Here is a 72,089-nt window from a genome sequence, read left to right as displayed (position 1 = left end):
AGCATTCAATATCCACTTTTTTTCTGTGTTGTGGTCCACTTGAGCTTTGGTTCTGCTTCATGTTTTTTCTAATATTCTAAAATGGGATGAAGAAACAGATCAAAGGAATAGATATAACACATATAATAATGTGGACCCCACAGAGCTCAGGGCTGCAAGAATCCCTAAAGCGGTCTGCATGCAATCCGCGTCTATTGTGAGAATAATGAATTTAGAATTGTACAGTACTCTAGCAGTATTATAGTTAATAAATAGGCACTCCTAGATTGTTAATATAGCATATTTTGACTCCATCCAAACTTTCTAAATTAGGTGATCCATTCTAGATAGGCCAAATTACAAAAAATCCATTGATTTAACCATTCTATCTTCCAATTAGTGGGAATATGTATGTTGAATTCAAATAATTTGTTTAGTGTACGAGAATCAACCAGTTAGGAGATCCAGCCATTGTGTGTTTTTGTTTTTGTTTTTCATGAACGATCTAAACTGGAACCCACTTTTATATCTGTTTAATTTAATTTAAAAATATTCAAAGGTTGCATTTTCTCAGTGCATGTGTATATATTACCAAACGCTGTCCTATAATATAGGGCTTTCATAATTAGGAGGCCTTAGGCGATTGCCTCACCTGCCTACCCCTTCGAGCCGCCCCTGCCGGCTATACCTTAGCCACCTTACTGAAGACTAAGGATTTCTACACTCTGCGGGTATTTCTTTTCATGGGCCATCCATGGTGAGTCCCTACTATATCAGATGTTTGGATGACTGACACATATCATGGACGGTCCCTAGAAAGAAATCTCAGTGGTAGACGATCCCAACGGTCCATGATCAAACGTAAATGACCAATTGTGCCTTCGTGTCATTAGAATGCTAACTGATCTATTCATATGATTTTTAGATATATGCACCCTCCACTGTAAGGCCATCGTCGGTTGTTCTCTGATCTAACCCGATTGATTTGATTTGATTTGATTTTAATTTTTTGTGGGTTTCGCGCATATATACAGTTCTTCTGTGGCTGCTGACAGCAGCGTGCATCAAGTGCGGCCGGCCGCAAATAGCGAGGCGGGCAATCGAGTTGGTGGAGCAGCGGATATCGGCGGATGGATGGCCAGAATACTACGATGGGAAGACGGGGCGGTACATTGGGAAGCAGGCGAGGAAGCTGCAGACGTGGACGATCTCCGGTTACCTGGTGGCAAAGATGATGATAGAGGACCCATCGCTCCTGGGAATGATCTCTCTGGAGGAGGATAAGAAGCTGATAAAACCAAAGCTCACACGCTCTGCTTCCTGGTGACATAGCTAGCTACACACGCATCCCTGAAAGAAAAATGAAAGCTTTTTTAAAAAACAAAACAAATTGAAAAAAGAAAACAATAGTAAGTAGCAAAACAATCGATTTTGTTTTTTTTTAACCTTCTTTTTGCTCAAATAACCTGCATTTTTTTTGTCTTTCGGGGTCGACAGAAAATGATTTTTGATGGACGTATGATGATAGATAATTGATATTTGAGAGAATTCCTGCTTTTGATTTGGAGATTGGTTTTTTACTATTTCTTTTCTCTGTATGATTTTGATTTGCAAGTGAAAGGGCTCGTGGAATGGCCCACCAGAGGAGTTTTTCTGGTATAGGGTTGGGCTTGGTTTAGAAAGGCCCACCGGAGATATCCAGGATCATTCATCTTGCAGTGTGCGGCATGTCTTCTGGGAAATCTATCCGTTCATCTTTTACCGGCGCGGATTGCGTACTACCCCCACCAGGGCCTAGCCAGAGACGGACGGTCCTGTCAGTGGATCCATGGGGCCCACATGTATATGTTTTATCCACGCTGTCCATCCATCTTGCCAGATCATTTTAGGGCACAAGAAGTCTCAAGTGGAACACACCACATGAAACAGTGGGGTTTGAATTCCTAGCGTTGAAAACATGATGGTCCACTCATCAAGTTGTAATCAATGGACAACCTACGGTGTAAATCAAATATATGGGGGTGGCCAACCTAGTGAGAGATCTCTATGGTAGACCAAGATGTGAATTGTGAAGGACATCCCTACAACGGAAATAGTAGACACCACCGTTATGATTACCCAGCAAAAGCATCATGACGGCCCAACATATAGGGGTGGCCCACCTAGTTTCTGAGGAGAAAGATCTCTGCCTCTATGGTGGAAGATGCCATAAAAACGAAAAAATGGTTAAAACATTGCGCATCCAGGGAATCGAACCCTGGTCAGTACCGTGGGAGGGTACTATGATACCACTACACCAGATGCGCTTCTTGTAAAGATATATCATAAAATCTACTATGGCTAAAGCGTCACTAAAAACTGATCGTTAGTCTTAAAAAACCCACTATGGATAGGATGAGGAATGCTAACCTGCGCACCTTTGCACCCGTGTCATGAGCACAGAATCTGAACGGTCCACATGATGCGGAACCTCTTGAAACCTCATGAGACGTACTCTCAGCCTGATCCAAAACTATGGTGGGCCATGTCAAAAGGAAACAGTTTCTACCTTGATTTGCATTTCTATTTTCCTTGGCCCACTAGAGTTTTGGATCAGGCTGAAAATTGATCCCGTAGAGTTTCAAGAAGTGTCGCGTCACATGGACCGTTCAGATTCTGTGCCCATGGCAGGTGTGCAAAGGTGCTCACGTAAGAAGGTGCGCAGGCGAGCATTCCTCGGGATAGGAAATTCCGTTTATAAAATAATCCATAGTGTTGTTCAGTTGGTGTCTTGCAAATGGATGGCTGAGAAGAAAGCACATGGTCCACGGGCAATCAGGAAAGAAACCAAAGATTGGATAGCCAAATATGGTCCATTCACAGTGAATTCCCAGTCCACATTGGACCATCAGAAGAATGTTCTGATGGACGGCCTGGATATGCACCTCTGTGCCACGCTAGCATATGTGATGGCATGTGCATCAGCTGTCTTGCACACCTATATGAGCTTAGCAAACATCTCTAGCACATTAATTTATGTGCATCCTCAATATGTGGTCCATCCTCGATATTTTTGATGGACCATTTATCTCACCATGGATGAACCATGCCCTAAATTTCTTTGGAACTATGGCCAATGAATAAATAGTTTAAGAAGAAGAACACCGATGGCCTACCTTTAACTAAAGAAATGATCCTAAGATCGATGGCTAGGATCTTCCAATGTGGGTGATTTTTATGATTGGTCAATTCGCACTGGGACATTACAGACCAATGGTCCAGATTATTAAACCATGAGTTAACATTTGTCAGAATTGAAAACCAGGTCCAAAGTCAAATTAGCGATGAAGTCATCCCACGTGGCATGCATGTCAGGTAGGGTGGCAATGGGTCAGGTTCGGGTTGCGTGTAGGGTACCCGTACGAACGCCCACCAATAGGTCACGCACCTATATTCATACCCATATATTCTTACCATGTCGTATTTAAAATGACGATCTACACGTGTATTATTAAGGTTTCGGGTACCTATTTATAATTTAATTTTGCTTTTGCTGAAATATCAAAAATTTTATCTTCCACCTTTCAATTTCATTTTGAGGTACGTTATGTGTGGGGCCTACCTTGGTGCATGAATGCAAAATTCCTCCAAATTTTGATTTTTTTAAATTTTTATTTTTATTTTTAACTAAATAGTGCTTCGAAGAATGGAAATATCCAGGTGGTGCTTTTTGAGAGAACTTTGGGTAATTGCATTCATTTATTTTACAAAGTGGAAAATTGAGAATTGTGGGGCCGACGTGGTGTATCTTACATCCAATTAGTTCACCAGATGCAGCCCATTATGATTATTAGACGAACCAAAAATATGATGGATCACAAAGTGGGCCAAAAAAAAAGAAAGTGTACAACTTTAAAAAATCATCCAAATTCAAGTGTAGCCCATCCCATGATTCGATCATCCTGAATTTTTGTTTGTATGATCATCATGGTGGGGTGCATATGTTGTAGGGGTTGGATGTTATACACATAACTCATGGGCCCACAGATGATATAGATGACAGCAAGGTAGTTTCTACTCTTTTATGATCCCAAGGGTTTAATAGCCTAACTTCTCTTTGGCTCTGGTACAAGTTACCCTTTTTCATGGGTCATACTTCCGTGACTTGAACGTTGGACATGATATTGGCCCTGATAGCCACGTGACTAATAGAATGCATCAAGTTAGGCTATTAAATCCTTGGAATTGTAACATGCTCTAAAAAAGAATCTCCTTGAGATTTCTAATTGTCCGGAAATTGTTTGTAGAATGCTGATTCCTAGGGAATTTTGCAATAAAAATCCAAAAAAGAAAAAGATAAAAATGCATGGCAGTTTGTATTCTAGCAAAGTTGCACCGAAAGAAGCAGTTAGGAAAAAAAAAACCTATTTGTAGTTCAACCTCATTTATGCACAAAATCCTAATGAATTATAAGGAGAACTAGTCTTGAATATGACTTTTAAGCAAGAATTTGTTGTCTTCTTGCTAAAATGATGAAGCTACTTATCCCTAGTTTAGTGCGCAAGAGAAAACTTTCTTCCTTGCACATAAATCGTATGTTCTAAATGTGTCATGTGTGTGATTGTCCAAGTTCAAGTGCCTCACGCATGCACATGTGTCACCATCAAGTACCCAATATGTCATACTTGTGTCAATGTGCCACCATCCATATTAAGCTCCTCCACTTGTAAGAGTCTAACCTTCCAATGTCAAGTCATTTCACAATAAGAAACAAAACAACAAATCACAATGCCGTGCCCATGATTTAGAAACCGAGTGTAATGGTCGTGAATGTTGGGGATTTGTGCTGCGGAATCACACAGATCTAGATATAGGATAGCAATCCAAAGGCACCAAGCACACACAAGAGAACACAAAGATTTAACATGGAAAACCCTTGTGGGAAAAAATCACAGCACAAAGCGACAGATCTCCACTATGAAAATAGAAATTACAAAGAGAGAGGACTTACCCGATTCGAACAATCTCGAATCTCACCCTTGCTACACCCTTTAGAAACCCTAAAATCCTTTTAAGAAGCCTTGAAACTCCTTTAGAAAGCCTTGGGATTCTTTAGAATAGCCCTCGGGACCTCTATTTATAGTTTAGGAAACACCACTTACGTACCTCTTTTGGAAAAGTTCGGAAACCGCCTCAAATTTACGCAGTCCATGCAGGATCTGCATAACCTCGACTAGTCGAGCCGAGGCCTCGATTGGTCGAGGGACCCCCTTGATCGCTTGAGCCATCCCCTCAACTGGTCGAACGGCCCGGACACCAAAAATAATAGCACGCTGGACTTTGAGTCGAGCGACTCACTCCACCGGTTGAGCCAGGTCCTCGACCGACCGAGCAGCCCCAGAATGTTGAAGGCTTTAACGTCTGATAACAATCTCCACAAAGTCTTCAACATTCAACCGTGTAGCTTCTTGACCTCTTCTTTTATCTCTGTATCACATCATAGCTTCTTGTGCACACTCTGTCATTCTTTTATGTCACCGCCAAGCTCAGAGAAGTTACACAGAAGTTGAACTTTTCTACAGGAATGATCTAGGTGAGTATGTCTGCCGGATTAAAATCCACGTGCCCAACCACCTTTGCTCCTGTCTTCTCAAAAGGAAAGACGTAGTCTTCTTATCATCTCAACGCTACCCAATATTGCTTGCCGGGGTACTTGCTCACAACACTGATAGCCTGTGAAATAACCGGTCTAATCCAGACTATGGTATACACTGCCAACCACATTCGAATAAGGCTCATGAGATATCCTTCTTTTCCTCATCTGTTTTGGGACATGTCCTGAAGAAAACTTGAAGAGAGACACGTAGGGAATGCTCTCTGGCTCTGGCTAATCCATCACATACTTGATCAATACCTACCCAAAGTATTCTGCCTGAGATAACCAAAGCCTACTCTTCCTTCAGTCTCAATGCCGAGAACCATCTTTGCAGCCCCCCGATCTTTCATCATGAATGTCCCACTTAACCGAGTCTTCAGTACATTGATTTCAGACATGTCATACTTGACGATTTACATGTCATCAATTCCTGACTCACCATGAAGGAATCAAACTACTGCCTATGCGACAGGTCGAATCATGAGCTCCTGCAAAGTCTTTTCTCAGCCCATTTAACTTCGAACCGCTCTGGTTGCTTCATGTAGATCAGCTCTTCACTTTCCCTTGTAGAAGTGCAGACTCCACATCCATCCTTCCATCTCAAGATCACATTGGCCAACCAGCGCCAATCATGGATCTAATACACACCTGCTATACCGTTGGTGCGAATATCTCTGAGAGGCCGATACCTTCTCTCTGAGCATAACCCATTGCTGCCAACCTCGCTCTGTATCTATGCTGTATCCTCCTGAAGATCCACCTGCATCCAACCGCTCTCCAGCCCACTCGAAGCTCCACTCGCTCCCATGTGTCAGTTTGATACAATGAGTCCATAATATCGCCCATAGTCACCTTCTACTTCTCAGTACCAAGCTCACCTAGAGCCATCAGAATAGAAGACGGATCCTCCTGCGATATTGGAGTCGTCCATGTAACTCGCCGATATCTTACGATCATGCCGTGTGATTCTTCTCATAGGTGGCTGCTCCACCTACTGTATCCCTGTCCGCATGTCTCAACCTTCCTACCATGCTCACTCATGTGGCCATGCCCAACATGCCACACACATGCAGAGGTGGATTCCACTGCAGCCACTACAGCTCCACCTTTTGAAGTGCTCCCGATCAACCTGTACATGTTACCGAGTCGTTGCGCTTTCATGATTACCCGTGCCCCCTTAGATACCTTAAGAGCACCATCAATACCTATGGACTTGCAGCCCATTGCCTCAAGTACACCAAGAGAAATAAGATTCTGCTTTAAATCAGGAACGTACCTGACATCAGTCAAGTTACACTCCACCCCATCAAACATCCTGATGCACACCGAACCAACAGCCACAACATTATAAGCAATGCCATTGCCCATAAATACCTGTCTACTATCGCACTCCATGTAACTGGTGAACCAACTCCGATGAAGAGTCATGTGAAAAGATGCCCCTGTATCTAGCATCCACTCGTCCTTACAATCATCGTATGACCGCTTGATCGTAGACACAGACAAAACATTACCATCACATCCACTCGATCCATCTGACATGGCAGCATTAGCTTCCCTGTACGAAGCCTCAGAATCTTCTCTCTTAGATTTAAAATTTTCACAATCCTTCTTCACATGTCCTTCCATCCCACAATTCCAGCACTTTACCTTTCCTTTGCCCTTGCCCCTGGATTTGGATCTAAAACTTGAAGAACCTGTACATTGTTCAAAATTTCTACCCCTTGTAAGCAGTACATCAGAAGATATCCACATGTCGACGTTAAGCTTTCTCATAACCTTCCCTTGAAGGGCCGAGATAACGGTGTCGACACTCGGGGTTTTATTCGTTAAACACATTGTGTCCTTAAATGACTCATAAGATGTCGGAAGAGAATTCAGCAACATACATGCTTGTTCTTCATCTTTCATCACTTCCTCCATATCCAGCAATTTGCAAACCAATTTATTAAAGTTGTTGATGTGAGCCTCCAGATCTCCACCCTCTGCCATCTTGAAGTTATATCACTGCCGCTTCAAGTGTAGGCGATTTTTAGAAGATTTTTTCGCATAAACATCCTCTAACTTCGGCCATAACTTAGCCACAGTTTTCTCCCTCATGACATTGTAGAGAACCTCATCCGTGAGAAATAAACGGATCAATGATAAAGCCTTCTTATGAAGAGTATTCCATTCATCATCAGTCATAGTAGACTTTCGCTCCGCAAGAGCACCATCTTCGCCTTACTTGATTAATGAACTGATCATCTTGATATCCATAACTCAAAATTATTTTTCCCTGAGTACTTCTCAATATCATACCTAGTGCTTGCCATTATTACTAATCCATTGGATTCACACAGATATAGATCTAGGATAGCAATATAATGGCACCAAGCACACACAAGAGAACACACAGATTTAACGTGGAAAACCCTTTTGGGAAAAAACCACAGCACAAAGCGACAGATCTTCACTATGAAAATAGAAATTACAAAGAGAGAGGACTTACCCGATTCGAACAACCTCGAATCTCACCCTTACTACACCCTTTAGAAACCCTAAAATCCTTTTAGGATGCCTTGAAACTCCTTTAGAAAGCCTTAGAATTTTTTAGAATAGCTCTAGGGACCCCTATTTATAGTTTAGGAAACTCCACTTACGCACCTCCTTTGGAAAAGTTCAGAAACCGTCTCAAATTTACGCAATCCATGCAGGATCTGCGTAACCTCGACTAGTCGAGCTAAGGCCTCGACTGGTCGAGGGACCCCTTTGATCGGTTGAGCCATCCCCTCGACTGGTCGAGCGGCCCGGACACCAAAAATAATAGCACGTTGGATTTTAAGTCAAGCGGCTCACTCGACCGGTCGAGCCAGGTCCTCGACCGGTTGAGCAGCCCTAGAATGTTGAAGGCTTTAACGTCTAACAATAATCTTCACAAAGTCTTCAACATTCAACCGTGTAGCTTCTTGACCTCTTCTTTTATCTCTGTATCACATCATAGCTTCTTGTGCACACTGTCCTACTTTTATGCCATCGCCAAGCTCAGAGAAGTTACACAGAACTTGAACTTCTATACAGGAATGATCTAGGTGAGCATGTCTGCCGGATTAAAATTCACGTGCCCAACCACCTTTGCTCCTGTCTTCTCAAAAGGAAAGACGTAGTCTTCTTACCATCTCAACGCTACCCAATATTGCTTGTCGGGGTACTTGCTCACAACACTGATAGCCTGTGAAATAACTGGTCTAATCCATACCATGGTATACACTGCCAACCACATTCGAATAAGGCTCATGAGATATCCTGCTTTTTCTCATCTGTTTTGGGACATGTCCCGAAGAAAACTTGAAGAGAGACACGTAGGGAACGCTCTCTGGCTCTGCCTAATCCATCATATACTTGATCAATACCTACCCAAAGTATTCTGCCTGAGATAACCAAAGCCTACTCTTCCTTCAGTCTCAATGCTGAGAACCATCTTTGCAGCCCCCCGATCTTTTATCATGAATGTCCCACTTAACCGAGTCTTCAGTACATTGATTTCAGACATGTCATCAATTCCTGACTCACCATGAAGGAATCAAACTACTGCCTATGCGACAGGTCGAATCATGAGCTCCTGCAAAGTCTTTTCTCAGCCCATTTAACTTCGAATCGCTCTGGTTGCTTCATGTAGATCTACTCTTCACTTTCCCTTGTAGAAGTGCAGACTCCACATCCATCCTTCCATCTCAAGATCACATTGGCCAACCAGCGCCAATCATGGATCTAATACACACCTGTTATACCGTCGGCGCGAATATCTCTGAGAGGCCGATACCTTCTCTCTGAGCATAACCCATCCTGCCAACCTCGCTGTATCTATGCTGTATCCTCCTGAAGATCCACCTGCATCCAACCGCTCTCCAACCCACTCGAAGCTCCACCCGCTCCCATGTGTCAGTTTGGTACAATGAGTCCATAATATTACCCATAGTCACCTTCTACTTCTCAGTATCAAGCTCACCTAGAGCCATCAGAATAGAAGACGGATCCTTCTGCGATATTGGAGTCGTCCATGTACCTCGCCGATATCTTACGATCATGCCGCGTGATTCTTCTCATAGGTGGCTGCTCCACCTGCTCTGTATCCTTGTCCGCATGTCTCAACCTTCCTACCATGCCCGCTCATGTGGCCATGCCCAACATGCCACACACGTGTAGAGGTGGATTCCACGGCAGCCACTGCAGCTCCACCTTTTGAAGTGCTCCCGATCAACCTGTACATGTTATTGAGTCGTTGCGCTTTCATGATTACCCGTGCCCCCTTAGATACCTTAAGAGCACCATCAATACCTGTGGACTTGCAGCCCATTGCCTCAAGTATACCAAGAGAAATAAGATTCTGCTTCAAATCAGGAACGTACTTGACATCAGTCAAGGTACACTCCACCCCATCAAACATCCTGATGCACACCGAACCAACAGCCACAACATTACAAGCAATGCCATTGACCATAAATACCTGTCCACTATCGCACTCCATGTAGCTGGTGAACCAACTCCGGTGAAGAGTCATTTGAAAAGATGCCCCTGTGTCTAGCATCCACTCGTCCTTACAATCATCGTATGACTACTTGATCGTAGATACAGACAAAACATTACCATCACATCCACTCGATCCATCTGACGTGGTAGCATTGGCTTCCCTGTACGAAGCCTCAGAATCTTCTCTCTTAGATTTAGAATTTTCACAATCCTTCTTCACATGTCCTTCCATCCCACAATTCCAGTACTTTACCTTTCATTTGCCCTTGCCTCTGGATTTGGATCTAGAACCTGAAGAACCTGTACATTGTTCAAAATTTCTACCCCTTGTAAGCAGTACCTCAGAAGATATCCACATGTTGACGTTAAGCTTTCTCATAGCCTTCCCTTGAAGGGCCGAGATAATGGTGTCGACACTCGGGATTTTATTCGTTGAACACATTGTGTCCTTAAATGACTCATAAGATGCCGGAAGAGAATTCAGCAACATATATGCTTGTTCTTCATCTTTCATCACTTCCTCCATATCCAGCAATTTGCAAACCAATTTATTAAAGTTGTTGATGTGAGCCTCCAGATCTCCACCCTCTACCATCTTGAAGTTATATCACTACCGCTTCAAGTGTAGGCGATTTTTAGATAATTTTTTCGCATAAACATCCACTAACTTCTGCCATAACTTAGCCACAGTTTTCTCCCTCATGACGTTGTAGAGAACCTCATCCGTAAGACATAAACGGATCGATGATAAAGCCTTTTTATCAAGAGTATTCCATTCATCATCAGTCATAGTAGACTTTCGCTCCGCAAGAGCACCATCTTCGCCTTACTTGATTAAGGAACTGATCATCTTGATCTTCCATAACTCAAAATTATTTTTCCCTGAGTACTTCTCAATATCATACCTAGTGCTTGCCATTATTACTAATCCATTGGATTCAGATCAGTGCCTCAACGATTGCTCTGATATCATTTGTTGGGGATTTGTGCTGCTGAATCACACAAATCTAAATCTAGGATAGCAATCCAAAGGCACCAAGCACATACAAGAGAACATAAAGATTTAACGTGGAAAACCCTTGCGGGAAAAAACCACGGCACAAAGCTACAGATCTCCACTATGAAAATAGAAATTACAAAGAGAGAGGACTTACCCGATTTGAACAACCTCGAATCTCACCCTTGCTACACCCTTTAGAAACCCTAAAATCCTTTTAGGAAGCCTTGGAACTCCTTTAGAAAGCCTTAGGATTCTTTAGAATAGCTATAGGGACCCCTATTTATAGTTTAGGAAACTCCACTTACGCACCTCCTTTAAAAAAGTCTGGAAACCGCCTCAAATTTACGCAGTCCGCACAGGATCTGCGTAACCTCGACTAGTCAAGCCGAGGCCTCGACTGGTCGAGCGGCCTAGACACCAAAAATAATAGCACGCTGGACTTTGAGTCGAGCAGTGCTCGACTAGTCGAGCAGCCCCAGAATGTTGAAGGCTTTAACGTCTGACAACAATGAATAGTCTCGACAAAGCTTTGAGATACGGGATAACCAATCACTTTGCTCTAAAAGATCGAATTGATAGAGCATGACGAATCAAACCCTTTATCTCATACCCAGGCCCCACATCCCATGCATTAGGTCTTGGCCGAACTCCCCTCATGGGCCCCACATCAAATGGGTTCCGTCTCATATAAGTCACCCTCCTCACACGGGCTACCCAACTCAAACGGGCTGCCCACCCCGAGTGTGCTCTTGCATCCCACAAGCCACCCCACTCGAGCATGGAGTGAAAATACTCTTGCATTACTTTGCTTAAATGCAAATGGTCCTTTTGGTTGAATCAACCATAACAAAAAATGTAATGGTCACAGACGGTCTCCGCGACTAACTAATATGGGCCAATGTACCAAAATTAGAGACCATGAGCACCCTATGGATATTTGGGATGGGGGAAGAGTGGGTTTTTCGGACCGTTGATTATGCAAGAGATATGGACAATGTGCTTGCCTATTCCGTCTGTACACGTGTTTGTGACAAGTCCACCTCATCCACCTATTTCGCTGGCTCATGTTAGTACATTAACCCAAAAATGCGGATGTACCAAAACTCAAGTGGGCCATACTATAGGAAACAGTGGGGATGCAATTGCTCACTATGATGGAGGGCTTGGATCAGGCCAATGTTTTTCCAGTTCATCCCATTGGAATGACCTTATGAATGGTTTGGATCGCATAAAAACATCACCGTGGACCCTGGGAAGGTTTCAATGTTAGGCATTTCCATCCCCACTGTTTCCTGTAGTGTGGTCCACTTTAGTTTTGGATCTGCATCATTTTCAGCTAATTCGCTAAAATGAGCCGGTGAAATGGATGGACAGAGTGGATTTCTCACAAACATCGCGGTGGGTCCCATGTAGCTTTAGAATATGGAAACTTCCTGTTAGCAGGGGGGACAGGCAACTCAACATCCATGGATGTACCATGCTCCAAAAATCTCCAAGTTGGGAAAATCCTAACCTTTTTATTCATGGCCACTAAATAGAGACAGTGAGATGTGAGAAAGTAATAGTCTACATTACATGGAAAAAAAAAAAGGACACAAAATCGACGGCCAGTATCTTCTTATTGCAGGGGCTTTTAAGGGCATGGTCCATACCTGATGGTCGCATCAGAAAAAAAAAAACTATCTGGATCACTCAAGGGCTCCACACTTCCTGATAAGGATGGGTTGTAGGAGTGACTTTCACATGGAAAATCGAAGACCATCAAACAAAGACATCGCCTCGTTGGGCCCACCAGACAAAGGGTCTCGATCACCTAAAGGTGGGCTCCACCTCTAGTTATTTCTAGTTAAGAATTGCAGTTTACCTTGGCTGACCATAATACAATACAACAAAAGAAACATATTTTGATCACAGATACCATGGCCACACTTTTGTGGAATGTCAGCAGTGCAACGGGTGGGAGCCGCTGTAAAAATGGCCTGGCACAAAAATCCAGTCTATCCGATAGGCAGGCTAAAGTAGTTTCTCCTACCCCAAAATCATATACAGTACCTCGAATAACTTATCCTAGTTTGCGAGATATGCCTGTTTTAGGGTTCTGACGGTCATGATCACTTCCGCTTCTGATCGGGCCTTCTCTGGTTCATCTTGGACATGAAAGTGTTCGCGACCCGCTCTACATCAATCCACTTGTTTCATACAAGTTCAGCCCACCTGATGAGTTGACCAACCTATTTTTGGACTAGGTCATTTACACAACACGGCCCACCCGGGTTTTCCACATGTGTGGCCAGTTATGGATAGTGAGTGTGCAAGATCCTTGTCATCACATATCATTCTCATGGAATTTGGATGATTAATACATATTAGATACAAAACAATGTGGACAAAAATTCTCAAATCCTACTCATTGAACCGTTTATGTACTTTATGATTTTCAGACATTCATTTATAGCACAAAAATGAATGGAAGCTGATTGAGATTATCTGAATAAGCAGTGGGCCCACAAGCAACGATTCGAAAAGAAATGAATGATGAGGAACGATTGGAAGGCAATGGTTACCTGCATCCCAATTCGGCTCGTCCATCTGTGCTGATCGATGTGTTTGTGCATAGCTTCTGAAGATCGATGTAACCGATTATGGTGTCCTCAAACACTGCATCTTCCAACTGAGCTTCCACAAAGGTGGAACCTGATAGCACTGCATTCCTAAACACGGCTCCTTGAAGGTTAGCCTTTCCAAAATTGACACGGTCCAAAACTGCATTTGAGAAGTCCACACCTGCATCCGCGTCGAAGGGCATTCATTTCAGAAGAATTTTTAACTGATCATGGATTGATGACTCGGACCTACTGAGTCGAGTCAGGACTTGGCTGAGTAGGGTGTGACTCATCCGAGTTGGGTCGATTAGGACATTTTCTCAATGCTGATTCATGGTGACGAACGGGGATTGGACTGGACCGAGCCCAAGTCAACTCAGGCAAATCATTAAATCATGAAATCAATGGTGTGAACTGGGTCACCTTAAAACCCAGTCATCTGATTTCTGTTTATATATATATATATATATATATATATATATATATATATATATATATATAAGTGCAACTACAACCATTGAAATATGACAACAAAGATCTACTTAAAAACCAAACACTTGACCACTAAGCTTAATATCAAATTGCTGTAATAATCTCTATTTTCTATTATTTTAAATGAAGCAGATTTCCAGGCCAAAGTAGGCCAGTTGGGTATGACTGGTAGGACCTGGTGTTGGAACAAATGGCCTAAAAACCATGTCGGGGTCCAGTCCAACTTTTAAAACATTGGTCTTGGTTGTCTTAATATACTTGAACAGTGGGAGCTCTGAGCTGATAGCGCGCTGCCATTTTTAGGCCATAGTGTCTCATCCACAGTACAATTAATCATATAATGCGGGGGCATTTTCACACCGGGCTCGAATGGGGTGGCTTGTGAGATGCATCGGCACACTCGGGGTGGGTGGCCAGCAGAACCCATGGATTTAGGGGCCGCATGAGGCAGAAGCCATGGATTTGGGGCCCATGAGGAGGGTTCGGCCGATGACATAACTCATGGATTTGAGGCCTGGTCTATGAGATAAAGGGATTAATTTGTTATGCTCTATCAGTTCGAGCTTTTAGAGCAAGTGGTTAATTGACTTGCATCAGCATACATGATTTTTAATCAGAGACCATCTAAATGATAGGGCTCATTGTTGATGGACCATAGCCAGAAAATTGATACTCAGTCCAAATTGATGGCTATCAAAGGGGTGGTTTAAAACAAAACAGACGGCCGTTAAAAGGAAATAAAAAATAAAAAATTTAATGTGAAAGATTGAACGGTTAAGAGCAATGGATTAGTATGAATTTCCAGACATGCTACATCCATAATGGGACTCGCGATTTGGACAGTCTAACAGTGCACCGTGCATATGATTGGTGCCCAAGACACCATAATCTAGTTCATTCAGAAAGACCAGTTCCATGAATCTTCTTTTAAGGTGCTGCTCCTCCTTTGGTCTCTTGCAATACCTTATTTTCCATGAATGGTCATACTTAGATCGGCCAATAGGTCTACACGATGAATGGTCTAGATCAGCAAATGGGGCAATCAACAAGAGGATGGCTACAAATGTGAGCAATACTAGCAAAAATTCCTGCTTTAATGGCCCGCTTGAAGGAGAGTAAAAGCTTTAATATCAGTGTAAAAGAGATTCTGTAACCATCTTTTCCAATGAAAATGGACATGGGACTCATCTCACCATCTCAAGAGTATCAGAGGGAGAGTAGGGTCCACTTGCACCCTTTGTAAATTCCAACCAATGTTTTAATTCTGGACTGGACCTCAACCTGTTTTCATGAACAACAGGTCAGACCCCCACTTGCCCGTTTTTCAAATCTACTTAAATCTAAAATCATTTTTTTTTTAAATACAAGGAATTTGGGGTTCAAGTTTTGAGTATTCGACTGATAAAGTTGCATATTTTTAACAAAACAGTTATGCCGTCAACTGACCGGATTTTATAGTGAGTCGACCAGCTTTGGCGGAAGTTACAGTCCCGAATGATCCGATCACCGGGTCCAGTCTGGGTTCTAAAACACTGATTCTAACCATGATAATAACAGGTTTCTAGTAAATTAATATTTCCATTGCAAGCAAAATCAGGGGTTATTTAGTGAATGTGATGGTCATGCCTAAAAGAGGCTTAAAAATCCTAGTTTTTGGGCATGTTTGGTTGCACCAAATATTGTGAAATTTCATATTTAATCAGTCTAATTTGGTGCAATATTTCATGATATTTGGTGCAACTAAATGCACCCTTTTAGTTTTTATTAAAAAAGAAAAGATGAAACAGAATAAAAGCTTGTCAAACGAATGCTGCAATATTTTATACTTTGGGGAGCGTTTGGTTGCACCAAATATCATGATATTTTACACCGAATTAGACTGATTAATCATGAATTTTATGACATTTGTTGCAACCAAACACACCCTTTTAAAGATTATAAGAAATGTGATTTCGAATTTGATTTCAGATGCATTCCTTATGCGGTTGGAACTAGGAATTGGGAGTCTATGACTAAGAGATAACACTAATGACTGAATCACAAAAACATATAACTGAATAGAAGGGGAGTGACATAATTACCCTTGAAGCTTGCTCCAACAGCATAAGCCTTGGACATCACCACCTCCGTCATATCCGCACCGTCGAACTTGGCTTCCGACATCAGGGCTGCTGCAAGCGACTTCCCTTTCAGATTTGATTTATCGTTTGTGTAATCACAAAATCGAAGATCGATTGGTTTGTCATATACTCCATTTGCTTGACCGATCGTGTTTCCAACAAATGCCCGCTCACACCGATTTGGCTCTGTCGATAATGGAGGCAGCCTCTGCAAGAAAGTGAAGATAGAATTCAAGTCGAAAACAATATAGTAATGGCAATATCAGCCTAAAAAACATACCAAACTGAGTGAACATGCCAGACCACTTATTAGGTGGACCAAATGTATACATTGGATGTGAACCACCCATCAGTTGATCTCAACTGTCTTACCATATACATGTGACCCACCTGAAGAGAGGACCAACTAATTTGAGTAAGGATTTCAATCACTTAATTCTTTAGATGAAGCTAGAGGTTGGCAAAGCGTATTAAACAGATTGTGATTTCCATTTCCTTAGATGTATTTATGGTCCTGCAATGCGGATTGACCAGATTGTGATCAAGGTTTAAAAATCGGTTTTGGTGGACCGCATGATCACCCCATATAGACCTGTGTCGGGACGGTGCAGATTTACTGCCTGTGGACAAAATTGATTTGTATTGGGCGACACTTACCAGTTTTCAATGATACTCTAAACCTTGGGTGTGGTATTAATGCTATAGAAATGAGGAAATGGAAGATATGTTGGAATATGAAACTGAGTACCTGAAGTACACCAATTTGGTAGTCCATAGCGACAACTCGAAGCATTTCCTTAGGAATATATTCAACTTGAGAATATCTCGAAATGCTCAAATATTAACTTAAAAGAGAAGTCATTGAATGCTCGTGGAGCATTGATTTGGGACAAGGAGAGAGAATCTAATTGATGCATTTTCTTTCTGTATGCATATTGAATCAATAGAAGCAATGATTCTCTATCCAGATCTTTATGAAAAGAATACACGAATGCCAACCGAGTAGAACATAGCATAATGAGATGAAAATTGCTAGAAATTCTACTACATTTGACTACTATGTTCTAAATCACTAAGCAATGTGTGTGTGTGCGTGCGCGCACGCGCGAGAGAGAGAGAGAGAGAGGCTAGACCTCTTCTTTGATTATATTAATTTAATATTTCAATTTTAACATAACATTTATGTTTAATATTTAATTGAATCTTTCATTCATTCATTTTATTTATGAATATGAATTAAATTACAATGCTCCTAGTTGCATTGGGGACCTTGTATAGTTGAGACGATTGATCTAGACTGTCCGCTAGGACTAGAACACATTCATGGTGGCCTACACTACAAAATCAACATCGATAGGACAATGCTAACTACCCAACGAGGTTTGGGCGAATGGTTTTTGCCGTATGTTTGCTCCCTATAGGTGAGGGTTCGATTCCCCTCCTTAGCTTTACCCGATACACATGGTTGAGGGTGATTGCGTGTATCCGCAGGGATTAGTCTCACTTCAAAAAAGAGGTGGGGACACCCTGTGTCTTCAAAAAAAAAAAAGACCATTTGAAAAAAAAAAAAAAAAAGGTCCAATCACCAACTTGACACTTGATGGGAACCATCATGGATTGCTTATGGTTCTGAAGCATCACTTTTATCCGGTCACTCTAACCATCTGATTGGTGTGAGTTTCTCACATTGCCCATGAAATGGACATGGGACCTAATGGACAGTCTAGATTAATTGGTAGAATGTTTAAATATCCCAATGCAACTAGAAGCACTATAACTTTCTTTCGGGCGTGTTTGGTGGATATGATAAGACAATTTTATAAAGTTATTGTTGGAGTATTTCAAAAAAAGAAAAAAAAATCTACAAAAGACAGAGAGAGAGAGAGAGAGAGAGAGAGAGAGAGTAATGCAAGGGCATTTTCAAATTGGGCTCGAGTGGGGTAGCTTGTGGGATGCAGGGACACACTCGGGGTAGGCGGCCCATGTGAGACGGGCTCCTACTTATCAGATTCTCCTCTCTTTTGTCTCTCCATGCCTCTCTTCAACAACTTATGAAAAGTAGAAAAGCTAAAAAAAAAATTAACTGAAGTGATTAAGTACTTTTAAGTAAAAAAGTTACTTATAACTAATCAGGCTCAAGTGGGGTGGCCTGTGGGATGCAGGGGCACACTCGGGGTGAGCAGCCCGTGTGAGGCGGGTGGCTCATGTGAGGTGGTACCCATGTGACGTGGGGCCCACGAGGGGGGTTCCGCCGAGGTACTAGCCCATGGGATGTGGGGCCTGGGGTATGAGATAAAGGAATTAATTCGTCATGCTCTATCAGTTCGAGCTTTTAGATCGAGTGGTTAATTGTCCTGCATCAGCTACTTATATGAAATAAGTTACTTATTGACCGTTAGTAAGTAGAAAAAGTAACTTATTAAGTAACTTACTATCCAAACGCCCCCTTAATGAAATTTGGTGCAGCCAAACACACCCATCAATATTAGTTCTTCTTCTTCTTCTTCTTCTTTCTTTCCTTCTTTCTTTCTTCTTCTTTTTTTTTTTTTTTCTTTTTTTTTTTTTTTTTTTTTTTTTGAGATTTTCCATGTAAGGTAATTAGAATGAAGGAAATGGAAGAGCATGTTCCTAACCTGATTAGCAGCAACAACCGGCGATGCGGCGGTTACCGTCCAAACAGCAAGCAAGCCACAAGCAACAGATTTTAGTTCCTTGAATGGGGAGCAGCTTTCCCCAAATCCAGCACTGTCTTCAATCACTACACCATAGTAGAATAGATTTCTCATGTTTGGAAACCCAATTTCTCTCAACTTTCTTGAGCTCAAGTGAAAGGAGTGGACATGTCCCTCAATTCAACCACCCAAATTGAGATGGGTCCCAATCAAAATCAACAGATGATGCTGAATTTGATTGCTGCCCATTAAATGGACGGCCAAGATGAGAACTACCAAATTATTCAAATTCAGCAAATAAAACATTTTGATTTTCAACACCCAATTTCCGTTTTTTGAATTTTTGTACTATTTCAATTCCAAAAATAGGAAAGAGGGTGTATGATATCAGAAATGAAAGAGTATCCGTAACGGTTTCGATCGTACCGGAGGACGTGATTCGGATCTGAGACCGAGATTTCGGTACTGAGGACACGTGGCGTTTGGTTAAAGGACCGTTGAGAGAGAAACCGTTTGGGGAGAAAGAAACAGTCGCCATTTCGAGCTGCTTCTTGCTTCTTCTGCTCTTATCTCTATATCCTCTCGAATCCAGGGAAGTGATTCGGTATAGCTCCGGAGAACCGGAGTATTGTAGATCTGTACTCTCTGTATTACACGTGGCATGATAATCTATCAATCGGGTCCGTCCATATACTGGAAAATATATGGATATATTATTTGGATATTTCTAATCCTATTAAACAGTCCTGTTCATCAATTTATTTGATTTTCCTGTTCGTTATTCAACGGCTAACTTAATTTTTATTTCCAATCATCGATTTTAGGTCCATTGATTTAATGGGCATGATTATCTTTTCGTTATGATTTTTAATGATATTTTCTATCGACAGTATGAATAAACTAGATGAACGGCCCTGATTGATATATCACCCTTCCACGTGTAGTTTAAAGAGATGGATCTACCGGATTCCGGTTCTTTGGATATACCGTATCATTTCCTATTACACGTGGGACGACACCGCGACTGATGTTTATCTCTGTCTAGCTCTATCCAACAAGGTGGGTACGACGCTGATTGTGGAGCCTACCTAGATTATCTATTCTATATCCACTCCGTCCATCATTTTTTAAAGTTCATTTTACTGTATTCTGACAAAAAAAAAAGCAGATACAATCTCAGGTGGACTACACGGTGGGGATTTAATTCTCACCATTAAAAACATCTTGGGGCCACACGATTCAATTCCATCAAGAGGTTTGCTGCTTGCTAACTCACCATGAAAATAACCATCAGGCCGGTCGAGTAGTCAAATGGGCCCCACCTCTGTATGTTAAGTACGGGCGGCTTAGTGAAAATTTCCAACGGTCGTGATCAACGGAATGTACTATAGTTGTATGTTCATTGCGGTCTAGGATTCTTCTCGTGCACTAATCGTGTATAACACATGCGTGCCAAACTGGCTCGTGTCTGCAATGTAAATATGTGCGTGGAGAGGGGTAGATGTGGGGTCAGCAAACGTCCTCGTCTCAACGGTCGGGATTGAAAGTTCGTGTGTGAGAATTGCCCCAAACGATCCGTTGCACCCGACCTGAACTAAAAATAGGGAGTGACTCAGCCGGACTGGGTTGACTCAGTATGGATTATTCGGGCCAACTCGCCAAGGGTTTGTAGTCTGTAGATGATGTGTTGTGTGGGGCCCACCCATGATGTGTTTTACGAAATCCATTCCGTTCATCAGGTCTGGCACTATCCCTTCGTCCTAAAATATGGCCATGCATAACTCAGGTGGGCTGCAGCTGTGGGAACAATAGGGAGTGTATGAACCATTGAACATGAATAGACTGTGGTTGGGGTCCACTCACCTGTCTTTCTCCCCATCGAATCCATTCAGAAGGTGTGCCCTGCCAAGAATAATATATTCAATAAAAAACCAAGCCGAAAAAAAAAACTCAGGTGGGCCACACCACTTTTGTGGGCCCCAAGAAGTTTTCAACGGTGGGAGTTTAATCCCCACTATTTCCTATGGTGTGTTCCACGTGAGCTTTGGATATGCTTCAATTTTAGGTTCATGCCTTAACATGAGCCGTCAAAATGGATGGATGGTATGGATAGAACACACGCATTATGGTGGGCCCCGGAGAGTATCGAAAACGTAACCAAGTGATGTTGGGGTCACCACGCAATCCACGTCCATATAAAACATCCAACTATTGGCCACGTGTAGATCAAGAAATCCTAACCATCTGATTTGGATGAGATCCATGCCATTAATCGGCATACGTGTATGAGATCCATGCCATTAATCGGCAAAGTGGCATACGTGTATGAGATCCATGACATTAACGGTGTCCACTCATAATGCAGATCACACGCTTATTCAATTACAATTCCTTAGTCACATTTTCCCCAACTGTCCACATTTCTCACACATGGATGGCCCAGCTAATATATCAGCCAGCCTGATTTCCAGAATATGGAATGATCTTGACAGTGCAAACCTGATGAACGGATCAGATCTCCTATCCACTTTTCATCTTTTTATATATTGATGAATGGATTGGATCTCACATTCAACGGGTGATGGTCACACCACTCTTATAAGGACACTCACGTCTACATGTGATTCCTATGAGCCTCATGAGAACATTGTGTGGGACCCATATATTGCAGGTGGACCATTCATCATGTAAATCCATGGTGACCAAGGTAAGACATCAGATTTGAGAGTATCGGGTCCACTAGGAGAGCAAGTGGACCTCATGACTCATCTCGGCCCATAAGGCCCAATAAACAAATCGGCCCAAGACAAGTAACCCATCATGGAAAAGGATGGAATTTATCCACACCGTCCATCCATTTTTACATACCATTTTTTGGTACAAATAAAAAATAAGGCAATTCCAAGGCTCAGGTGGACCACACAGTGGGAATTAAACACTTATAGTTGAAAACATATTGGGGCCATAGAAGTTCGAGTCAAGCTTATATTTATGTTTTCTTCATCTAGCTCTACGTGAACTTATTAACAGGTTACATGGCACCATAACGGTGGCTCAAGGAAAGTTTCAATGGTGAGTGTCACTCTCACTTCTACTTCATGTGGTGTCTTACTCGAGCCATAGGCATGACCTGACACTTTGATTATCAATAAAGAGATCTGACCTCCTGACAAGATCGGACCAACCAATGAACTATGGTCAGTATGCATCGAGGTCGACCTCAGCTGTGACCCAACATCTACCTCAAGACGGCCTTGGACCATCAACTTCCTGATTGGCATTATTTGGTCGAGCTCGGCCTTCTAGTGCAACCTCTCCCCCCCCCTCGGGTTCCTACCTGTTGATCTTATCACTAAAGTTGTTCCAAGATCCGTGCCAAGGATCTCAGAAGATAGCTACTTGCCAAGTGGGAGAGCTTTCCATCTCAGGAGGGCATCCCGTGGCTATAAATGAAGGTCCATGGCTATAAATAAAAGTTCAGTCTGTAAATAAAGGTACGCATTGAAACCCTAACACTCATAAACACATATTCCCTGTTTGACTTTAGCATCAGAGGGTCCTCTATCTTAGCCAAAGTCTCCATTGGTGTTCTTCTTGTGCAGGATCTCCAAGGCGTGGCTAGGACGACCAAAAAAAGGCATCAACATATACAACGTGTAGCATGGCTACCACGTAGCATCTTCTAAACCATTTGATCTAGTTGTGTCATGCCAAGTATAAATAGCAATAATCTCATATTTATTTCACGTTTTATCTAAGACATATTAGCTTACTTTATTTCACATTTCAAGATATTATGCCGTAATTTTTTGACTTGGTGGCTCATCCTTACCCGTTCAAGCTCGAGTCAAGTTGGGACATGACAGAGTTCTCAAAACTTTGCCTGACTTGTTTAAGGGGTGATTGGGGGAAGGGATCACTTGTGGTATTATTATAAACTAATCTCAAAAGAGTCCACATTGACTTAAGTGAGTTATGCATGGCTCCGACAAGCCAGCATATGATCCCGATTCATGGATATGTCGGTTTGAGAAATAAAAGGTTTGAACCATTTCTTCCAATACTTTTTCAAATTTGATAAAATGTTGATTGATCGTATATTTTATTATAGTTATATGGGTAAGTGTATCATTCTCAATTTAATTCCTTTAAATTCCACATTTGAAATTGCGATCCGATCAATTAGTTAAAAAGAATCTATTCAATACATTTCTATGTACCCATACGCCTATCTTGGATTTGAATAAGATTTCGGATCAATTTATATTGATTGACCACCTCTACTATGTTGTTGTTAACCAATACTTAGGCCCTCGACTTTTCTTAACATCGTGAATAAGTTAGAAAAAAACTATGGTACTAACATATATCAGTGACCATCGAAGTTGACTCAAATGAGTACAACATGACTTATGTGAGTTGAATTTTGAACATTAAACGTCCTATCATATCTCTCGATGCAGAGAGGTGTGGGGGTATTGTTTACACCCATTTTGACACACCCACGTGGACTAATAGGATGCTACCACATGTCGACATTATGCGCTTAATAATGATAGAATCGTACTTGCACCTAAGGATATCTTTTGTCCATTTATCATTCAATGATATGTCACTTGCCAAAAGTAATGACGCAGAACCGTATGCACACCTTAAGAGAAACAAAGTGACGAATGACATGTAACCCTAATTCATGTGGCACATGACCGAGACAGAATGCTCAACAAGTCTATAAAAGCCCATTGAGGCAAGGATCTTATCACGGATCTGGATATGCTTGATAAGGTTGTCTCTCATAATCCTCTTAAAATGAGAGATCTTTTAAAAAATGTTTAGAGCTTTTGCGATGATTACAAAAATTCGAAGATCGGACCAATATCTGAGTGGATGGGAACCAATGGAGAAGATTTGAAAATAGTTTGAATTATGACCCAATAAGATGAGACAGAGCCTCAAAGATCTACGAATCTTTGCAGCCACACTTGCAAGAGAACTAAAAACAATTTCTAATATACGAAGATCTCTTGGCTAGCATAATGATAAAAAGAACAACTAAGCATCGTGGCTACAAAGAATCTTGAATAAGCAAAGAAACCCGACGAAGTTTTATTGTCTCCCAGAGCTATAAAAAGAGAACGCGATAAAGAGCTACATGCCCATGCCAGACACAATATATCTTGACGGCCTTTATCTTTATCTTTATATTATCTTAGTTTTAGACCTCATGCTTTTGTCCAGCCATGGTGGAGAACATTTGAGGTTAAATTAGAAGTAAATCACTATTGTTTAGTGTTATTGATATAGTATGCTTAGGAGTAGAATAAATATCCGCAACTTTCTATTATCGAAACCCGATTAATTGGGTCTTTACTTGGAAGATCAAACACTCTTGTCACATTCTCTTACCATTCGCCTAGACCGTTTATCCATATAGACGATTCAAGTATTTATCTCTAGTTTTATTATCTTTATCCTCTAATTTATTTGTTACTCTGTAAATTAAACTGAGCATTATTTATAAATCAATAAAAATTGATATTGTTTTAGCTTCTTTTGTTTTATTCTACTCACTTTTGTTCCATTAAGAAATACATTGGCTGCAATTACTGGTGAAAGAACAACTCCTTAAGACATAAAGCAAAAGGAATCCATTAGGAATGATTAATCCTAACCTTTCCGTGAATCACCTGATCACCATTACAGTTGGTAGTTGAGAGGGTGATTGAGTCTTAGAATTTGATATTAAACAGTTCATCTGGGCGCACGGGGCACCAACATTCAATCAAATTCGAGTTAAATATGAGTCTAGCATGACCTCACTTTCCTAAAAGCACACACTAATCAAATACATGCCTTTACTACACACGTTACCTCGTGTTTGATTGAACCGCGCAAACACAATGCTTTTATTAATGATATTGATTAACAATTATTTCCAAAAAGGAGATGCTAATATTTTTATCAATGCACTCGCTTTTTTAATCTGGACGGCTGCACCCGCCAGCTTAACCGCCTGGATCCAACACAAAGTGTTGTGTTGGGGGGGATCCATTGTGGATCCTAGACTTAAATGCTCATCTTGATTTATGTACCTTACATCCACACTGTCCATTCATTTTGAAAGCTTGTTATAGGGCATAACTAGTAAAATAAAGTAGATCTAAATCTTAGGTAGACCACAACACACGAAACAATGGTGATTGACCATTAAAAGCTTATTGTGGGCCACAAATTATTTTGGATCAAGCTGATATTTGTGTGATACCACAAATATCAGGGATCCACCGAAGCAACGCTCCTACGTTTGCTTTTTTTTTGAAGCCAGTAAAATTTACATAGTGAGACAATGGGCATGAGCGAACATGAATTGGCTAGTGACCCTGTCACCAACCATTTGCTAGTGATTAACCCTATGTGAGGCCTACATTGATGTATGTGTTTCATCCACAGTGTCCATTCATTTTTTGAGATCATTTTATGTCATGAGCGTAACAATGAGGTAGATCCGTATCTTAAGTGGAAAACATTATAGGAAACAATGTTGATTGAACGGCCACTATTAAAAGTTTCTCGAGGGCAACAAAAGTTTTGAATGAAGCTGATATTTGGTTTTTCCCTTCATCCAGGTATGTATGACCTGATCAACAAACAATGAGACGTAGGAGGTTTTCAATAGTGGACATTCAATCACTACTATTTTCTTATGGTGTGATCCACCTGAAATTTATATTTACCTCATTTTTTGGATCAAGCACTAAAATGACCTGAAAAAAATGAATGGATGGCGTGGATAAAACACATACATCATGGTGGGCCCATAGAGTACTGATCACTAGCCACCTGGCTAAACCATCTCCGATCGAGCTCTGGTAACGAACAGACACTGCACTGTCTTTACCTGCTCGACTAACGAGCAGTAAGACAACAACAGGATAAAAGAGTGCTTCGGATGATTCCTGCATCTGTCTTGACTGGGCTTTTAATGAAACATTTCTACTTTACACGTGTGGCAGGAAATGTAGAGAATTAGGTTGGTCTATCCAATAGATCCTACAGTGGATGATCCAAAATTTGGAAAGGCCTCTGATTGGATGATCTGCACCACCTGATCATTGGCCTTTAATTCATTATTGAAAAGAAAAGGTGGTAATGGTTCGATTCGTTAAGGGAAGAATAACTAAAAATTGAAGGCCAATAAGCGTGTGATCAGTGACCTTTAAAATCTTCAATTATCCAAGTTTGGATCCTCTACATGGACGGTCAAGATGTGTTGTTTTCAATGTCGCGTGTACTAAAGAACATAGGTCGTATGGAATACCGATGCACCTCGTTGCACTTAATCATTTCATTACGAATGACCACTGTCGTTAGCTCGAACGGTAGAAATACGTGTGCATCACTAATAGAGTGGTTTTGACTCTTTTTTCTGTCTTACTCAGTAAGGATAGTAAGGCGATTCGCGTGAGTAGAAAAATAGATCTTTTGTGGCACACATCTTATGTGGAAGTATTCTTCTAAATCTGAGACATTTATCATCTACGGTCCATCTTTAAGATCTTGTAACGCAAATACCAGGCTAGAAAGAAATCGGATTGCGTACTGAGAGTTACTCAGTATGCTTTTATCATACTAAGTAAACTCAGTCGGTCCTACTGTGAATGTAAGTGGGTTATCCATGCCATCCATCCGATTTTCCAGCTTATTTTAGAGGTTGAGTTCAAAATTGAAGTATGTCCAATGCTCAAGTGGACCATACCATAGGAAACAGTAGAAATAATGACTTCCACTATTTAAACCTTACTAGGGCCCACATTGATGTTTATTTGTCATCCAATATGAAGGCAAAACACAAACAACAACTTGGTCTAAAACTTTTGTAGCCCCCAGGAAATTTTCAATGTTGAATTTTAATTCACACGGGTTTTCATGGTGAGGTTCATTTAAGTTTTGGATGTACTTCATTTTTTTGGCTCAACTCTTTAAATTATCTATTAAAATGAATGGACCGGGTGGATAAAATATGTAAATTATGGTGGACTTCACAGAGTTTACTCGGTACACAATTTGCTTTTAGCTAGAAAACTGTTATAATCTATTTCTAACCATCTTTCAAATAGTTATGTATGATAGACACATATTATGGTAACGAAAAGATATAACATATTAAAGATTTATAAGGATATTGGAGTATTTTTTAAAAAATGAGAGCTGATAGGATGATTAGATATGGAGCAACTAAGAGGAATTCAAAAGCTGACCGAGTAGTCAAGAAGCGTGCAAAAGCAAATCAAATAATTGAGAAGTGTTCAAAAGTAAAACGAAAAGAGGGGAAATGTATCAAGAAAGACAAAAGTATCTAAAAGACTACATGGCAATAATTTAGCTACCATATTAAAAAGAAAAACATTTAGAAAAATTAATACTATATGTCATCAGACAATGTGTGTTCGATGAATGATTAACGACTAAAGTAAAGATTGGTCGAGAGAAGAAGAACAATCAAGAAAAAAAAATGTAACAGAAAGAATGATTTAAAAAAAAGCTTTATGATTATTATAACCGTTGGAGTAATGAAATAAATATTTAGAAGAATAAAATGTGTAATAGAAATCTATAAATAAAGAGGAAATCTACTAAGAAGACAATTCAATCCAATGTACGATTAAATCAAAACAAATATAAGTTTTATCTTAGTTTATCTTAAAAGTAGCTATAATTTTTACCTATAATATTGTTCAGTTGTAATTTAAATCTATAATCATATACTGAATTTGTCCTTTATCAATATCATATAATTCTTTTAAAAGATATATTTTTATAATCGTTTTAGTGATCGATTATGAGTTTTTCTTTTCATTTGATTGCAATGGTATTCTAAAAAGTTATTTTTAAAAAGTCAAAGCGTAACCAACTATCAAAAGAGAAACCTCACCTTCCAATTATCACGTGATCATTATAATTTTTGTTAAGTGGCTGAGTAGACTACCAATCTTCTTGAAATTTAGTTATATACATTCATATTAAACATAATTACTTATTTCGATGCATGCTTATAATTAAAAATTGATTAATTTGGATGAAGCTACTTTATCCACCTTTACATGCCAACACACACCACATGTGATTAGATAAAACAAATCTGCAAATATAAATGATAATAAATATGACATTGACATTTTGGCTCACTTTACGAAGTATTGGTTTCGTCTTCTATGAAGTAATGTTCAACGCTGTTCTTATCTGCCTGAAATCCTCGCATGCATGTCATTTAAGCACGTGTGATCCGTGAATTACCTATAGAATCTCTACTCGCGCGAATCTGCCCTGAATACCTCGGTCCGATCTGCTTGTCAGTAAACCACCCGACAAGAAGCTCTTTCCGTCCATAGAACTTGAATGCGATTGATCGATGTCTCCAAGATACATGCATCAGAGTTATCCATAAATCGGAACCGTTCATCCCATAGAATCTCTAAGGATGGCCCATTTTACAAGAATCACGCTCATCAAACAATCCATTAATCATGGTCACCTATCATGCAATACCACTCAAATTTTTTCTTCACTTTCATACAATTTATTTCAACCGGTGGCGACGTTTATTTTCTACCGTTCCTTTAAAATCTACCAATTCAATGGATAAGATCTTCAAGTACACTTGAATTTTAAGACATCTGCTATCCAGGTTATGGCCCACTATATGGACAGTCACGATTGATACATCACCCTACCACGTGTGCAATAAAGACGTGCATATACCCCCATTGTGGTTCAACCGGCTCTACTGTAGATGAGATGATGCGGTAGATCCGGTGGAACCCGAATCAGGTCATCTCTCCGCATCACACGTGGCTGAATTAAGTATCAATCTGAGCCGTCCATCTGTATTTTTATACAGTTGATCGGAAATGAATTAAAACATACACCCATCATATCATTATACACATCTGATTCAACGGCTATGTACTTAGTGAAAAAAAGTGAACAAAATAATAAATATAATAATGTAATATATTTTATTTTTTTAACATGTGATGTCCATGATTGTTCCCAGTAGATGGACGGATCTGATTTCTTCATCTCCCTTCCGTGTTTACTGTAGAGAGATATCTCTACCATATTTCGGTTCTACCGGTTCTATAACGTATCATCTCCCTCGCTATTCCTGAGCAGGTGCTGTGTGGGCCCACAGATATGTCCGTGATAAATCCACTCCGTCCATCTGTTTTGAAAGACCACAATAAGACAGGATTCTAAAAGTCAGATAGATCGAACGCTGAGGTGGCCAATACTACATGAAAAAGTGGGGATTGAACGTCTGGGGATGACAGAAGTTTTGTATCAGTATGAAATTTTTTCCCTACAGTTTATCATAGTGGTAATCACTCTATCAACGGTTTGGATGGAATATAAACATCATGTTCAGCTCTGGAGCAGGTTTAAACGCTGGACGTTTCTTTCCCACTGTTTCGTTAGTATGGCCCGTCTGACATATGGATCTAACTTATTTTTATAACCCTGTTCTATTGTAGTCTTCAAAAACAGATGAACGGAGTGGATTTGTCACGTGCGTCTCTGTAGACTCCACACAGCCCCGGGTACAGGTATTATCTTTGTGCCCGGGTCACAGGCAATCCGCTCCCTCTTCCCTGAAGCAGGATCCTCTACAACTATCATAGAGTAAGATTATTATACAACGCGATATGTGGGGCCTAACTTGATTTATATACCACATCCAATCCATCCTAAAAATGAAAACATTTAATTTATATATGCATGAAAAAATTATTTTTGATCGAAAACATAGATGGGTCACAACATAATTAAATGTTGGAATATGGAAACCACCGTTAAAAACTTGTAGATTGTGTATGGGGTCCCTCATATTCTTTAATTGAAATCCATTACATTAATAAGATGTTAACCACTATGTTTAACAAAATATAATTCCATTCCAAAATATAATTGGACCACACCATTCGATTTATAGGTTTTAGACATGATTTCATTTATTACCATCCACTTAGGTCTTTTATAGCATTAATTTTAATAAAAATATTATAAAATAATTGCTAATATACGATAAACGGATTGGATTTCACGAAAGAATCATAGTGGGTCCCACACACGGCGTTGGAGAATAAGTTTATTCTACAAGCGACGTATCCGATCCGGCCTTCCCTCCCACTTTACCTTTCTTCGTTAAAATCACCCAAGCTTCACGCCCTCATAGTCGATTTTCCACCGTCCCTTCTCTCTCTCTCTCTGTCTCTCTCTCAGGGTTTCAAAACCGTCCTCTCTCTCTCACCTGGCCATTTTCTCTCTCCTAGGGTTTCAGAACCGCCCTCTTTTTCTGTGATCGTGATGGAGAACAACGGCTTCCTGTCGTGCGAGAAGCTGGACCGCGTGGCGAACTGGGTGGGGTCCAGCGTCGCATCGGCCTTCTTCGCATCGCTGGAACGCTGCTCCTGCATCAACCTCAGCACCACCGACATCGACGACGACGACGAGGAAGAAGCCAAGGATCGCCCCCTCATGCTCACCAAACCCATCGTCCACGATGATCCTGCTGATAAGCTCTCCGCCGTCTGATCTCTGCCATTTTCCATCTCACCCGTCCATCCGCCCGCCTGCCTCCCGTCCATCGGTATTCCCCCATCCCTCTTATTTCTAATCCCTTTGTAATGATGTAATTGGGTAATCCTTAATTGAATTGTTAGAATCGTAAACAGATCTCGTTGTCTTCGTTGTGGTTATTGTCGTAGTTGTCGTTGTGGTTGTTGGCGTCTTCGTTGTGGTTATTGTTGTAGTTGTCGTTGTGGTTGTTGGCTTCTTCGCCGTCGTTGTTGTCGTTGATGGTATTGACGTTCTTGTAATGTCTAATGAATGCATATTCTTGTAATTTTTTTATTAAAATTTATGTATGGATCTTTTATCTTCATTTGGTTTTGTACGGTCGGATTTGTGCTTTTGATTCTTCACGGGGAAGAAATGTTACATGAGCCCCTTTGTTATGGATAGCCATGAAGGTTGCAGAATGTGGCGTGCCCGTATGTGTGGGGGCATCAGGTGGGCCACCATCATGAATGTGCACTGCATTGAATATTTTTAATTAGGCGGGCTATACCTGTATGATAATGCGGATGGTTTGCTGAAATTAACCATAATTTCCTCTATTGGTGGCCCGTGTGATGACTGTACTGGACTGATTTTTGGGACGTGGCATATGTTTCGCAAGGGACCCACCAGATCAACAGCCTAGATCTTGACATGTGCCTCATTGACATTTACGGGTAGAATAGGATCAGGGATTGGAAATGGTTTCGGTGTTACTGTATTGTTCACTGCTGAAACAGGGTCATATCACCCCATATCTGGCTGTTTTGGAGGGGGATACAGCCATTTGTTTATTGACCGAATCGGGTCTTTCGGGGCGATATATATATATATATATATATATATATATATATATATATATATATATATATATATATATATATATATATATATTCCTGATGATCATTCAAAGCTTTAATAGGATTGTTAGGGTTACTATTCTCTCCAGTTGTTATTGCATTTCTCATTGAGGGTTTTATTTTTTATTTTCATGGAGGCTCCTTTTTTCATGCATAACTGCTGTACAACTGCCACTGTCTAGGGCACTTGGTATTGTCGTCAAACGATCCTCGTTGGGAGGTCTCTTGGGGAAATCTTATGTGTTGGTTTTTTTTTGGGTGGGATAATTGGGGAATTTTGTATGATGGGAATCTTGGTGTTGGAGTTATTCCTGCGGTAGGGATCAAGATAAGAATTGGGTATGGCTTAGAGGGGTTAATTGATAATATTCAATGAGAATAAGGAGATTTGGATTCGGTTCTTTTCTTTGTAAGGAAGTAGCTTGCTCCTGTCCAAAGTAGCTTGGAGAATAAAAAGAATGACCTGGGCCTGTTTGGATATGAGAATCCAAAATGTGGACATGGAAAACCCCTGTGGAATTCTCAGAGAACGGAGAACTACATATCCACAGTAGATATATGTTGTTTGCTTCCAAGGTGCAGTTTTCCATGGAAACGTTAAGAGGTCTGCAGTTAAACACTGTGAGCTGTATCTCAGAACCTTGGAAATCGACATATATATTTTTTTTTGGGAGAAATAGATATCCACATTTTTAAAGTAAAACTTTAGAATTAGAAATCGAATTCTGTAGTTACTTCATTACAGAAACAGTGGTAAACTCCATGTTCAAGGAAATTGAATTCATTTCTTCTGAATCCAAAACCTCCTTACGAGAAAGAAAAGGATAGACAGTAGAATCTCTCTTTTTTCAAATAATAAAATTTCAGAATAACAGCCCAAGGTATTAGATGATGCCTCGTTGAAGAGAGTGCCATGAGGTTTCAGTTTGTACAAGTGGGTCATAGGGTTCCGGGATGTAGACTGTTGATATGATTCGACGGCACTCTAGATGGCCTTGTGCCAAAATCTCATGCATCCAAAACTCTAAATAACTGTCTTCAGCCTTTTTTTTTTTAACAATGTGGTTGTATATTCCTTAAAGTTGCTGCAATTTTCCAGTTGTATTAAAGCTATGATAGGCGGATCCTTGAAGAAACAGGAGTGCAAGATACTTGAACAAGGAAAAAGATAAGGGATCCACCTTTCCTTTTCCCAACATTTGAAATCCATACTTGCTTGGACTTTGAACTTGAACTCATTAGTTATTTAGACTTTGTAATGAATCAGGCCAACTAGGTAAGAAATTTGAATTGTGGTATTGTTTATGAAGTATTTTAAAATGATTATTATACTTAAAAGCAGTGACCAACCCAATTCCTTAGGATTTTGGTATGAGGATTCACAAAACCCATGCCTTGCCAAGTTGCCATACTCGGTGCATCTCCCATTCTTTGTGTGGAAATTCTCTTCTTGAGAATGCATAGTTGGGGCAGATTCTTTCCTTCTTCTTGTTTTTGTTTGTGTAATCAGCTATAGTTGTTTGGAGCACTCTCTCTCTCTCTCTCTCTCTCTCTCTCTCTCTCTCTCTGATGCAGGCTGAAGTTGGCCCAAGATCTATGAGCCAAGTCTAGTCCCATTAAGCCCAAGCCTAGTTCCCATAGCTGTCCCATCAATGAGGTGGCCCAAGCTCCTATTTAGGTAGGTAGCTAGCAAAATCAATCAGCTAGCTATGCAATAATTAATTAATTAAATCTTCTCAAATACATTCTTATCACCTGGGCATCTTTTTATTACTTTTCTATTTTTGTAAAAAGTACCTTCTTCTTCTTCTTTTTTTTTTTTTTTTGAAGGATCACAAAATTTATATTAAAAGAAGAAAAAAGATACAGAGAGCGGGGCCGCTGAGGAAGCGTACCACCTAAGCTTTAAGGAAAAGAAAATTACAGCTCTTTAGATTATCTACATTTGCGGCCCACTCTAAGATTAACTGTTTTGCTCTACGCACTAAGAGCTCCACCGATTTGGAATTGTTTCTAAAATATCTTCCATTTCTTTCTTCCCATACAGCCCACCAAAGAGCCAGAAGGGCTATTCTCCAAATTGGAGTTCTTTGCTTTCCTAGGCTGACACCGTGCCACGCCTTTAACAGCCAACCCGTTGTGTCAAGAAAAGACCATTTGATTCCGAAAGGACTTAAGGGCCTGTTTGGGCGGTGGGATTAGAAGGGCTTAGGTGGGATGGGATTCAAAAAACATAATTATTACCCATGTCAGGGATTGTCCCCTGTTGCCATGGGATAAGATTAATTCCATGCTTTGTTGGTAATATAGTGGTACATTGAATGGATATACCCACCATCATTTGAAATTACTGAGAATAACACACATGTGTTATATCTAAACCGTTCATTTGTTTTGTAACCTCATTTTATGGCATGGGCCTAAAATGAGGTAGATCCAAAACTTATGTGGCCCCAAAGAAGTTTTCAACGGTAAGTATTCAATCCCCGTTGCTTTCTATGGTGGGGTCCACTTGAGCTTTAGATTTACCTGATTTTTTGGCCCATGCTCTAAAATAATCTCGAAAAATGGGTGGACGGTGTGGATATAGCCCACACATCATGGTGGGACCTACACAACTTGCTAAAATTGAGTGAAATTGGCACGGGACCCAATGCAATTCCATATAATCTAATTCCAAGCTTTTCCATTCTTCCCAAACATGGAGTGGAATTGGCACAGGACCAGATGAATCCCATCCCACCTAATCCCTTCTAATCCCACTGCCCAAACACGCCCGAAGATTTCTGGCCAGATCTGATTTATATAGGAGCAAGAACCTATTTAAGGGTCTTTCATGAGTAATTTCAAGGCACCATTGAATTGAATAAAATTTCTGGATTCTTCTCCTTTTTATTTTCTTTCTGGTTCTCATGCTTCGATTGAAGGTGCATACGTTTAGCTGGATCCTTCCCATCAGCTGGCTGCGCCTCTCTCTCTCTCTCAAGTTTTTAAGACATTTTCTGTTATATACTTTCTTTCTTATGGTTTGTTTGTGTGATCGAACTCAGATTCCGATTCATGAAAATCCTCCACTTTGGAATCTATAGTTATTTGGGACAATCTCACTCTCACACAAAAGAAGAAGGTTGTGATGGTTTTTTGGGATGATGAAATAGAAACCCAATCACAGAAAGTTGTTTGGGATGACGATGAAATAAAGAGCAACTTTATATTTCCCTTAAAAAACAGAGTAATTCCCAAAATAGATAAACATCTTCATGATCTTTCCAAAAAAAAAAAGAGAGGAAAAAGATTCATGACATTCTCTCCCCTTTCTTTTCATTCTGTTGTTGTTTGTGGACAAATACTGTGAAGGATAACCAGCTTGGAGGAGAGTTATTCGATTTACCTGTGGTTATTTGAACTCGGAGTTAAGGAATTGTGTTTGATCATTGAGCCGCATTAGATGGACAGAGAGTCTATATGAGACAAGTGGTTGATTTATGTTTAAGCATTCTTTTTTGGCTATGTTCTAGTTCCTGATGATCTGTTGATATATCATCAATGTTGCTACCAATTTCTGGTAAGTCTCTGTATTTGATCTGGTGGGGCTGACCTGATGAATTGGTCGGATGGCATATAAATAACAAGGTGGATCTTATCTTTTCCCAACTTCCAATCATCCCCTCTGGCTAAACTGCTGGATTTTTGCTCCGATCCACCCCTAATTTGATGCCATTCTCACTTAACCACATGATTTTTGCCCGGATCCACCCTGAATATCATTTTTGCCCAGATCTGCCGAATTTGATGCCATTCTCGCTAAGCCCTTTGACATCCCTAGTCAAGTTTGGCATCCAGAACTTTTCTAATTTTGATTTTGTATAAAACTAATTGCTATTTTTTCAAAAATACTTTTAGCTTTCAGATTTACAAAAGCATGCTTTTGGATTATGCTAATCAAATCTCTCATGTTAATTGCATCTCTTCTCTCTCTCTCTCTCTCTCTCTCTCTCTCTCTCTCTCTCATATAGTGTACGGCCCCACCAATTAAATTTCTCACAACATGTCATTGTTAAGGTGGGTGGCACCTGGCTAATAAAATCTCTTGCATCATTTCACCATTGAGTTGGATGGTGCTCGCCTACCAACGGAAGAAGAATAGGCCATGGTGCCCAGGGGGATCCAACCACACCCCCAAGGTGCCTTCCACAATGCCCAGTGGGGATCCAAACTCTCCATAGTGCCCAGTGGGGATCCAAACCCCACCACGTGCCTTCCACAGTGCCTAGGGTGTTTCAAACCCCCCAGTTGCACATTCACTCCCACATCCACATCCATGTCCACCTCAACATCCATCCAATTCTTTATTCACAACTACAACTAAATCCATATCCACATTCATTTAATTTATCGTTCACATCCACATCCATTCAATTCAAAGTTCACAAGCAAAAAGCACTGAATCTGATGAATACATTAATTCATAATCAATATCCATTACAATCACATCCATATACACATTTTTAAAATTTAATTATATTTCTCCTGAAAATAAAAAAATCGAAATTCCTATGCTCTCTTTCTACGATAGAATCTCTGCGCCCTTTTGGCTTATGTGGAGCCTTTTTTTTTTTTTTTTTAGATATGAGTTGCTTTGTCTTACTTGACAATGGGCATGGTCCACTTACGATTATCTGTACATTATCTTCCTTCATTGTATACTCAACCTCCTCAGACTTGACAATGGGCATGCCCCATTTGTTTTTAAGTCTTCCTACATTGTTGTTGAAGACAATCGAAAGATAATGTCTGCCTGAACTTGGGAATTTCTTCCTACAATTAACATATAAGTTAATATAGTTAATTAAGTGATGAATAAGCAAATAACGGATCGACGACATAATGCGTACACATTCGGACAATGGAATCTTACTAGGCTAAACCATACTTCTAGCCCGCTACACAGGAAGTCGACGGATTTCATCATGTATACCCCACAATCATTCCCATTTGTCTGTTTGGGAGTCCTTTTCACTATATCGAAATTCCAATTGACTTCTCAAAATGAACTCCCGTCATTACAGATATGATGAAACAGTCATCTAAGCTCCTTTGTGAATTCACGCTCAAACTTATTGAACTTTCCATTCCAAGTGTTGGCTATACTATCGTGCAACCAAACATGTCTTTTCATTGAGTACACGACAATCAAAGACCAATGCATTCCACCCACATTGACAGTGAAGTAGACCTACAAAACACGAGGTAGACCTACAAAACACATGTGCAGTATTATAAGTACATCTCCCTGTCAACCACATCCCACAACAGAAATTGGTGGTAGAAATGCAATGACAGACTTATCGTATCGTACCACCATATAGGCTTTTTCAACTTAGACCCAACAACATGGGCCAAAACATATGTATTGATGACATTCATCATCATCTTCTCTCTATCTTCATTGCCACCTGCAACATATTTACATAACGCTATTTACATGTTTCTCCAAAAATAACTGTCAGGTAAGAATCAAAATAATATAAATTAGACTTTTATAATTTAATTTAAATGCTTACTTTGAAGTATTATTTTAATTAATACTTAGGACCACATGTACACAAACATGCAATCTTTGAGGTTATGTGTCTAGATATGTTTGACTACGATATGTAAAAAAAAATAAAAAATTCATATAGAGAGGTTAATGCACTGTGTAAGAAAAGATGTATCAGTAAACATATACAAGACAAAATTGTAGTCCGTGAAACAACATCTTGCCACATTCTTACTTCATCACCAACCCATTCTGGATCCCATAAATATGCCAATCATTTATAAACATCCAAATCATAATCCTCTTTAAGAATGGTGTACTCTTCAGGGCGCATGCTTCCATAAATTCCGCCACATGTGGAAAGATGTGTCCATGCTCTGTGCGAGGTTCTGCGAATGAGATGAGAACCCATCTAGAAAGTTGTTTGTCACATACGACACTTCCCCAACGAGTATGGCAAGGCCAGTACAAACCTTTGCCTCCACATTCTGAGCACTGGGGGCTCCTGGCGTACGCTAAAATGTATGGGGATCAACATCCGCAACGTCCCCTTGTTCCATTGCTGGCTTGCCATCATATATATTTGGTCAGTATATAAGTTGCATTAATGTAGAATAGCAGTTGAGCACAATTAGAATTTCAAATACATTTATGACCTCCAACTCAGCTTTGAGACGGGTCGCAATGTCTTCTAATATCTTATTTACTTTTTTCACTTCGAAAGCACAATGAGTTGCCTTACTCCATAACCTCTTGGTCATGAACTTCATTTTGGACTTGTCATTTGATGTGTCTGCCTCCTCTCTCATCCCTTCCTCCTTCACATATATATTCCTTCCACTCTGGTCTCCATCTATTCTTTTCTTCAAATCACCTTCTTATCCAATCTTCTCCTTCATGCTGATCACACTTTACTTCCCTAAACCGCTCTTCCCATCCTTTTCCTTTCCAACATCTAGATTTGTGTGACCTAATGAACAGGTTGGATGGCAAATAAACTGTATGCCCTAAGAAGTTTTTAATGGTCGATGTTTAATCACCATTTTTTTCTTGTGGTGTGGTCCACTTTAGATTTGGATCTGCCTCAGTTTTGGGGTCATGCCCTAAAATGATCTGGAAAATAAATGGACGGCATGGATAAAATACATACATCATGATGGGCCCGCAGAGCACTGTCCCAAAAAGAAAAAAAAAAAAAGTGCTCCGGAATCTCTCTCTCCACACAAAAAGCGTTTCCTCGGCATTATTGAGTATCCGAGAAGAGATGTTTCGGGCATTTGGAAACAAAGATGTGTTGTTAAAACGCTTCCCTTTATGAGAATATCTATCACACACGTGTTCCACATCATCACCTGATTGTCTGATTGAAAGAAGGCCTTCAGGAAAGTAGGATTTTGGGTAGCAAGCAACACGAGGTCACGCCGAATGAAAGGGCGTTTGGAAATTAGAGGGAAAGATTCCTCGTTTCAACAATGAGGTCTGGGGGGCATCGATTCCCTAGTGGGGGTGGCTAACAGTGAGGTGTGATCTGACAGTGGGTGTACTAACAAGCTTTAACAAAAAAAAAAAGAAAGGCGTCTGGAAATCAGAGGGAAAGTTGTAGTTCCCACTTTCTAGGCGGTAGCTGTGTTCCTCCTTCTCCTTCATGCTGATCACACTTTACTTCCGTAAACCGCTCTTCCCATCTTTTTCCTTTCCAACATCTAGATTTGTGTGACCTAATGAACAGGTTGGATGGCAAATAAACTGTATGCCCTAAGAAGTTTTTAATGGTCGATGTTTAATCACCATTTTTTTCTTGTGGTGTGGTCCACTTTAGATTTGGATCTGCCTCAGTTTTGGGGTCATGCCCTAAAATGATCTGGAAAATAAATGGACGGCATGGATAAAATACATACATCATGATGGGCCCACAGAGCACTGTCCCAAAAAGAAAAAAAAAAAGTGCTCCGGAATCTCTCTCTCCACACAAAAAGCATTATTGAGTATCCGAGAAGAGATGTTTCGGGCATTTGGAAACAAAGATGTGTTGTTAAAACGCTTCCCTTTTCTTATGAGAATATCTATCACACACGTGTTCCACATCATCACCTGATTGTCTGATTGAAAAAAGGCCTTCAGGCCTTCAGGAAAGTAGGATTTTGGGTAGCAAGCAACACGAGGTCACGCCGAATGAAAGGGCGTTTGGAAATTAGAGGGAAAGATTCCTCGTTTTAACAATGAGGCCTCGGCATCGATTCCCTAGTGGGGGTGGCTAACAGTGAGGTGTGATCTGACAGTGGGTGTACCAACAAGCTTTAACAAAAAAAAAAAAAAAGGCGTCTGGAAATCAGAGGGAAAGTTGTAGTTCCCACTTTCTAGGCGGTAGCTGTGTACCTCCACACGACTGACCTCGGTGGTGTGTTTACGTCACCAAGTTCTGCGGGCCCCACCATAATGTATATGTTATATCCAAACCGTCTGCCCATTTGAAGAGATCGTTGTACGGTGGGAATCATTGTCCCATTGTTATTTGTGGTGTGGTCCACTTGAGCTTTGGATATGACTCATTTTTGGGCGCATGCTCTAAAATGATCGTGTCATATGGATGGATGGTGTTGATATAATAAATACATCATTGTGGGGTCCGTGTTACTTTGATCTTCTTTCAACCGTTCATACATTCCAGGCTCTTCGCGGTGGGTGGTGTCTGGTATGTACATACCAGCCAATCTGCTTCCAATAATTTCATCCATTAGGCTAGATCATTTTAGAGCATGAACCCAAAAATGAGTCATCCAAAGCTGAAGTGGATCACACGAGAAATAGCAGTGGGGAGAAGGATTCTCACCGTTAAAATGTTAGTAGGGCCCACCATAACGGTTATTTTCCATCCAATTTGTTCATAAGGTCACATAGGCCTGGATGAAGAGGAAGAAAAATATAATATTGATGGAAAACTTCTGTGGGACTCCCAAAACGGTTCTAATGGTAGATGTTCAATCCCCGACTTCTTTTTGCAGTGTGGTTTACTTAATCTTTAGATCTATCTTATTTTCCGGCTCAAGCCTTACAACGAGCTTGTCATATCTCAAATGGACGGATGGTTTGGATATAACACATACCTCATGATGGACCCACAAAACTTTGACGTCAACACACAAGCCATGTTCCAATCCGCTTCCTTGCCTAGCCGCTTGAGTTTTGGATAGAGTTCGTTTTTGGTCGCATGTCTTAAAATGATCTCTCAACGGATGGACGGTGTGGGTTTCTCACAAACATCACGGTGGCCCCACCTAGCATCCCAGTGCAGGAACTTCATGCCAAAGGCTTTTTGTTGAATAAATTCAAAGGGTGGAACGTGAAGACCTATTCCGCCACTATTAGTTGAACAATGTCCTCTTTCTCTCTCTCTAACGTGCATTCCAATCAATGGTTGTTGGATGATTTGTATCATTATTTTTTGCTTTTTAAAATTGGGATCCTTATGCTTAATGTAAAAACTATAATTTTTTTCCCCTGGATAGGTGGGAAGACACTACCTATAATTATGTTGATAGAATATAAAAGGATATACAAACTTTCGGATGGACTCCTCAAAACCATTGGCAAATCATATAAGAAGCAGCAGAGGCATTACAAAAGGCTGGAGAAAAACACCCTCCAAACATAGATTAGAAGTTTCAACAGAACCTTAAAAAAAAAGGAAAATCAAGACTAGAAGTCTCAACAAAACCTTTAAAAAAAAAAAGAAAAAAAGAAAAAAAAAGAAGAGAAAATCAAGACTAGAAGTCTCAACAAAACATTTAAAAAATGAAAATCAGGCTGCTTAAAATCAAAGTAAACAGAACCACAATTAAGAAAGCTAGCATTGCAGCCTCGCAGTCGTCTGAATGCAGGGATCTACGGAATATTCACTGCTACACCCTCAGCCAAGCAAGCCCTGCAAACAACAATCCACAACATACATTCTTGCATGCTAGCAACACCTCCTACAACTACAACAAATACGAGCCCAAGATGCACTCAAAGACCAGCTTAAACCAATACAAGGAGCAAACCATCAACACAAGTATAGAACCGATGCCCACGTTTGTTAGACAAAGCAGCATCGGCCAAACACTAGTAGCTCCTCCTTCACATAAAAACTGCAATTTAACCAGCAGTTTTTTAACTTAATATACTGTAATTTCATTTTAAATATGGTTCGATCTGGCATGCAAAAATTTTCTAATTTTAAATTTAAAGATAATTGGATCACCTACAACCAGCTGTATGCTTAGCATGCAAGTCCCATATATTCTACTCACGTAACGGTTTTGTGGGACATCCAAATGATCCAGTCCATGTAAATCATGCAGCCCATTCTCAAGATCACCTGAGGTAGGCCACAGTTAAAATCAATGGATGGCCAATGCTTTTAAAGCTCCAGTGAGTCCCATCTAAAGAGGGGCAGTCTCACGAGCACATCGAATTAGATGGACGGGAAAGATTTTCTCAGTAGGTGCTTTGCATGGTGGGGCCGGCTATTGGAGAACGCAAAAGTAAACCCCATATTTGAATCAAACATGCGAAAGATAGATGTAACAAAGCATGTATAGGAATACAGATTTTCATGTGGAAAACTTTCTTGGAAAAAAACCTTGGCACAAAATGACATCAAAATTCAAAGTGAATAATAAATTATAAGAAATAAAATTATTTACAGAAGTGAAACCTTTCAGAAAATCCTAATCTTCCTTTGAAACCCTCTTAGAAACGTTTAAGCCTTCTTAATCATATTCTAATTTCGCATTATACCCATATTTATAATGTTACACTTGTAATAGTAAACAATTCATGCAATAATGCAAAACTGCGCAAGTGTCTATTTAAGCATCACTTGAGCAACGCTCGATTGATCAACCATCACATGTTCGATTGATCAAACATGCTCAAAAGTGTCTTAAGAGTTTACAAGTATTTTTCGAATTTTCTCGATCAATCGAACTGGTCTAAAACTGTCAAGAGACCAATCCGTATAATTTGGGGCTCACTTGATTGATCGAATAATCTAATTGATCAATCGAAACCCTTATTTCATGTACAGATTAAAGACATCCAAACAACACCCACCACTTGCATAGACTTGGCTTCCTACATGCTTGACATATTGCCTGGTGAGAAAAAAAATCTGCAATGTGAGGCGGGGTGCATGTTGAACTTAGTCATGGCATGGAAACTGCCTATTCCCATTCGACTCCACATAACTTCTGCCCAGCCTGCCTAAAGTAGACGTGAACACCTGGGACACCAATTACCTACTAATGCTGCTAATAGCAAGTCACTATTGGTCAGTGTTCTGTGGACCCTACCATGATGTATGTATTTTATCCACGCTATCCACTCATTTTTTCATGCCGATTTACAGCATGAGCCCAAAAAATGAGGCAAATCAAAATCTCAAGGGGACACCACAAGAAAAATTGTGGTGATTGAATTCCCACCATTAAAAGCTTCCTGGGGCTGCAAAAGTTTTGGATCAAGAAGATATTTGTATTTTCCCTTTGTCAAGGTCTGTGTTGCCGATTCAACAAGTTAGATGGCAAATAAACATTACAAGGGGATGCAGATTGCGCCCTACCCCCGCCCGTCTCTAGCCCCAAACAGGCAGTTCTGTGGGTGGGCTAACTGTGATGTATCTGTTTATCCAAGCCGTTCATCCCTTTTCTAAGATCATTTTAAGGCATGAACGAAAAAATGACTCAGATCTAACGCTCAAGTGGACCACACCAAATAATAAGCTTGGTTGCATTAAAAATGCTCAAGTGGACCACACCAAATAATAATCTTGGTTGCATTAAATGCACTCAGCGTTAAATGCTAGTTGCATTAAATGCACGAGTCATCTGTGGTGTGGTCCACTTGAGCGTTGGATCTGTGTCATTTTCTCGTTCATGCCTTAAAATAATATGAGAAAAGGGATGAATGGCTTGGATAAACGGATACATCACGGTGGGCCCACCCACAGAATTGCCAGTTCGGGGCTAGAGACAGGCGGGGGTGGGACGCAATCCACGTCCATTACAAGGGGCCCTATGAAGTTTTTAATGTTGGGCGTTCAATCACCTCTGTTTCCTATGGTGCAGTCCACCTGATATGTAAATTTACCTCATTTTTGGGCTTATGCGCTAAATGAGTTGTTTCGATGCATGTATTTGCCCATAAAAGTTTTATATGTTGTAAACATATTTTAGCTTTTAGTTGTAATTTGAAACCTGTTAAAAAATCATGTTTCATATTATAGGTAAAGACTTTACAGCTAAAATGACATTATGCATGTTAGAACACAATGGTTAATATGCACTCATGATATGTGGGGCCCACCTTAATGTGTATGGTATATCCAATCTATCCATTATGTACTTCCCTTGATGCTCTCTTGTTGCCCTAAAAAAAAAAAAAAAACAGCTCGTCCATTATCAAATGGACCACACAAGGGAAGGATGAGACATCCACCATTAAAAACTTCTAAATTGCATTTGGGGCCCACCTTAATGTGTATGGTACATCTAATCTATTTATCGTGTACTTCCTTTGATGCTCTCTTGTTGACTTAAAAAAAGTAGCTCGTCCATTATTAAGTGGACCATATGATGGAAGGATGGGACGTGTATAGTTAAAAACTTTTAAATTGCATTTCCAGCTCATTGTGATGGGTGGAGGACATCTAATCCGTTTTAGTGTGTGCATGCTTTAATGCTTTTTCAACGCATGAAAAAAATTAAGTCCTTATATAATTAACAGAATAACATGTAAACTAATTTCACCTAAAACTCTTTTCAAGTGTGTTTACAACTAAAACAAAAATACAAGCATCCAAATGATCCTGCTTTTCTAATTTTATTTTTATTTTACCAAAGCATGCTTCTGAACCTAATAATTAAGATATAATTATCAATTTACCCTTCCTTTTCAGAACACATGTGACAAAACAAAGTTATAAGTATTACGAAGGGATTTTGACTAAAAAAATATTGTGGTATTCCCAAATGCCCCGAATATAAGAAGGATTAAACAAACGTCCTACCTAGTCATATGACACCTTTTAAAAAGAGATTGGGATGGAATTACCCTTGATACTCGTTGCATTGAGCCAGCGTGCCACATAGGCGGGAGGAATTCAAATAGGATAAATGATGTGGGGCCCACTATGGTTTTTGTGAGAAATCCACACCGCTCACATGTTTCGTCAAATCATTTTATGACGTGAGCCCAAAAATTAGGTAAATCCAAATCTCGAGTAAGCCATAATAGAAAACAGTAGAGATCATATGCCCACAATTGAAACATTCATGGGGCTACATAAGCTTTGGATTAAGCTAATATTTTTATTCTTTCAGTTTATCCCATGGTAAGGAGCTTATAAGCATTTGGTCCACTTTAGGAATAGTTTGGATTGCATATAAACATCATAGCGAAGCCTAGAAAAGTTTGAATGGTAGACAATTCCTTTCCACTATTTTAAGTCATGTGGTCCACCTAAGTTTCAAATTTGAACAATTTTTCGTTTCATGTCTTGACATGATCTTCTAAAGTGAATGGAAGGAGTGAATTTTTCAAAAAAACATCACGGTGGGCACGACATAGTTTAATGAAGTAAACAATGCATCCAAAAAGTTTTTATCTCTATATCCACGTCAATTTAATGTGACATGACGTGGAGTGGATAATCAGACCTATCAAGAGATAGATGATCTTGTGGGGCATATATATATATATATATATATATATATATATATATATATATATATATATATATATATATATATATATATATTATCCACCCCATCTATCTATTTTGAAAGATCATTTTAGGGTATGCATCCAAAAACGAGGAATATCAAAGGCTCATGTGGACCACACCATAGAAAGCAGTGAGATTGAAAACCTACCATTAAAAACTTTTTGGGGGCTATAGAATTTTTGGATGTAGCTCATTTTTTAGCCCATGACATTAAATTAAATTCTAAATCCAATGGACAGAGTGGATTTAACACATAAGCACGTTAAGACCCATAACCTTTAACACATAACAACCTCAACCCTTATCACATTACAACCACGACCGCGACCCTTGTACTACTACTACCTCGAACCTTATAATATGAAAACCTTGACCTTTAATACATAAGAATATCGACATGACAACCTCGACCCTTATTACGTTATAACCATGATCCCGACCTTTACTACATTACAACCATGGCCTCGACCCCGACCCTTATACAACCACGACCTCAATCCTTATAACATGAAAACCTCGACTTTTAGCACATGAGAATATCGATCTTTCACATAACAACCTCGACCTTTACAACGTTATAACCACGACCCTTACCACATTACAAACTCGACCCTTACTATATTACAACCAGGACCCTGACCTTTACCACATTACAAATACGACCCTTACCACATTACAACCATGACACTTACCATATTAATTACAACTACGACCCTGACCTTTACCACATTACAACCATGAACCTTACCACATTACAACCTCGACCCTTATAATATGACAACCTTGACCTTTAACACATGAGAATATCGACATTTCACATGATAACCTCGACCCTTATCATATTACGACCACAACCCTTACCACATTACAACCATGACCCTGACCTTTACCACATTACAACCACAACCCTTATCATATTATGACCTCGATCCTTACCACATTACAACCATGACCCGGACCTTTATAACATGACCAACCTCGACACTTAACACATTACAATCATGACCTTAACCCTTAACACATGAAAATATTGACCTTTCACAAGACAACCTCGAACCTTACCACGTTACAACCTTAACCCTTACCACATTATAACCACGACCCCAACCTTTATAACATGACAACATTGACCTTTAACACATTACAACCATGAACTCGACCCTTACCATATTATGACCACCACCTCAACCCTTATAACATGACAACATCGACCCTTAGTACATGAGAATATCGACTTTTCACATGACAACATTGACCCTTACTACGTTACAACCTCGACCCTTACCACATTACAACCACAACTTCAATCCTTATAACATGAAAACCTCGATCCTTAACAAATTACAACCACAACTTCGAAACTTATAACATGAATACCTCGACACTTAGCACATGACAATGTCAACCCTTCGAATGACAACCTCGACCCTTAACACATGACGACAACCCAAACCCTTAAAAGATGACAACCTCAACCCTTAACACATAACAACCACAACCCAGACCCTTAACACAGAACCTCAACCCTTAAAAGGATGATATATGTTCATTGTCTTCCAAGATAATGCATTACAAAATCCAAATTTGATCTCTTTCATTGTCTTTCACATGATAACCATAACCATCCTTATTTACCTCAAATTCCCTTTGACAATCACTTCTCCCTGTGACAACAACAACCACCGCCACTCCTCTCTATCCACAACCAAAAGTAGCTTTCATAAATAAGAAAATGCTATTGTAAAATAAAATAAAATAAAGAATTCATTTAAAATATCTTCTATGTATCAGTGGCTTACCCAACCCATATACTGGAGAAGTTGATGGCGGTGAACGTACGCTGAAAAATGTATTCAAAAGTAGTGATGGTAGGTCATGGGAAAATATTTTTGAAAAGGAAGAAGAAACCCTAGGAAAACTGCAAAGAAAGAAGAAAAAAAGGTCAGTACAAAAACCAAGTTTCAAAGAGGGGCGATTTAGTCCAAAATTTTTTCAAAAACCTGTCATATAACTACCATCGATCGGAACATTTGAAACTTCCTATCCATTTAGAGATTTTTTACCATACCTCAATACTAATACGGTCAAAATCCCTATAATGAAGCTGCCTGTGCAATACTACATGCGTACATACCACACATGCTCCATTGTACTAATCAATCAGTCAATTTAGTCCCACCTTGTATATGTTTTACAAAAAAAAAAAAAAAAAATCTAATTCAACTAGCATGTGGGCCCTAATATTGTTCTGCAAACTATAGCACATCTAACAGCAGATCAATGAATGTGTACTCACAGTGTAGATACACTAATGCATGTACAATCCTTGTAACTCTCTGCAATGCACCACTCACCCAATCATGATAATATAAAACTTGCCAAACGGTTCACATTTTATATTCTAGTGCTACCTACACGTGGAAAGGCCTTATCTGAGTCATGTTGAAGTTAATTCCTGGTAATGTATTACAACGACTTGATAGAGAAAAAAGGGACAAAAGGACCCGTGGGACCCACCATAATGTATTTCTTTTATACACCCTGTTTTTTCTAGATTATTTTACAAAGCTCAACCGTACCACAACACAATAAACAATGAGGATAATGACGCCCATCGTTTAAACTTTCTAACAGCTCACCACGATGGACACGGATTTTCTCCGACTTTCGAAGGAAGTTCCTGCGCGGGGATGCAAGGTGGGGTCCACCATGATGTTTATAAGAAATTCAACCTGTCCTTCCATTTTTCAAGCTCAGTTTTGGACAGGCGACTAAAAAAATTAAGAGGATTCAAAACTTAATTGGGCCATACACGGAAAGGAATTCCTACCGTTGAAACTTTCCTAGGCTCCGCCTTGATGTTTATATGCCATCCAAACCGTTTATAAGGTCATTTTTACTGGGATGAAGTGAAAACACCGAAAACTTAGACGGATACAAAACTTTTGTTGCCATTTAAATATTTCAATGGTGGTCACTAAATCCACACCATTTCCTCTCACGTGGCCCATTTGAGTTTTGGATATCCACCTTATTTTTAGTCAAACGTCCTAAAATGAGATAAAAAAAATGGATGGACGGGTTGGATTTCTCACAAACATCGTAGTGGCTTCATTTTTTGCCAGGTGTCCTAAAATGAGCTCCTAAACAAATGCAAAGTTGGATTTCTCATCAACATAAGGGGGTGTTAGGCACATGGACTTAAATGGTAGATTTGCTTTTTTGCAATAAATGTATACGTGGATTGTCTATTAATGCCATGAGAGTGAGTTATTCACTTTGGTGTTTGGATCATATATGGTATAGGGTTTAAATACATATTTTGATTCATGTAGTGTTTGGTTATACATGAAAAACAACTATCAATCTCAAAAATTGTGTTTAAAAACTAAGGACCTGTTTAGCTGGGTAGATTGGAAGGGATTGGATGGTATTGGAAGTTAAATCTCAGGATTGGCTGGGCGTGCCAAACAGACCGGGTGATCTGATCCCGGGATATAGCAATCCCATGGATCTTAAGACAATCCACTGACAACACCATCATTACCTTTAAATCCCATCCAATCCACCCTAATCCGTTCAAATTTGCCTAGAACGTGTTTGGTTCGAGGGATTGGAAGGGATGGGAAGGTTTAATCCCGGGATTGGCCGGGCGTGCCAAACATACTCGATATAGCAATCCCGGGATATAGCAATCCCATGGATCTTAAGACAATCCACTGACAACACCATCGTTACCTTGAAATCCATGCCATCCACCGTAATACCATTCAATCCCTTCCAATCCACCCAGCCAAACACGCCCCAAGGGAGAAGTAAGGTGGGCCTACCTTGATGTTTGTGAGTAATCCACCCCGTCCATCTGTTTTGTGAGATCATTTTATGACATGCTACCAAAAGTCAAGCAGATTCAAAACTCAAGTGGGCCATACAAGAGGAAAGAGTGGGGAAAGAATTTCCTACTGCCAAAGGCTTCCTGAGCTCCACCTTGATGTTTATATGTCATCCTAACCGTTTATAAGTTCCTGCTTGCCCGGATGAATTGACAACATAGAAAATTTTATCATGATACAAAACTTTTGTGGCCATATGAATTTTTCAATGGTGGTCACTCAATCCCCACTGTTTTCTCTTGTGTGGCCCACTTGAGTTTTAAATCTACTCATTTTTGGTCACTTACCTTGAAATGATCTTGTAAAATAGATGGATGGGGTAGATTTCTCACAAATATCAAGGTGGGCCCCACCTCCCTTACTAGCGCAAGAACTTCCTAGCTCATGCCTTAAGAGGGAAATCGCATGAATTTTGCAAATCCTGGTTGAATTGGGGAAAGCCTTCCCTACTCCTCCCTACTCCATGCACAAGATCCATTGTTGGAAACTTATGATGAACCAAACATGATGATTTTTTAAAGTAAGCATGAACTTGTCTTTCAAAAAAGCATTACTTTAGACTTCAGAATCACCCAAGACTATGTGACCCTTACCGTGGGGCCCACCATGATGTATGGATTATGTATCCACATTGTCCATCCGTTATGCTAAAAAATAAAACCGATATATCCAATTATCAAGTGGACAATAACATAGGAAATAGTGGTGGTTGATTATTAATGGGTCACAAAAGACTTGGATGAAGCCAAAGTTTTTTTTTTTTACCCTCCATAGAGGCTTATGTGACTTTATAGATAGTTTACATGGAAAATAAACATTACAGAAACATTAAGGTGCACCCTAAGAAATTTCAATGGTAGGATGTTCGATAACCACTATTTGTTATGGTATGGTTCACCTAATTGTTGAATCTACTTCATTTTTTAGAATAATGCCTTAAAATAATATGTAAAAACGGATGAACGGCATGGATATAGAATAAATACATCAAGGTGGGCTCCATGGTAAGTGACACACCGACTATTTTGCTCACTTGATCTGTTGTGTTTGGCGCATGAAATTAGATGGTATAAAGTGGGATGGAACTTTAAACCCCTTGGTTTGAAAACTCATCCCATTTGGTTCAACATAGGTTTCTAACATTAAATCCTGTTCATGGAGTAGGGAGGATGGGAAGGGCTTTTTCCAATTCAACCAGGATTTGTAAAATGCATAGGATTTTCTCGTAAAAGCATGAGCTAAGAATTTTTTACGCTAGGAAGGGAGGTGGGGCCCACCTTAATATTTGTGAGGAATCCACCCCGTCCATCTATTTTACAAGATCATTTTAGGGTAAGCGACAACAAATGAGGTAGATTTAAAACTCAGGTGGGCCACACAAGAGAAAACGGTGGAGATTGAGTGACCACCATTGAAACATTCGTATGGCAACAAAAGTTTTGTATCACGATAAAATTTTCTATGTTGTCAGTTCATCCTGACAGGAATGAACTTATAAACGGTTGGGATGACATATAAACATCAAGGTGGAGCTCAGGAAGGCTTCGATGGTAGGAAATTCTTTCCCCATTCTTTCCTATTGTATGACCCACTTGAGTTTTAGATTTGCTTAACTTTTGGTAGCATATCCTAAAATGATCTTACAAAATGGATTGATGGAGTGGATTATTCACAAACATCAAGGTGGGCCCCACCTTCCATGTATAACCAAAGACTACGTGAATCAAAGCATATAGTTAAGCCCCACATCCCACGTGATCAAAACATCAAAGTGATAGCTCACTCCCATTGTATTGTATTAAGAGACAATCCAGCGTACTAGTTCATTTATTCCAAAAAAGCAATTCCATCCCAGTTGAAAAATCTTTGATCCTCTTACATGTAGCAGCTTTGGTGGATGGAATTCTTGACTGTGGGGCCGACCCTGGTGTATGTTCCTTATATCCACACCTACCAACCATTTTGACAGCTCATGATTTTAAGACATGACCAAAAAAATTAATTTGATCCAATTCTAAGTTGGATCCAAAACTTTTGTGGGCCATAAGAAGTTATTTTTGGTCAGCACATATGGTCCAACTAGGATTTGGATCTACTTAATTTTTGGGATCATGCACTAAAATGAAATGGTCCAACTAGGATTTGGATCTACTTAATTTTTGGGATCATGCACTAAAATGAACTGTAAAAACGGTTCGATAGTGTGGATGTAAGGAACATACATCAGGTGGGCCTCACAGTCATATATCCCGCCGACCTCGGTAGATTCTCGGATCCACCGAAGCCGACCACTTATCTTGCTGTTCTTAAATATAAATACAAGTCCTTTTCAATTTCGTTAGTCGGCACCGATGCATGACTTTTAGGATAAAAATCCCTAAGAACCTTCTTGGGGGGATACCGTTTTAGATCAAGCTGATGTTTGTGTTTTTCATTTCATCTTATCAGTTTGGATGGTAAATATACATTAGTGGGTCCGAGGAAGTTTTTAGCAGTGGGCATTCAATTACTACTGTTTTCTTGTGGTGTGGCCCACTAGAGATTTGGATCTATCTTATTTTTGGGTTTATACCATAAAATGATGCGGAAAAAATAGATGAATGGTAGGGATGAAACACACGTATTATAGTAGGTCTCATAGAACACGGTCCCGTAGCCACGTCTATGCTGACCGCGTCTGGAGATCCACCGACAGACAGCGTCCGCGTCGAGAGATTCACGGACAGCGTTGCACCTAGCTGGACATGGACGGTCTGTCGGGGGCTTAATGTGCACAGTCAATGGCTGAGGGTCGTGCTCTGTGGGCCCCACTATGACGTATGTCTTTCATCCATGCTGTTCATCTATTTTTCTAGATCATTTTATGATATGAGACCATAAATGAGTATATCTAAATCTCAAGTGGACCACATTACAGGAAATAGTATTGAATGAACGTTGACCATTAAAATTTTTTTGGGGGCCATAAAAGTTTTGGATCAATCTGATATTTGTTTTTTCACTTCATCTAGGTATGTATGACCTAATCAACAGATTGGATGTCAAATAAACGGTACAGTGGGCCTTAGGAGGATTTTAATGGTGGATATCCAATTACTATTGTTTTCCTGTGGTGTGGTCCTGATATTTATATCCCTCTCATTTTTGGGATCAGGCCCTAAAATGATATTTAAAAATGGATGAACAGAGTGGATGAAACACATATATCACCAAACACTAGCCAATCCGTTTCATTTTCCATGCGATTTATCTAGGACGTGGATTTACTGCAAAAGACTCTGGCAGGAAGTTACCTGGCTGGGAACCCATGTGGGGCCCACTATGATGTTTGTGAGAAATCCTCTCCATTCATCCGTTTTGTAAGTTCATTTTAGGACATGGTGCCAAAAATGAACCCTATCCAATGCTCAAGTGGGCCGAAAACGTGATAATTGAACATCCACAGTTTAAATATTAACGGGCCACATAAGTTTTCAATCATCCTAATATTTGTGTTTTTAGTTCATCCCAGTGGAAATGACGTTATTAATAGTATGGATGGCATGTAAGCATCATTGTTAAACCCAGGTAGGTTTCAACGTTAAGAATTTTCCTAACCACATTTTCCTTTAGTACGTCCCACTTGAGCTTTCTATACAGTTCATATTTGGCATCATGTTCTAAAATGAACTCACGAAATGAATGGACGGGGAGGATTTCTCACAAACATTAAAGTGGCCCCACCTGGGTTCCCAGTGCAGGAACTTCCCAGGGAAGCGTTTCACATGAAATCCATCTACATTTATCTAAGACTCAAGTGGCCACAATACTATAGTAACCCATAGTTGCGTTTTCATTGCTTAGAAGTCCGTGTGACCTCATGACGAGCAATAGACCTTAGAAATGTTTCGAACGATAGTTGCTTATCTCTCACTGCTTTCCTTGGTGTGTTACCCTCGAGCTTTAGATGTATCTCATTTTTAAGCCAATCCAAAAAAGTCGATGAAGAAGATGATCTAACACATAAATCATGGTAGAGTGAGAAAGTTTTGGGGATTAAAAGTTAGGCTGCATATTACACAATTTACTTGGGTAGAAAAAATCTCTTTTTGGAGCAATTTTGAAAGCAAAATCTTTTTAGTAGAATATGCTTAATGCATATCCAATCTACCATTAAGAAAGATCTTATGAAAAAAATAATATAGAGACCCCATTCTTTTTCTCATGTCCCAAAATGATCTCTAAAAATGGATGGACTGTGGATATAACAAATACACCAAAGGTGGGCACATAGAACTTGATGACATCACTTCAAGTCTCCTACTCAACTTAGAGGTAGCTAATCCGCGTCCCTTAGCCTAAGTGTAAGACATCCCTTAGCGTGAGTGTAAGAAAGAGTTATTTTTTTTTTTTTCTTTTTAATACTCTCTCAATGCTTTTTGTCATCTTATGGCTTATATGAATGCTCGTATATAACCTTCTTATGATATAATGCGCAAGACATGACTTTCTCTCTAATATATATATATATATAAAAGAATCATGAAACACTTTAATTAGCTTTGTTTTTAAGTTCTACATCTGGTGGATGCCCAGGGAAATCTTACGGCGTCCAATCAAGCAGCACTTTAATTAGCTTCGTTTTTAAGTTCTACATCCGGCGGACGCCCAGGGAAATCTTACGGCGTCGAATCATGCAGAACTTTAATTAGCTTTGTTTTTAAGTTCTACATCCGGTGGACGCCCGTGGAAATCTTACGGCATCACGACTGACGTTAGATTAAAGAAATGGATATATAAGCGCCCACGGAAATCTAACGGCGTCACGACTGACGTTAGATTAAAGAAATGGATTTCGTGCCAAAGCCTTCGAGGAGTTCTTGCACGGAATTGTCATGCAACTCCAATCTTAATGTCTTTAAGAAATTCACTTTGTCCATGAGATCTAAAATTTAAGTTCGTCAGATGATGAGAAAATTAAAAAAAAATCATGGATGAAGTGAAAACACAAAAGACTAACCTGATACAAAACTTTTGTTTCTATAAGAATGTTTAAACGGTGGTAATTGAAAACTTATTGTTTCCTCTTGTGAGGCCCACTTGAGTTTTGGACAATCTTAATTTTTGGTCTTTTAGTCTTAAAATGATCAGGTAAAACAGATGAACGAAGTGGATTTCTCACAAACATCTCTGTGGGACCCACTTAACATCCCAATTCAGTAACTTCGTGAATTGCCGCCTTTGTTTGAAAAAACAAAAAAAAACAAATGACTGGTCGGTTTGTTTGTTGACCGCTCTTTCTCCACCGTCCGAAACATCGAGCAAGTTCCAGCCTCTACAAATAGAAAGAATAAAACAGAAGCCGGTTTTGATTTGAACAAACCATCAATCTTGGCTTTCCCATTGAAAGAGGACCGTCAATTGAGCAACTGACCATGCCCGGTGCAGCCGCATTCTCATTCATTTCCATACTAGTCATCTGCTTCCTAACCATCAACACTGCAATCTCAGTTGTCCGATCACATGACGATCCATGGACCTTGGCCTTCGTGTTCTCCGTCTATGTATTGCTGATGCTGTTGTTTTGGTGCTTGCATGTGTATGACCGAAATTATGAGAAGAGGAAAAGATTGAAGATCCCTATATGGGTGGTGGCGACGGCCCTCAACGTGGTCTTCGCCTGTCGCGTTTCGACGATCATGAATGTATACATGAAGTGTTTGGTGTGGAGCATGGCTATCTTCAGCAGCAGTTTGGGATTTTACTTGTTCTTCATCTTCCCTAATAAGACCAACAACCATCCAAGAAAGTCATGATGGCCCATCTCAGCCCATCTCTGCTTGTTGCTAAAGTCTGTTATTGTAATAGTTGATAGCTAGTTATTATTCATTTTCATTAGTACAAGATTGTAATATTATAATTTATTTATTTATTTATTTTTCATGTATTAAAAGATTCATAAGTTAAATATCTCTGTAAATAAACTTTTTTGGATTAAATCAATACAGACAATTCGATAAGAATTCTCCAAAATAATTTTAATTTTCTGAGTTATCATTATTTCAGAGAGGTACATCTGGTCATTGAACATTGAGTCCTCTACCTGCATACCAACGCAGCGGTTCTCCTCATAATTATTACTAACATCACCACCGGCGTTCCTCTGTATCTGATCAATCCAATCTGGAACCACCACCGACTTTCACCTTTGCCTACACCCTCACAGCCCCGTTGCAGTTTGCGTAGTTATTATTCCTTTCCATAAATATAAGATAGATTGTATTTCTTTTTTCCTTTCACGTGGTGTAAGATTTATAAGTTGTACGTCTCTATAAATAAATTTTTCTGAGAGTAAATCAATACAAACAATTCAAGGAGAATTCTCCAAAATATCTCTAACAGTAATCAATAGCACCACCAGCTCTTCCAAGTTATTACCACCAGTATTACCCTATATTGGTAGTCACTACAAGAAAAGGGGGCTTTAGCCTTTAAAACTGTGGCTAAAGAGGTTAAAAACTGAGGGTAAAGCCTTTAGCCTCAGTTTTACCTCAATTATCCAAACCGAGGTTGAAATCCCTGTGGCTAAAGGCTTTAGCCTTAGTTTTAGCAACCAACGCTGAAATGACTTTTATAGCCTCAATTCTTCAAGAACCATTTTAGATTCAGTTTTCTCAAAATGAGGCTAAATCAAAATTTTAGTCTCCATTGTTTCCAACTGAGACTAAATCTAAATTTAGCCTCAATTACTTCCAATCGAAGCTAAAACTATTTTTAACCTTGGTTTTCAACAATCAAAGCTAAAGCCTTTAGCTACCAGAGTTATAGTCTCTGTTTAGATAACTAAGGCAAAACCGAGACTAAAGATGGATTTAGCCTCTTTTGACATCAACCGAGGCTAAATTCCGTTTTTATCCTAATCAACAAATGATTGAACCTGTGCATATTTCACCCATTTAACATTCATCAAGACAATAATCAACACAATATCAACAAAACAATTAATTTACCAAAACAAACTACAAATGTCTTCCTTTCCTAGCCTTCCACCCACAACATCTTTGAGAGATTAGTATGAATGTCAGGTCTTGCAGGGTAGCTAAAGCAAACATCTCTCAGTTCTATATGTCTGTTGATATCTTCCAACACAATTCCACTTGTGTCGTATGAGTTGATATCTGGTTTCCGTTTGATGGTCTCAAACATCTTGAATGCTGTTGCTCACCATGCTGCAAATGCATTCACAGATGGGGAAGCTTGGCCTAGAGGCCTGGTTCAAAAAAAAAAAACAAAAGAAGCAAGATTGCACAAAACCAAGGTTACCTAATTGCTTCGGTAATTTTATTTTATTTTTCTTTGCAGTATTAATTCTACTTGATCATGCATGTATGGAATAACCGATTCTAACTTACATTCCACCAGTCATGGTTCCTATCATGATATTGATGACATCGCCACCGGTGTACCCTTTCTGGAGTATCAATTTGGAGCCATACCAGACAGCTAATCCATAGCTACTGAATATGATAAACAGAACAGCGGCGATTCCTAATCCAGAGGCCACCCCTTGTCGGATAGTCGACTGGTATGAAGTTTCCAGAGACCTGTTATATTTCGTGATCGCTTGCTTCTCACCAATGTATGAAGAGATTGGTAGATAACAGTACATATCTCATGCTAATGTCTGAAAACATCATCCAAATGACTAACACACACAAAAACCTAGAACTATCATAGCAGTGCATTTATTCAAACAAACCATCAGAATCTTAAGCTAAAGGACTGTTCTAGAGTTTTTCACCAAACCATACTACCAAGAATGCCAATTCATCTAAAACCTGGCACAGACTTAGAAACCACTACGGAGGTGGAGGACAAGGTGAAGGGTGGATTCCTTATGTATGTTGTAATCCGCCAGCGTGCGCCCATCCTCAAGCTGCTTACCAGCGAAGATGAGGCGCTGCTGGTCTGGTGGGATCCCCTCCTTGTCTTGGATTTTTTCCTTCACATTGTCAATCGTATCAGAACTCTCAACCTCCAAAGTAATGGTCTTCCAAGTGAGAGTCTTCACAAAAATCTACATGCAGGGCGCAGCTTATAACCTCCTTGCGGTACGGTGCGCAAGAGACCGACTCTCTCTCTCTCTCTCTCTCTCTCTCTCTCTCTCTCTCTCTCTCTCTCTCTCTCTATATATATATATATATATATATATATATATATATATAGGTGAATGCTCACCTATGCACCAGTTCTCACGGAACTCGTGTGGACTTTTTTGTGGGCCCATCATACATGATGTGAGTCCGAAATCTAAACTGTCCACGTGATGCAGCACCCCATGAAACTCCTAAGGCCTAACTTTTACTTTGATCCAAAACTTTGGTGAGCCATGAAAGAAGAAAACATTTTCATCCCTTGATTTGCATTTCTCTTTGCTATAGCCAATTTTAGATCAAGGTGAAATTTGGCCCCATGGAGTTTCATGGGATTCCGCATCACATGGACCGTCTGGATTACAATCCCATGACACGTGTGTAAAGGTGTGCACGTGAGCATGCCTCTCTCTCTCTCTCTCCCTCTCTCTCTATATATATATATCATGAAGCACTTTAATTAGCTTTGTTTTTAAGTTCTACATTCGGTGGATTTTTCACGTACTTAATAAGCATGTTAGGGGGCTGTTGCATAAAACCTTAGGATCTAGCCTCCCAAAACACACCAGAATTATGGGATAATAAAGCAATGAAATAAATCAAAGCATAAACTACACGACACAAGAGATTTTTATGTGAAAAACCCTCAAAGAGGTAAAAACTACGGGACCTCGTCCATATCAACAATCCACTATGAAGTAGAACGTTACAATCGATCACAAGCACACACTGCTTGGATTAAACATTCTTCACTCACGCAGGAGTGGATAAATAATATGAGAATAAAGACAAATTGGAGAGATCTCACCGATTATGAGGACATAAAAGCGCTAAGATGTTGAGTGCATAGTAGATCACCTCTACGAGCAGAACCTCCCTTCCACAAGCTTCCTTTCACACACACACACACACACACCTTTGATAGCCCTAAACCCTTTAACAAACCCTTGTAAAGTTTTAGGAAACTCTCTTGCCTTACCTAGAACAACCCTAGGGACCCCTATTTATAGTTTAGGCAACTCTCTTTTGCACCTCTTGCGAAACCGCCTCAAATTTATGCAGTCCGCACAAAATGTGGATATGAATCTGCGTAACTTCGATTGGTCTAGTAGAGTCCTTGACTGGTCGAGTGGCCCACTCGACCGGTCGAGCACCTCCCTCGACTGGTCGAGCATCACGGAGTCCCAAACTAATTTGCTTGTTAGACTTTTAGTCGAGCACCACTCGACCGGTCGAGTGGCCTCCTCGACTGGTCGAGTGAGCTCATTCTCTCATCTTTCTGAGGAGGAAAAACAGATCAAATCTCCCCCTTTCTGACTCAGGAGGAATTCGCTTTATTCAAGCTAACTAGGTTTCTACAAACCTCAAACTTACCCTTGAGCAATGCCTTGGTCATCATGTCTGACCCATTATCGTCTGTATAGACCTTCTCAAGCTGTAATACCTTCTGTTCCAAAGTATCCCTGATCCAGTGATACCAAATCTCTATGTGCTTCGACTTGGATTCTTGCTCAAGTGTATAACACCTTCACTATCGCAATAGACCACGTGCTGCTCCTGCTTCAGGCTAAGTTTCTGTAGGAACCTCTTCATCCAAAGCATCTCTTTACATACCTTTGTGACTGCAATGTACTCGACCTCTGTCGTCGACAATACTACGACCTTCTGTAGCTTGCTTTACCAAGAGACCACTCCTCCTGCAAACGTGAACATGAATCCCAATGTAAACTTCCTGGAGTCCATGTTACCTGCTATATTTGCATCTGTGTAGCCCTCTAACACAAGTTTTTCGTCACCATAGTATAGGCTCAACCTGGATGAGCCTCTTACATACCACAGTATTCATTTCACCGCTGCCCAATCCTCTTTGCCAAGATTGGTAAGATACCGACTGATAACACCAACTGCATATACTATGTCTGGACACGTACACACCATATCATACATCAAACTTCCTACTGCTGACGCGTAGGGTATCTTCCTCATCTCATTCACCTTTGCCTTCGTCTTGAGACATTACTTGTCGCTTAATCTGAAGTGACTATCTAGTGGAGTACTGACCGGCTTCACTGCATTCATATTGAATTGCTATAGGACTTTCTCAATATATTGTTCTTGTAACAGCTAAAACTTCCTGCTGCTTCTGTCATGGGTTATCTCCATTCCTAGAATCTACTTAGCTGGGCTCAAGTCTTTCATCGTGAACGACTTGCCCAACTCCTGTTTTAGCCTGTTAATCTTCTTGATGTCTTTTCTCATGATGAGCATGTCATCAACGTATAATAATAGAATTAAGGAATCACCATCTGAGAACTTGCGCGTGAACATACGGTGGTCCAACTCCTTTCTGTCATACCCATGCTTTAACATGAATGAGTCGAACTTCTTATACCATTGCCTTGGAGCTTGTTTCAGCCCATACAAGCTCTTCCTTAGCCTACACACCATATGCTCTTTGCTTTTGACTTCGAACCCCTCTGGTTGATGCATGTAGATCTCTTTTTCCAGGTCACCATGGAGAAAGACAGTTTTAACATCTAACTGCTATATATTTAAATCCATGCTAGCTGCAACCCAAGCAACACCCGTATGGATGTCATCTTCACCACTGGTGATAATATCTCCTCGAAGTCTATGCCTTTCCTTTGACCTAATCCTTTCACTATAAGTCTGGCCTCGAACCTCGTTTGTGAATTCTTTTGCTCAATCTTCTTTCTGAACACCCACTTGTTGCTCAAATCTTTCTTGCCCTTAGGCAGTTTCACCATATCATAGGTGTGGTTCTTATGCAAGGATTCTATTTCCTCTTGCATAGCTTTTAACCACTTCCTCTTATACTCGTCGGCTAGGGCCTTAGAATAATCTTCTAGCTCTCCCCCATCAGTGAGCATAATATACTCATGCGGCGAGTACCTCTTGTATGGATGTCTGTCCTTAGATGATCTCCTCACCTGTGGCTCAATAGGTGGATCAAGTGGGGGATGCTCCCCTGGTCCATCTTCTATAGAAACTTTCTCATCCTCTACACCTTGCTGTACTCCCCCGTCATCAGGCACCACGGGAGGAATAACTTGATCCATATCCTCTAGCTCTCCTGAATTAGACTGCGCCTTTTCTGGCTTACAAATGTCTTCAATACATTTATCTTCAAAGAAAACCACATCTCTGCTCCTGACGAGCTTCTTCTCAGTCGGATCCCATAATCTGTAGTCGAACTTTTCATTACCATACTGCTTGATCTTCATATCGAGCTTGCACCTCTCGTCCTTTGGTATGTAAACGGATGCTTTGCATCCAAACACTCTGAGGTGACTGTACGATGGATCTTGTCCAGTCCATATCTTCTCGGGTACTTCTCCATTCAACGGGGCTGATGGAAACCTGTTTATCAAATACATTGTCATGTGCATTGCTTCTCCCCAGAACATCTTGGGCAACTTTGTATGGGATAACATGCATCTGATTCTCTCTATAATGGTGCGATTCATTCGCTCAGCTACACCATTATGCTAGGGGGTCTTGGAATCTGTCTGTTCATGCCGTATACCTAGGGACTTACAATACTTATGGAAGTCACCAATGTATTTACCACCATTGTTTGTGTGGATACATTTCAATGATCTACTTGTCTCTTTCTCTCGACCATAGCATGAAACAATTTAAACACAACAAAGACCCCATCCTTGGATTTCAAAGCATAGGCCCAAAGCCTCCTAGATGCATCATTTATAAAAGTGACAAAACACAATGCCTCACCCAAGGTTTTTGTCCTCATAGGACCACAAACATCAGAATAAACCAATTCTAATGCATGAACTTTATTAACATGAGAAGCAGATTTAACGAATGAAACTCTATGCTGTTTCCTTGATAAATAATCAATACAGGTTTTGAAAGGTAAACTTGTCACGTTTGGAAGGAGTCGTTTCTTTGCTAGTAACTGAAGCTCTTTTTCACTTATGTGGCTTAGACGCGTGTGCCACATATCAATAGCTGAATCTTTCGTTGCGTTTAACCCACCCTTGCATACACTGACACTTGCCTTATAAAGGGTGCAACATTTCTTTCCTTTGGCCATGACCAATGAACCCTTGATGAGCTTCCAATGCCCACCAACAAATCGGCTTTCATAGCTATCATCATCCAACCTTCCCGTCGACATCAATTTGAGGCGAATGTTTGAAATGTGCCTTATATCCCTGAGAACCAATGTGTGGCCCACATCGGTCTTCACACAAATATCACCGACCCCTATGATCTTCGTTATGCCAGAAGTTTCCATCTTCATGGTCCCATAGTCGCCTGAATTGTAGCTTGTGAAGAAATCCCTGCGTAGAGTCGCATGAAACGAGACTCCCGAGTCTATCACCTAGTCGGTGTCTTGACTCGTTACCGTGAGACAAACATCATGATCTACTAAAAGAATAATTACAACGTCGCCATCTGAAGTCACCGCAGAGGAATCTGATTCATCTTCCTTCTCATTTCCTTTTTCTTTCTTGTCATTGTTCTTCTTATGACATTCATGCTTGTAGTGGCCCTTCTTGCCACAATTCCAGCAATTAACATCCTTCCTGGTACTCGACTTGCCTCTTGATTTATATCAGGCCTTCCCACCCTTTCTGTTCTCTCCTCTCCCTCGTTCTTGTGTCATAAGGGCCTCTTGCTGAGTAGACCCCTGAGACTTTCTCCTTGTCTCCTCATTGAAGACATAACTAGTTACCTGTTCCATGGAAACCTTTCCGTCTGGCGCGGAGTTACTCAGAGACACCACCAATGTCTCCCAACTATCAGGCAATGAGCTAAGCAATAGTAAAGCCTGTAATTCATCGTTCAAGACCATCTTTATAGCGGAGAGCTGGTTCAATATGTTGCTGACCTCATTCATGTGCTCAGCCATAGAACCACCATATTTGAACTTGAGATTCACAAGTTGTCTTATCAGAAAAATCTTATTGCCGGCTGTTTTCCTCTCATATAACCCTTGTAATTTCAGCCATAGGCTAGCGGCTGAGGTCTCCGTAGACACATAGTGGAATACGAAATTGTCCAACCATTATCTAATAAACCCCACCGCTTTCCGGTCCAATTTCTTCCAATCATTATTTGATATATCTTTTGTCTTCGCTGATATGCGCCTATAAATGGAGTATACAAGTCCTTGCAATAAAGCAACTCCTTCATCTTAGCCTTCTATATGGTCCAATTAGAACCATTGAGATTGATTATCCTTGATGAGTACCTTTCATAATTCAGAACAGATCCCACTTCGTTCAATAAACCTGGACGCTTTGATACCACTTTGTTGGGGGTCATTGCACAAAATCTTAGGATCTAGCTTCCCAAAACACACCAGAATTATGGGATAATAAAGCAATGAAATAAATTAAAGCATAAACCACACGACACGAGATTTTTACGTGAAAAACCCTTAAAGAGGTAAAAATCATGGGACCTCGTGCAGATCAACAATCCACTTAGAAGTAGAACGTTACAACCGATCAGAAACACACACCGCTTGGATCAAACCTTCTTCACTCACATATGAGTGGATAAACAATAAGAGAATAAAGAAAAATGGAGAAATCTCATCGATTAGGAGGACGTAGAAGCGCTGAGATGTCAAGTGCAAAGTAGATTACCTCTACGAGCAGAACTTCCCTTCCACAAGCTTCCTCTCTCTCTTTCTCTCTCTCTCTCTCCCTCTCTCTCTCTCTCTCCCTCACACACACACACCTTTGATAGCCTTAAACTCTTTAACAAACCCTTGTAAAGCTTTAGGAAACTCTCTTGCCTTGCTTAGAAGAGCCCTAGGGACCCCTATTTATAGTTTAAGCAACTCCCTTCGCACCTCTTGCGAAACTGCCTCAAATTTAGGCAGTCCGCACAAAATTCGGACATGAATCTGCGTGACCTCGATTGGTCGAGCGGCCCACTCGACCGGTCGAGCACCTTCCTCGACAGGTCGAGCATCATGGAATCCTAAACCAATTTGCTCGTTGGACTTTGAGTCGAGCACCACTCGATCGGTCGAGTGGCCTCCTCGACCAGTTGAGCAGCCCACTTGACTGGTCGAGTGAGATCGTTCTCTCCTCTTTCTTAGAAGGAAAAACCCATCAAAGCAGCCCTAAATATATAAGCAATGTCGGTGACAGGGTAATCTTACGACATCACGACTGCCGTTAGATTAAAGAAATGGATTTCGTGTGAAAGCCTTCCGAGAAGTTCTTGCACGGAAATGTCATGCAACTCCAATTTCAATGTCTTTAAGAAATTCACTTTGTCCATGAGATCTAAAATTTAAGTGCATCGGATGAAAAGAAAATTAAGAAAAATCATGAATGAAGTGAAAACACAAAAGACTAACCTGATTCAAAACTGCAATCTCATCGTCCGATCACGTGACGATCCATGGACCTTGGCCTTCGTGCTCTCCGTCTATGTATTGCTGATGCTGTTGTCTTGGTGCTTGCATGTGTATGATCGAAATTCTGAGAAGAGGACGAGATTGAAGATCCCTATATGGGTGGTGGCGACGGCCCTCAACGTGGTCTTCGCCTGTCGCGTTTCTGCTATCATGAATGTATACAAGTGTTTGATGTGGACCATGGCTATCTTCAGCAGCAGTTTGGGATTTTACTTGTTCTTCATCTTCTCTAATAAGACCAACAACCGTCCAAGAAAGTCGTGATGGCCCATCTCAGCTCATCTCTGCTTGATGCTAAAGTCTGTTATTGTAATAGTTGATAACTAATTATTATTCATTTTCGCAAGTACAAGATTGTAATATTATAAATTAGTTTTTTTTTTTTATCATGTATCAAAAGATTCACAAGTTACATCTCTGTAAATAAACTTTTTGGATTAAATCAATACAGACAATTTGATAAGAATTCTCCAAAATAATTTTAATTTTCTGAGTTATCATGGTATCAAAGAGGTACATCTGGTCATTGATCATTGAGTCCTCTACCTGCATACGAATGTAGCGGTTCTCCTCATAATTATTACTAACATCACCACCGGCGTTACCCCGTATCTGATCAATCCGATCTGGAACCACCACCGACTTTCACCTTCGCCTACACCCTCACAGCAATATTGTAAATTTTTTTTTTTCTTTCACGTGTAGTAAGATTTATAAGTTGTACATGTCTATAAATAAAATTTTCTGAGAGTAAATCAATACAAACAACTCAAGGAGAATTCTCCAAAATATCTCTAACAGTAATCAATAGCACCACCAGCTCTTCCAAGTTCTTACCGCCAATATTACCCTATATTGGTAGTGGCTACAAGAAAAGGGGGCTTTAGCCTTGGTTCAAAACTGTGGCTAAAAAGGTTAAAAATTGAGGGTAAAGCCTTTAGCTTCAGTTTTGCCTCAATTATCCAATCCGAGGTTGAAACTCGCGGGGCTAAAGGCTTTAGCCTCGGTTTTAGCAACCAAGGCTAAAATGACTTTTATAACCTCAGTTCTTCAAGTGAAGCTAAAAGAACCTTTTTAGCTTTAGTTTTTTCGAAATGAGGCTAAATCAAAATTTTAGCTTCCATTGTTTCCAATTGAGACTAAATCCAAATTTGGCCTCAATTGCCTCCAATCGAAGCTAAAACTATTTTTAACCTCGGTTCTCAACAATCAAGGCTAAAGCCTTTAGTTATGGGAGTTATAGTCTTTGTTTAGATAACTAACGCAAAACCGAGACTAAAGATGAATTTAGCCTCTTTTGGCATCAAACGAGGCTAAATTCAGTTTTTAACCTAATCAACAAATGATTGAACCTGTGCATATTTCACCCATTGAACATTCATCAAGACAATAATCAACACAATATCAACAAAACAACTAATTTACCAAAACAAACTACAAATGTCTTCCTTTCCTAGCCTTCAACCCACAACATCTTTGAGAGAGTAGTAGGTATGTCAGGTCTAAAGCAGACATCTCTCAGTTCTGTATCGCTGTTGATATCTTCCAGCACAATTCCACTTGTGTCATATGAGTTGATCTCTGGTTTCCCTTTGATGGTCTCAAACATCTTGTATGGTGTTGCTCACCCTGCTGCAAATGCATTCACAGATGGGGAAGCTTGGCCTAGAGACCTGGTTCAGAAAAAACAAAGAAGCAAGATTGCATAAGACCAAGGTGACCTAATTGCTTCTGTAATTTTATTTTATTTTTCTTTGCAATATTAATTCTACTTGATCATGCATGTATGTAATAACCGATTCTAACTTACATTCCACCAGTCATGATTGCTATCATGATATTGATGACATCGCCACCGGTGTACCCTTTCTGGAGTATCAATTTGGAGCCATACCAGACAGCTAATCCATAGCTACTGAATATGATAAACAGAACAGCGGCGGTTCCTAATCCAGAGGCCACCCCTTGTCGGACAGTGGACTGGTATGAAGTTTCCAGAGACCTGTTATATCTTGTGATTGCTTGCGTCTCACCAGTTTATGAAGAGATTGGTAGATAACAGTACATATCTCATGCTAATGTCTGAAAACATCATCCGAATAACTAACACAAACAAAAACCTAGAACTATCATAGCAGTGCATTTATTCAAACCAACCATCAGAATCTTAAGCTAAAGGACTGTTCTAGAGTTTTTCACCAAACCATACTACGAAGAATGCCAATTCATCTAAAACCTGGCACAGACTTAGAAACCACTATGGAGGTGGAGGACAAGGTGAAGGGTGGATTCCTTATGTATGTTGTAATCCGCCAGTGTGCACCCATCCTCAAGCTGCTTACCAGCGAAGATGAGGCGCTGCTGGTCTGGTGGGATCCCCTCCTTGTCTTGGATTTTTTCCTTCACATTGTCAATTGTATCAGAACTCTCAACCTCCAGAGTAATGGTCTTCCAAGTGAGAGTCTTCGCAAAAATCTACATGCCACCACGGAGACGGAGCACCAGATGAGAGGGTTGATTCCTTTTAAATATTATAATCAGCAAGTTTGCGACCATCCTCTAACTGCTTTCCAGCGAAAATCAGCCTCTGCTGATCTGGGGGAATCCCCTCCCTGTCCTGGATCTCGGGGGTCCAGAAATGGACCAAAAATCACATTGATTATAAATTTCTTTTTGTGGATTAGCTTGTTAGTACACACCCATGTCAGTACACACACTCCATGTTAGCCACCCCCCTAGGGATCGATACCAAGACCTGTGTGGAAACAAGGTATCTCCACTCAATTTGCCAGTTGAGCTATAGATATGGGTGTGATTTCAGGAATCCCTGTGAAAATTATTGTGGAAAAAATGACCGAGTGGACATCAATGACTTTTCAATTTCTACACCATTTATAATGGTTAGTATTATCTAATTATCTAATTACAATAATTTTTTCTATGGATGCCGATCATGAAGAGACATGAAGTGTGTTGGGTTTTCTGAGCTTGCAATGTTCAACCTCTCAAATCCATGTCTAACAGCAACCTAGTTTATATGTACAAGTCATATAAATTATATTTGTTGAAGTAGAAGATACCTTGAGGATTTTTCAATTTCAACATGAATACAAAATATAAATAAAGAACCAAGTGCATCAAATCAATGAAAATGTCAAGAAATAGATTCCTTTAAAATCTTCAATTAGCAAGGATGGTTACCATGACAAAGGAATTTGCAGAAGGACAATATCAATCGAAAAAAAGAAAAAGAAAAAAGGTCATAGTTTTTAGTTGCAGGATCCTTCTAACTAGGTTCCCACTCCCACTTTGGACTCTCCCTCGGTCCCTCCACTCCCGCTTCCTAGCTATTTATACTTCTTTACATTTTGAACGGACACTCTAATTAGTCATGAGGTCTTCAACTACAACTGAGAATGCACTGACTTGTTAACGCGGTCCACTATTCTCTACACACGCATGTTGGGTAACATTGGGCATTTCTTGTGTTTCTTCGTAACTTTAATTACGTACTAAGGTTAACACCTACTTTGGGTGTATTTAATCCTCAAATCCCCGCTTGCAGACCTAGAAAATAAAAATCTGATATCCAGCTCATTGTTGTTCCTTCTTACCACATTGATATCAACCCAAAAAGTAGCAACTTGGACGAGTTCCCCAAAGCACCCGTTGGTATAATGGCCATGGAAGCTTGTAATGGTAATGGTCTTAAGTTACAAAGATGCGAAGGTAATGGTCGTCAGTTGATTGGGAGGTGAGTAGGTGACTAAACTTTCTCTAATCATCATTAAGGTAAAAACAGTGGTGGTTATGGATTGTTTGTGCTATAAAATGGGTCCTTAGGAACCCATGGAAATCATCCAAAAAACATTGTATGGTTCACTAGGAAAACTTATTGACAATCAGCAATTACTAGTCTTGTGACAAAAGTCACCTCTTCTGGGCTTCAATTCTTTCCAAGCATCAACCATTCCATTTTAACTAAGAGTAGTTGAGTAACAAAGTGCTCTACACTTAAAAAGAGACATGGGGAGAGGGGCACAGTGCCTTTTTTTTTTCTCCTGTCCACCTGAAATTTTGGCCTGCTACAGACAGCCAGCCTGATAGCTAGTCTCAAACCCAGCAAATAGCAGCTATAAATAAGCTAGAGTCAGAGTCAGGCAGGGCATCAATTGAACGAATGTTGCTAAGTATTTGCCCAACCTAGCCCATTTATTTGTTAAGGCCTGAGCAAGCCAACAGGCTTAGAAGTTAAACCAAATTTCAGCCCACGTGGCTGAGCCCAAATAGCTAGGCATGCCAGTGCTTACCTCTGCTCAGCATTTTATATTTTACTTTGGACATTATATTAACTAATTTTCTACTCGGCCCGTTTTTAGATATATGCTACATTCATACTACAATAAATTAATGATTGATTATTTCAGCATATTCCCACCAAGAAATGTTAGTTGTTTCTCTATATAAATGGCACTTTTTCTTCTTCTTCAAATTCAAGTTGAAATGGAATTAGTCAAATTCACTTAAAACAAGATGGGACTAAACCAACTTTGGATTAGTTTCAGTTTGGGGTTTCTTAATTATTGCAATCTGAATTGAATTTCCATATCCAACAGTCGCTAGCTAACTGATGAATGACCAACCACTTACCTTGCTCTTCATGACAAGAGGATTGAAGTCGAGTTTGAGATGATTAGAGAGTGATGCCCCCAAGAAAGCTGTGTCCTTAACCATTGCATTCGGTTTTGCCTGCAAATTGATGTATTAGTCATAACAAGAAATAGAAAACAGATCTTGGTTAGTCCCATTTTGGCCTAGGTATGATTCACCATACCTTTCTCCCAGATTTCTTCTTCTCCTGAATAAAAGACTCCGCCGACCTAGCTGGAATGACTTTGTCAGCTGTGCTGTAAAGATACAGCGAGGGCAGGGAGGCTGGTCACTTGAGAGGATGGAGACGATCTTCCTCAACCTCCTATTTACATCAGGCAAGTTCAGAAACTTGGAGAAGAACTTCTCTAAAATTGACAGCAGCACCTTCTCAATCAACAGGGGTTTGTTATTAGTATCGGGTGCCATGTCGGCCTGTCCGAAAATCGATATGGTACAGCGATTCAATATCCATATCAGCCCTTATCTGTCAAAATCTCCAACATTCTGTTCCATGAAGAATGGCTGCTCTTCAATTTAATTCATGTGCAGTAATCACATAGAACTCCACAGGCAAATCTCCACTTTATCCACCCCAACTCTAATTCTATGAGCAACATCCTTCTCAATCTCTCTGTTATCATGAATTATTGACCCAAGATATCGAAAATGATCATTTTTGGGTACTTGGTCAATAATCTTAACAAATTGCCACTCCTATTATTACTAAAATTGCATCCCATGTGTGTATAACACACACGCTCGCATGCACACACACATGGAGAATGATCAATAGACCTATCTCAAGCCCACGGTAATGTGTGTTAGACATCAAGCCATGAATCAGACACGAGCTCTCCAAGAAACAGGACACCAAAAATTAGCCAATACCTGGAACTCAAGTAGGCAACGCCATTGAAAACAGTAAAAAATCATGCACAAAACTACTAAATCACAGTGTCCCACCTTTGCTTCCAAATGTCATTGGGTTGTTCCAGTGTTTAAATATATAGCACGCAGTGTACATCATAGCATTCTGCCTTCTATAGTGTGTAGAGTTAGCTATATTGCGTGTACCGTAAGTTACAAGATATTTCTATTTTTAATTAAAATAATAGAAAAATATCATAAATTATAAGAATACATATAAAATAACGAAAAATAAAGAAATGGCATAGGAGAAAATATTTCATTTTTCAAGTAAATCATATTCAAAGCAAGTTATATGTAAGCTAAATTAATCACAACAACAAATTTCTACAAAAATTACCATAGTTAATGTCTAAATGGAAGTATCAAACATCAATAAAACAATAAAAACACTCAACTTCTACAATATTGCATGGAATCGGCTTCCCAAAGAGGAAAAAATGAACAAAAAAAAAAAAAAAGGAGCTCAAAATATACCATAAATCAGTCGGTTAATCAAAATAAAATAAAAATAATTGAGATTAAGAATTAGAAGCATACCTCTATTGATATTTAAATCAACCGAAAAATGAAAATCTCAAGCTCCATAGTTGCACAAACATGAAATTGGGGAATCCTAATTTCTCCTTTGTTTGGGCTCCAATGCCTGCGAAATTTTAACGAAGGATCCTCCCACAAGGCAGATCAAACCCCTGAAATCCCCAATGCTTGCTGTAAAAGGGTTAAATAAATAGTGAATTAACTGATCTTCATCATGCTACCAACTATGAAGAAGCTTCCTCATCTGTTAAATCTCATATTAACTGCCTCTGCAAATAGTGAATGTCCTCTTCCTCTACTCCATGGATCATCGATTCAGCAGCCACAGAAGATAAAGCTCCAAACAATGGGATCCGAAAGGAAAACAGATCTATCAGCAAGAATCGGATCAAAATCCAACGAAATCTCTCAGAATCGAGAGACATAAGCTGGATTCAGATTAAAACAGATTAAGAACCAAAAATTGGGAACAATAAAAAATAAAATTAAACCCTAAGTGGAGAAAATTTGGGAAAAAGCTCAGTATTTTAAGGATCTAATGATCGGAGAGAGAGAGAGAGACGAGAACCCAAGATGGGAGGAGGAGCCTTTTCCTTCTTTGGAGACGAAAATCTCGGAGAACAGCTAGGGTTGGGTTTCGTTTGGAGAGGAATGGTGTGAGAGGAGCTACAGTACGATACGGGGCGCGGATTGGGTTCCTGCGCAAGGATGCTGGGTGGGGCTCATCGCCATGTTTGCAGGAAATCTACACCGTCCGTCCGTTTTGCGAGGTTATTTTAGGATGTGCGACAAAAAATGAGTTTGATCCAAAACTCAAGTCGGCCACACGAGAGGGAAAATCGGGGAAAGAAGTGAGTACCGTTGAAACTTTCCTGAGCTCTACTTTGATGTTCAGATGACATCCAAACCGTTTATAAGGTCATTACCATTGGGATGAAATGAAAATAATTTTTCTAAAAAAAAATAAAAATACTCCTCCACAAAACTTTGATGGCGGCAATAATGTTTCAACGGTTCTCATTGAATCCCCGCTGTTTTCTCTCAAGTTTTGGATCTGTTCTCACTTGAAAGCCTGTGGCAGCAAGGACTTCCTGCGTTGGGAACCCATGTGGGGTCACTATGATGTTTGTTAGAAATCCTTCCCGGTCATCCGTTTTATGAGTTCATTTTATACATGATGGGAACAACGAACCTTATCGAACGCTCAAGTGGGCTGAAAACGTGATAATTGAATAGCTCACAGTTGAAATATTTGTGAACCATGCTAATATTTGTTTTTTCATTTCATCCCAGTAATGACGACATTATCAACGGTATGGATGGCATGCAAACATCACTGTGGAGCCTTGGTAAGTTTCGACAGTAGCAATTTCCCTAACCACATATTACTTTACTAAAGCCTACTTTAGCTTTGGATACTCATTTTTAACACTATATTCTAAAATGAATTCACAAAATAGATGAAGGGAAAGGATTTCTCACAAACATCACAGTGGCCCCAAAAGAGTTCATGCAAACGCTTTTGCAGTAAATCTGTCCACATTTATCTAAGACTTAAGTGGGCCTAATCCATGAAAGGAAATTTGACAACAGTAGAAATTTGACACCTACTGTTGAAAACTTTTTAGTAACACAAAGTATTTAATTAAGCTGACATTTGTGTTTTCCTTGCATATATGTCTATGTTACCTTATAAAGAGATTAGATTACAAATATTCTCTAAAATAGATTCTAAAAATGTTTTAATTAAGCTAATATTTGTGTTGTCCTTGCATACAGTTTTGTGTGACTTGATAAAAAGGTTAGATTGCAAATATACTCCAGAATAGATTCTAAAAATGTTTCAATGGTGGTTGATCATCACCCACTGCTTTCCGTGGTGACCTTATATTACACAATTTAGAGAGAGAAAATCTCTTTTTGGAGCAATTTTGAATGCAAAATCTTTTTAGTAAAATCCGCTTAGTGCATACCCTATTTACCGGTAAGAAATACCCCCTTCGTGGAAAAAAAAAAAAAAAGTAAAAAAATCTAAAAGAATCAAGAAGCTCTTTTTTAAGTGAATTTTTTCCGTACTTTCAACGTCGGCGTCACGGTAAGTTGTCATGGGGCACGTTAAGATAAAGGATCCTCGATTTCGTGGAAAAGCCTTCGGGGGAAGTTCCTGCACCGAAATGTTATCCAATTCCAAGCTATCACGACTTTGACCATCACTTTTATGACATCTAAAAAGTTAAGAGCCCAGATCCTCTGCTTGTAAAAACCAAGACTTTCCTTCTTTTTTTCCTCCTATGCTGTATGGTGGCTGGTCGGTCTCAATCAGTGATGCAAATTTAATGCATTCCACAATCACACGGTCCATTCATATCGTAACAATTACAATTTTCCTGCTGGATGTAATCGGAAAATTCGTATTCAAAAATTGAAGTGCTTGAAAAGAAAATTAGGAAAAAAATGTCTACCGTGTCCAAAAAAATCTTTCTAGGCAATATGAGTCATCATCACTAAAAACCCACTATTTCCTCTTGTGAGGCCAACCTTGTTTTATACAATCTTAATTTTTGATATCGTGTCCTAAAATGACCGGGCAAAACAAATAAACTAAGTAGATTTCGTACAAACATCATAGTGGGACCCACGTAACATCCCAATTCAATAACTTTATTGGATTGGCCACCTTTCTATATTAAAAAATATATATATACAAGTGAATACACGGTTTGC

At 39.9% G+C, this 72,089-nt stretch overlaps 2 protein-coding genes, 1 non-coding gene and 1 pseudogene across 3 annotated transcripts in view; 1 reads left to right on the top strand and 3 right to left on the bottom strand.

The window, feature by feature from the left end:
* The window catches only part of LOC131231463 (probable alkaline/neutral invertase F), a 7,538-nt gene extending 5,992 nt beyond the window's left edge, over nt 1–1,546 (top strand). Inside the window, exon 4 of the mRNA XM_058227661.1 lies at nt 1,014–1,546. Coding sequence (XP_058083644.1) covers nt 1,014–1,306 — 293 coding nt within the window. The 3' untranslated portion in view covers nt 1,307–1,546. The remainder of the gene's footprint in view (nt 1–1,013) is intronic.
* Nucleotides 1,547–2,214: 668 nt separating this feature from the next.
* Nucleotides 2,215–2,285, bottom strand: TRNAG-CCC (transfer RNA glycine (anticodon CCC)). The gene has a single exon. It is a non-coding gene; the product is annotated as a tRNA-Gly (tRNA).
* A 10,327-nt stretch (nt 2,286–12,612) lies between these two features.
* LOC131231385 (thylakoid lumenal 17.4 kDa protein, chloroplastic) lies at nt 12,613–19,604 on the bottom strand. The gene is made up of 5 exons (XM_058227549.1): nt 19,437–19,604; nt 18,972–19,096; nt 16,300–16,546; nt 13,688–13,907; nt 12,613–12,936 (listed from the first exon to the last, which is right to left on the bottom strand). Exons 1-5 carry the CDS (start codon nt 19,546–19,548, stop codon nt 12,933–12,935), a joined length of 708 nt encoding a protein of 235 aa, XP_058083532.1. The 5' UTR covers nt 19,549–19,604; the 3' UTR covers nt 12,613–12,932.
* A 35,986-nt stretch (nt 19,605–55,590) lies between these two features.
* On the bottom strand, nt 55,591–65,895 carry LOC131230629 (polyubiquitin-like; annotated as a pseudogene).
* Between the last annotated feature and the right edge of the window lie 6,194 nt (nt 65,896–72,089).

This window comes from Magnolia sinica, chromosome 17, assembly GCF_029962835.1.
Source record: "Magnolia sinica isolate HGM2019 chromosome 17, MsV1, whole genome shotgun sequence".
Lineage (NCBI taxonomy): Eukaryota > Viridiplantae > Streptophyta > Magnoliopsida > Magnoliales > Magnoliaceae > Magnolia > Magnolia sinica.
This window is presented reverse-complemented; position numbering and strand designations above follow the sequence as displayed.

What these genes read in the sequence shown, in the direction of transcription:
- LOC131231385 (XM_058227549.1), bottom strand. Translation starts at nt 19,548, where the DNA reads ATGGCGACTGTTTCTTTCTCCCCAAACGGTTTCTCTCTCAACGGTCCT. An exon ending in GATCCGAATCACGTCCTCCG is followed by an intron (nt 19,097 to 19,436) that starts GTACGATCGAAA and finishes ACTATGGTGTAG; the next exon opens with TGATTGAAGACAGTGCTGGA. An exon ending in TGTTGGAGCAAGCTTCAAGG is followed by an intron (nt 13,908 to 16,299) that starts GTAATTATGTCA and finishes ACGCGGATGCAG; the next exon opens with GTGTGGACTTCTCAAATGCA.